The sequence below is a fragment of the Bos grunniens genome, chromosome 20 (genome assembly GCF_055505025.1).
Source record: "Bos grunniens cultivar Pamir isolate PY7600 chromosome 20, Bosgru_T2T1.0, whole genome shotgun sequence".
Classification (NCBI taxonomy): domain Eukaryota; kingdom Metazoa; phylum Chordata; class Mammalia; order Artiodactyla; family Bovidae; genus Bos; species Bos grunniens.
In genome coordinates, this window is record NC_141184.1 from 20,240,003 (window position 1) to 20,312,091 (window position 72,089).

Genomic DNA, 72,089 nt, shown 5'->3' on the forward strand with positions numbered 1-72,089 from the left:
ATCAGGGAAAACAATTGCAGCATTCATCACCATTAACTTGAATCTACAAAGGACAAGCACCACAAATTATTTAATGGATACCAGTGTCCCCTCACTAATCCATTCTTGATGTCTTACTTGGGCTTCCCAAGTGGCATTAGTGGTAAAAAAAAAAACTCACCTGCCAATGTGGAAGACAAGAGACACAGGTTTGATCCCTGGATTGAGAAGATCCCCTGGAAGAGGGCATGAAAACCTACTTCAGTATTCTTGCCTGGAAAATTCCATGGACAGAGAAAACCAAAGGACTACAATTCATGCTGTCTCAAAGCATCAGATACAACTGAGCACATGCAACCACAGTGTGTTACTTAAAGAAAAGACTCCCAGTCTTCCTGGGTGCCATGGATAAGAAGTGACTGACAAGTTTACAAAAATGATCCATTATTATATGATCATCCCCAAAGCCAGAAAACCATAGTTTGCCAAGGAATTTCTGGCCTTTCAACTTAACCAATAGTCATTTTTAGGTCCAGGCTTTAATTAGTCAACCTTTGTGTGTGTGTGTGTTCAGTTGCCCATGCATGTTGTAATCTTTGCTGCTCCATGGACTGTAGCCTGCCAGGCTCCTCTGCCCATGTGATTTTCTATGCAAGAATAATGGAGTGGGGTGCTATTTCCTCCTCCAAGGGATTTTCCCAAGCCTGGGATCAAACCCAGGTCTCTCAGTCTCCTGAATTGGCCCATGGATTCTTTACCACTAGCATCACCTGGAAGCCTAGCAGATTACATAGATCCATGGATCATCACATGAAACCCTCAGTCTAGAATGATGATAACTATAATATTATTTGACCTAATCCAGCTTTAAATTTTATTCCTTGACCTAGGAATTCTCAGACTTCTACCAATAAAGGAAAAGGAGAACCTGAATTATGTTTTATTGTATAAACAAACTATGGAACAATGCACTAAGTCGCTTCAGTCCTGATCAACTCTTCGAAACCCTATGGATTGTAGCCAACAGGCTCTTCTGTCCGAGGCATTCTTCAGGCAAGAATACTGGAGTGGGTTGTCATTTCCTTCTCCAGGTTATCTTCCCAACCCAGGAATCAAACCCGTGTCTCTTGCATCTTCTGCATTGACAGGTGGGTTCTTTACCACTAGCACCACCTGGGAAGCTAGGTATATGCTCACAAAAAAAGACTTACTTCTCCATCTGAACGTTGTGTGTCGAGCTCTTACAAGACAAGAAGTAATATGGGATTATGGGGATTAGTCCTGAGAAGAAGAAGGATTTTAAGGCTCAGCTAATAGATTTTTTGCTTTTTTTTTTTTTTTTAATGCATATGAAGGCTAATTACCTCAGAAACTAAGGCTTCAGCTTTCTCCAAAGCAAGGGAGTTTCAGGAGAATTTGAGTATTCAGATTTCTCAGTCTCTGTCATGTGTGGCTAAATATCCCAATCCTATATCTTAAGGTTTTACTCTTTCCCCTTTTGTACCATTTCCTTTGCCTAAGAGACTTTTTAATAGTGAACATTTGATGAAATTACAATTTCATATCCATACAATCAGGCTTTGGGCTTGATTATTAGTCAAGTCTACCCAGAGGGAGACTACAACTTGGTCAAGTGAAATTTTTAAAACTGAGAAACATGACTGAGTTTTACCACAAATCCTTAAGTTCATTTTAGTTATCTTGAGGAAGAGGTTTCTCTGACCAAACTACATAAGTGGTTTTTATTTATGAAAGTAATGTGTCAAGAGTATAAAACCAATCTATACCTAATAATTTTGTATAATAGAGCCAGATGACAATATCTTCTTCAAAAATATTTCATTAAAATTTGAAAAGTGTTTTGTATAATGTAGAATTCTAAGGCTTTGGTTGTTTATTTTATATCCTCTAAAACCATTATTGTCTAGATTATTTGGAAAACGTATGCCATTCCTAGATAAGAAAGACTTTTCAAATGAAGGAAGGTGGTTACTTTTGGGGATAAATACTTATGAACAACAAACTTCATCTATTTAAAGTGCACAGCTTAATGGGTTTTGACATTTGTGTACACCCATGACATCATTAGCACAACCAAGAAGTGAAACAAAACCAACAGAAAAAAAAAATTCATTTTTAGATCTTTGCAGTTCATCTCATCCAGTTTGCCTGCTCCAGAAAATCTGGATCTACTTGAACGAATAAAGATATGTTTGCATTCTGTAGCATTTTATGTAAATAGAATTGCAGGTTAGCTTCTTTGACAGCATATTAATTTTCAAATGTGTTCATGTTGTTGCATAGATGCAGTAGTTTATCCCTTCTTATCACTGAGTAGCCTTTTATTGTATGGCTATATGACACTTTATCCATTCACCTGTTGATAGACTTTTGGTTTATTTGCAGTTTGAGACTATTACAGGTGAAGCTGCAATGAACATTCATGTACAGCTTTGTGTATGAAAATGAGTGAAATGATTGGTAACATGGTTATTGCTCATTTGAGAGAAGCAAAACCTGTCAGATATTTTCTTTGATATTTACAAAGCACTTTATTTAAAACCCCAACCAGTGTTTTCCAATGTGCTATCTCAGGCCATGTGCATTAGACTTCTCTTGTAACTTGTTGAAAATTTTTGGATTACAAATCAAACCCGATAATCAGAATTATGATTAGAATTTGTAGAATAATCTTCACTTCAAAAACTGTCCAAGTGAATCTACCTTACCGTAACACTTTAGAACTATTAATATGTGAGAACTATTAATGTGAATAGTGCATACTCAGTTGTGTCTCTGTGCCACTCCATGGATAGTAGCCCAACAGGCTCCTCTGTCCATGGAATTCTCCAGGCAAAAATACTGGAGTGGGTTGCCATTTTCTCCTCCATAGAACTATTAATAGAGACATTTTAAGCCTTTCTATTAAGTCATGCTGACCTGCCCAGAGCAGCATAAGTGGCTTGTTCCTACATAGAACTGCTTCCTGGAAATACATGTTGCAGGAGTGCAATTGAACTCAATTAGCAATATTATAACTATTCATAGGATACTTGATTATATTTATTATAAGAATGTTGTTGAATATATTATATAGAATTACAAGAATTTTATTTATTTCATTAAGGGTGTATCCAGGATTAACCGTCTCAAGTATTAATAAAAGATAAAATTCTTATTTAAAAAAAAGCCCCCAAAAATTAAATTTACAGATACAACTGAGACTGCTTCTATATAAGAAAAATTAACCACACATGGACTTCCAGCAGAGGGAAGTTTTATGAATTTCAAAAAGTGGAGAAACTCAATGAAAAGAGAAATGTGGAAGAATTTGTTGTTCTATTTTCCTCTCCCTTGGCAAGCTGATTTGCTGAAAACTATCAAGAAGAGCAGTTTTCCCTGAAGCAAGCAGACTCAGTTATAAGGGAAAGTAATTTTAGTTATTTATAGGTTTTCACAGAAACCTTGTGAATTCTATACTGTCTTGTTTTTCTCTGGGTAATGGTGTTGTTTTTCCTTCTGTTGGCATCTCCACCTCACTTAAGCCCAGAATTGCCCTATTTCCCCTGCTAGAATTTTTTTGTGGACTGGTGTATTAATTTTATAAACAAGTTATGAATTTTGAGACTTGTTCATGTAAGTAACATACCAGTTACAAGTTCTGAAAGTTGTAGCTGAGCATAATTCTCTTTGGGCTTTCACAACCAGAAAGCTACAAGCTAATTTTGCTTTCAAATATAAGAACTGTATCCAATTTATTGCACACATTTCTGTGTTCAGGCCCTTACTGATTAATAGAATTCTATTGTTTCTATCCTGACAACTCTATGTTCCTATACTAGATTCATTTTTGCAGTCCACCACAAATTCTTTTGGAAAAATGGGAAATATTTTTTAATGCTTCATAGTTCAAAATGTATCATTATTAGCAGTATTTTCTCTCCAGTGGACTTTTCCTTAAACCAGGTGTATATATGACCAAGTAAATATCTTGGCCTCATGCACTTAATTCTGTGTGCCTGACATAACTGAGATAAAGATATCAAAGAATTCTCTGCTTTCTAAATAATAAAAACATCGCTGAAATAGAGAGCATAGGAAATATCAAAATGTAGATCATTCCTATAGAGAAAACATTCTAAAATTAAATAGAATATTCGCTACTAGCAATAACTTTGAAATTTTGATAATAATACCTTAGTGCTATCCGCTTATTCCAAGCCAAATCTTAAGAAAAACTTTGATTAAAATTCCCCCAACCTACTTTGAAATCTAACATGTAATCAGTATTCATCCTGAAGGCCTACAATTTGCTTTGGAGATTCCACAGAGCTTGCCAAAGCATTCTTACAACTCTTCTCATGCATTAGTTATGAATACTTCAATTTAAAGAATAACACATCTCTTCTTTCAGTGTTTGGTACTGGAATATTTCTCTGTATGTCTTTTAGCATCTTTCTCTCTCTCTCTCTCTCTCTCTCTCTCTCTCTCAGGACTTAAAGCAGAAAAAGGAAGCATCCTTTTGTTGACAGAATAAGATAACGTTTTATTTAGATCACTCTAGTCAAAGGACAGGACTGTGTATTACAGTGCATACCACACTCAGAAAGAAGGAAATTTTCAGCAAAAATGAAAACATTTTATATGATGATTTCTCTCTGGTTAACCTATATTCTTACTAAGCAAAAGAAGAATACTCAGATCCCATTGTTTTTAAGGGATTGAGTTCCATAACGGCTTCCCAGGTGGTGCTAGCAGAAAGGAACCTGCCCGTCAATGCAGGAGACGTAAGAGACAGGAGTTTGATCCCTGGGTCTGGAATATCCCCTGGAGGAGGTAATGGAAACCCACTCTAGTATTCTTACCTGAAAATACCTTAGACAGAGAAGCCTGGTGGGCTACAATCCATAGAGTTGCAAAGAGTGGAACATGACTGAAGCATGCATGTATGCTTAGCCTAAACTTAACATGCATGCATGCACACAGGAGTTCAATAAATAATTCATTTCTGATCTGCCAGCTATAGATTCATGTCAATACCCTTATATCTCTTACAGAGAGATGGTCCTAAAATTTTATGATAGAATGCCTTAAAGCTGCTTTTAGAAAGACCCTGATAAACTCACTGCTTCACAAAGTTAGCCATTCTTGTGTCTGGTTTCAAAGTCAGTTGCACAGTTCTGTTTTTCACATGCTACAAAAATTCCAACAATGAGTAATAAGGTAGAATTACCATTTTCAGTGTATTTCAAAGAGCTTCCCACACTGTTCACCAAATGAAATCAGGCATGATATATCATTTCAATCTGTAGATGAGACTCAAATTACTCACTTTACTATTCCATGTATGAACTGCTTTTATCTCCATGGGAATAGCTGACAATGGACATTTGCCTTTATCTCCCTTTTAGTGTCATCTTATGCAACACTAATTTGATGTGACTTAAGTCATATCTAGTCTTTTTAAATTAATTTTGAAAAAAATTAAGCATCTTTATTTTCATTACGTGTATGTGTGTGTTCAGTCACTCAGTAATGTTTGACTCTTTGCAACCCCATGGACTGCAGCCTGCCAGGCTGCTCTATGGAATTTTCTAGGCAAGAATACTAGAGAGGGTTTCCATTTCCTACTCCAGGGGATCTCCCTGACCCAGGGATTGAACTAGAGTCTTTTGTTTCTCCTCAGTTGGCAGGCAGTTTCTTTACCACTTCACCACTTGGTCTGTAATTGTATGCCCAGAAAAGTTACTGAAACCTTTCTTTCTTTCTTTAAAAATCCAAGATTTTATTTTATTTTTTTTAACTTTACAATCTTGTATTGGTTTTGCCGTATATCAACATGAATCAACCACAGGTATACATGTGTTCTCCATCCTGCCATTAAAAAGAATACATTTAAATCAGTTCTAATGAGGTGGATGAAACTGGAGCCTATTATACAGAGTGAAGTAAGCCAGAAAGAAAAACACCAATACAGTAAACTAATGCATATATATGGAATTTAGAAAGATGGTAACAATAACCCTGTATACGAGACAGCAAAAGAGACACTGATGTATAGAACAGTCTTTTGAAACCTTTAATTTTTAATTTAATTTTTAAACACATAATTTTAAATGCTTTATTTTTAAACATTTAATGCTCATAAATTTTAATAACTTTGAAGGAATGAGATAATTTTCACAGTAATGTAACACTCAGGCTAGGTAAATGATTGAATGCCTTCCAAAACTGTTCTATTGACGAATGATTTTCATTAATAACTTGCAGACAAGTCAAACTGGGACCTATTCATTCTGTCTTTTATTATTAGACATCACCTAGCACACACATATTTATGTATTCATGTAAATGCTCAAATACACCTATATACATATATGTATACATACATATGCCACTATAATACACACTATACTTAACAATTAAAGCTAAAATTTTAAAATAATTGAATTAATTGGATAAGAATTCAATATTTTTCAATATTATGTCAATATTATTTTCCAATATTATATCACTGTTGAATCCATCCCTGTTAGAATGCTGTGTTTTCCAAAACTTATTAAATTATGTGAAGCTCCATGAAAGTGTTGTAATTTATCAAAATACATCATTATTTTATTCTGGATATTTGAGTTGTAGAGCAATTACTGCTGCTGCTGCTACTGCTAAGTCGTTTCAGTCGTGTCCAACTCTGTGCGACCCCATAGACGGCAGCCCATCAGGCTCCCCCATCCCTGGGATTCTCCAGGCAAGAACACTGGAGTGGGATGCCATTTCCTTCTCCAATGCAGGAAAGTGAAAAGTGAAAGTGAAGTCGCTCAGTCGTGTCCGACTCTTCGGGACCCCATGGACTGCAGCCTACCAGGTTCCTCTGCCCATGGAATTTTCCAGGCAAGAGTACTGGAGTGGGGTGCCATTGCCTTCTGCGAGAGCAATTACTACTGATGTCTTAAAACCATTAGCTATTTTTCCTTTTTATTTTACTATTCCTAAATTGAAGTCAACTTTTAAAATGCTAATCTGTTATTTAAAGAAGAATATGCTTTCCTGCTTGCCAAGTTACTTCAGTCATGTCCATCTTTTTGTGACCCTATGGACCATACTCTTTGCGACCCTATGGACCACAGCCCACCAGGCTCCTCTGTCCATGGGGAGTCTCCAGGCAAAAATACTGGAGTGGGTTGCCTTGCCCTCCTCCAGGGATCTTCCTGACCCAGCAATTGAACCTATGTCTCTTCTGTCTCCCACATTGACAGAAAAAAGTATGAGGTGCTATACTCGTTAGAATATTTTAAAGCAAATTATCACACAAAAGAATATACTTTTTATTCTGAATGCATAGCAAAATACTGGTGATTAGCTGGTACTTCATAAACACATAATATATGGCTATGTATTACATGGATAAATCATTAAATAAATGAGATCATAAAGTAGCAGTACTTTCTAAGAGCTAATAATAATAATAATGCTCTCTGTATCCTCAAGTGAGAAAAGAGAGAGAAAAAGCCCATAGCCTTGTCTATCAAATATTTCAGATTAACGTCTGTTAGGTGTTTGTTGCAATGACAGAATTAAGCTATTTTGATATATACACAAAAGAAATTAGGGAAGAGTAGTTGCTATTCATAAAACCTTACATGTTAAGCCAGCATATATTTCCCTAGAAGTTACTTTTTTGTCCTTAGAGACATGTCAAATGACTCTTTGATAAAATCAACACATTTCTAAAGATTCAGCTGAGTAGGAAAAGGGTAGACCACAAAATAAGACCTACTTCTTGAAGTTGGAAAGTAGACAAGCTAACCATGTCAAAAGGTGAAGTGAAATAAAGCAAAACCATGGGCGAAAACTCAGGAGTTCGATCACTTAATATGCAATGTTTTCCAACAATTACAAAATATGAAAGAATAAAGAGCACCAGGGCAGAAAACATTTCAGATTTGTTGAGAAAAACAATTTTTTTCTCCTTAACTTTTCATTAGCTTCACCAATAAACTAAATTAGACGTTCCTTTCACAGAGTGTTCAGAGATTTATTTCTGCCAATGCATACAAAAAGTCAAGGACATGTTAGATATTCAGTGAAGCTAAGTTTTATCTTGGATAAAATTTATGGAATTAAGGAATATCAGAAAAATTCTAAAACAATTGAGTCAAATGTAAATATTACATGAATATTTAAATAGGAAATCTCAGCATAAAAGTAATTCTTCAATTGAAGGATTATGTTAGAATTAAAAGGATACTTCACTTTTGTCTATATGTATCATTTGAACAATAGTAGTAAAATAACACCTAACACTGCCTTGATTCTCAGTGGATAAAAGTGGAAACAAAATTTTTGAAAATGTTCAGATATTTACTTATTTTGAAAGAATGATTAACTGTCAAATGAGATTCATTGACATTTTCACACCAGACTCCACTAGTGATTCAAATGGAACAGCAAACAGCAAACACAGAGGAAATTTTCTTTCTCTGGAGGAATTAAAGATGTCTGATGAAACTTCTAAGAATGTCTCTTATGCCTCACCAAAACAGGCTATGGTTTCCTATTAATAGAAGAACTTTTTGAGCAATGGGCCACAGGTAAAAAGCTATTTCGATTTCAAAACTCCTTTTATATACATTGTGTTAGTTAAACAGAACATGCTTTATTACTGCACTCCAATCTCTAGTTAGTCATGCCTCATAAATCCATAACTTCTAAGTTTACATTAAACATTATACATGGACTATATGGGGCTTCCTTAGTGGCTCAGGGGTAAAGAATCCATGCCAATGCAGGAGATGCAGGAGATGCAGGCTCTAACCCTGAGACAGGAAAATCCCCTGGAGGAGGACTTGGAAACCCACTCCAGTATTCTTGCCTAGAGAATTCCATGAACAGAGGAGCCTGGAGGGCTACAGTCCATAAGGTCCTAGTCAGACGGGACTGAAGTGATTGAACACAAGCATAGACTAGATGTATTCTGCTAAAAGAATCTTATAGAAAGAAGCTCCCAGTATTTTCTGATAGCAAATTTCACTGGCATTTTTTGTAAGGATATGTAGTGAGGATCATCCATTACTTCCATCTAACTAGTAAACAGGGAATGTTACAGACTTACTGTAAAAACTCACTTCCTATCAATGTTTCAGTTGTAATAAAGCCAATTCAATAAATTGTTACCAAGTCAGTCCAATGTGTCAAACATCTTCGACTTTTTCTTTCCCTGTTCTAGTTTTTCATAAAATTGCTAAGGCTTGTTCAGGGAAATGCACACTTCTAGTTATTTATTTTATCCAGCTTCTACTAGTCTTTCATTTGTATTTAATGATCCTATGTTGACACTCAAGTCTAAGTCTAAATGCCAACAATGACTCTCTAATTTACAAATAAAATAGGTTTTTCTAAGTTGTTGTTCTTTTCAGACTTGTCACTGAAAAAAGAAAATATGTCTTTGTTTACTGGGGTTTATTGCATATCATGTTTGCCCTGGGACTAATTCTGTCTTAATGCTAGACTTCTATTTTTAACATCGTCCCATTCTGTGTTTTGGGGCTCCCCGGGTAGCTCAAATGATAAAGAATCTGCCTGCAATCTTGGGAAGATCCCTGGAGAAGGGCATGGAGATCTACTCTAGTATTTTTGCCTGGAGAATTCCATGGACAGAGAAGCCTGGTGGGCTACAGTCCATGGAGTCACAAAGAGTCAGACATGCCTGAGCCTATCACTACTACTACTGTTCTGTGTCTCCAGTAAGTTTGCTACTATTTTCTTCTATATCCTATAACTTCTCACCCCCAGCACACACTAGAGGAAGACTTACTGTCTGTGGATCATGATCCCATCCCCATGTCAGCTACAAATTGGCACTTGCCATCTACCTCTACAAAGACTGAATCACACACTGATGCAGCTGTTAGTTTTCAACACCCACTGAAAAGAGTTGAGGGTGAAGAGCCCTCCTGATTTCTTATCCTATGGGCTCTCCATCTTCAAGGCAATAAAGTGAAAGTGAAAGTGAAGTCGCTCAGTCGTGTCTGATTCTTTTCGACCCCACGGACACCAGGCTCCGCCGTCCATGGAATTTTCTAGGCAAGAGTACTGGAGTGTGTTGCCATTTCCTTCTCCAGGGAACTTCCCGACCCAGGGATCGAACCCATGTCTCCCACATTGTAAACAGATGCTTTACCGTCTGAGCCACCAGGGATTGAATCTCTGAATGTTCTCTTTTGCTACCAGCTAGGATAAATTCTATTTTTAAGAGAATTTAGCTAGTTGACTTGGGACCACCTAGATAATTTGAGTACTAATAGGTCAACTATCCTGTGTCTTTATTTTGTAGTTATTTAGTTCCTGAGTTATACCTGACTCCTTGCGATCCCATGAACTGAGCACTCCAGGCTTTCCTGTCTTTCACCATCTCCCAGAGTTTGCTCAAACTCATGTCCATTGAGTCAATGATGCTATGTAACCATCTCATCCTCTGCCACCTCCTTCTCCTTTTGCATTCAATCTTTCCCAGCATCAGGGTCTTTTCCAATGAGCTGGCTCTTTGCATCAGGTGTCCAAAATACTATACACCTTCAGCTTCAGAATCAGTTCTTCCAATGAATATTCATGGTTGATTTCCTTTAAGATTGACTGGTTTGATCTCCTTGGAGACCAAGGGACTCTTGAGAGTCTTCCAGTACCACAGTTGAAAAGCATAAATTTTTTGGCTCTCAGCTGTCTTTATGGTCCTACACTCACATTAGTACATGACTACAAGAAAAACCATAACTTTGACTAGATGGACCTTTGTTTGATATCCTGTCTATGTTTGTCATAGCTTTCCTTACAAGGAACAAGCATCTTTTTATTGAAAGACTGAAGTCAGGGCCTACAGTGATTTTTGGAGCCCAAGGAAAGAAAATCTGTCACTGTTTCCACTTTTTCCCCTTCTATTTGCCATGATGTGATGGGGCCAGATGCCATGATCTTAGTTTTTTGAAATTTGAGTCTTAGGCCAGCTTTTTCACTCTTCTCTTTCATCCTCATTAAGATACTCTTTAGTTCGTCTTCATTTTCTGCCATTAGAGTGGTATCATTTGCATATCTGAGATTGGTGGTATTTGTCCTAGCAATCTTGATTCCAACTTGTAATTCATCCAACTCAGCATTTCGTATGATGTGCTCTGCATATAAGTTAAATAAACAGGGTGACAAAATACAGCCTTGTCATACTCCTTTCCCAATTTTGGACAGTCAATTGTTACATGCAAGGTATTAAGAGACTTTCTCGTGAGAGTCCCTTGGACTGCAAGGAGATCAAATCAGTCAATCCTAAAGGAAATCAGTCCTGAATATTCACTGGAAGGACTGATGCTGAAGGTGAAGCTCCAATACTTTGGCCACCTGATGCGAAGAACTGACTCATTTGAAAAGACCCGGATGGCAGGAGGAGAAGAGGATGACAGAAGATGAAATGATTGGATGGCATCACTGACTCGATGGACATGAGTTTGAGCAAGCTCTGGGAGTTGGTGATTGACAGAAAAGCCTGGCATGCTGCAGTCCATGGGGTTGCAAAGAGTTGGACACAACTGAGCAACTGAACTGAACTGACTGAAGGTTCTAACTGTTACTTCTTGACCCACATACAGATCTTTTAGGGGACAGGTAAGGTCCTCTTACCTGGTAAGAGGAGGTAAGGTTGGAGAAGGCAATAGCACCCCACTCCTGTACTCTTGCTTGGAGAATCCCATGGACGGAGGAGCCTGGTAGGCTGCAGTCCATGGGGTCGCTAAGAGTCAGACATGACTGAGCGGCTTCACTTTCACCTTTCACTTTCATGCATTGGAGAAGGAAATGGCAACCCACTCTGGTGTTCTTGCCTGGAGAATCCCAGGGACGGGAGAGCCTGGTGGGCTGCCATCTCTGGGGTTGCACAGAGTCGGACATGACTGAAGCGACTTAGCAGCAGCAGCAAGGTCCTCTGGTAGTCCCATCTGTTTAAGAATTTTCCAGTTTGTTGTGATCCACACAGTCAAAAGCTTTCACATAGTCAATGAAGCAGATTTTTTTTTTCTGGAATTCCTTTGCTTTCTTTATGATCCAATGGATGTTGGCAATTTAATCTCTGGTTACCCTGCCTTTTCTAAATCCAGCTTGAACATCTGGAAGTTCTAGGTTCACGTACTTTTGAATCCTAACTTGAAGGATTTTGAACTTAACCTTACTAGCATGTGAAATGTGTGCAATTGTCCAGTAATTTAAACATTTTTTGGCACTGTCTTTCTTTAGGACTGGAAAGAAAACTGAACTTTTCTAATCCTGTGGCCACTGCTAAGCTTTCCAAATTTGCTGACATATTGAGTGCATCACTTTAATCACATGATCTTTCAGGATTTCAAGTTCTTATTCAATATTGTACTTTACAGCATCAGACTTTAACTTTCACCACCAGACACGCCCACAGTAGAGGATCATTTCCTTTTTGTCCCAGTTCCTTCATTCTTTCTGGAGCAATTAATAATTGTCTCCTACTCTTCCCCAGTAGCATATTGGACACTTTCCAACTTGGGTACTCATCTTCCTGTGTCATATCCTTTTGCATTTTTATACTGTTCATGAGGTTCTTATGGCAAGAAGGGAATGGCTTGCTAGTCCCTCCTCTAATGGATCACATTTTGTCAGAACTCTCCACTATGATGCATCCATCTTGAGTGGTCCTGCATGGCATGGATCATAGCTTCATTGATTTAAGCAAGCCCCTTGTCACAACAAGGCTGTGATCCATGAAAGGGTATCTTTATTTACATCTGTCAAATCATTTTATAGGATCACTTAGTTTCATGTTTGAGTAAATAGACAAGTGTCAGGAATCTTGGGAGGTGGGACTCATCTTTAGAAATTTGCCTGAACATTTTACGTTAAGCATTTTCTATTTGGAGAACTATTAAATAAATATATATCTCAACCCCTAAAAATAAAGATAGTGCAAAGGTAAATGTTATTGTGCCCTTTAGGGAATGAGAAAATTGAGTATTATGGATTTCTTTATTTGCCTTACATTAATTAATTTACCAGAATCTGAGATGAATCCCAGACATAGGGTTCCAAACTAGGTAAAAGCACAGATTTTTGGAAATAAACACAGGTACTTAAGAGGAAGCATAATAATTTTTTTTTTTTTTGCTAAACTGCATATTAAAGAAATGCCAATCAAGATCACTATGAAGCATTACCTCACACCAGTCAGAATAGCTATCATCAAAAAAATCTACAAACAATAAATAAATGCTGGAGTGGGTGTGGAGGAAAGAGTGCAACCTCTTGTACTATTGGTGGGAATGTAAATTGGTACAACCACTATGGAAAAGACTATTAGTGCTAGTCTGTCAGTTGTGTCCAACTCTTTGCAACACCATGGCCTGTAGCCTGCCAGGCTACTCTGTCCATGGAATTCTCCAGGCAAGAATATTGGAGTGGATAGCCATTCCTTTCTCCAGGGTATCTTCCGTCCTCCAGGGTATCAGACACCAGTCTCCTGCACTGTAGGCAGATTCTTTACCATCTGAGACACCAGGGAAGCCCATGAAAAACAGTATGGAGATTCCTTAAAAAACTACCATATGACCCAGCAATCCCATTACTGGGCATATACCCTGAAAAACCATAATTCCAAAAGACATATGCACCCCAATGTTCATTACAGCACAATTTACAATAGCCAAGACATAGAAGCAACTTTGACAACCATGAACAGATGAATAGCTAACACAGTTGTGGTACATATACACAATGTAATTCTACTCAATGGAATTTGAGTCATTTCTAGTAAGGTGGATGAACCTACAGCCTGTTATACTGAGTGAAGTAAGTCCGAGAGAGAGAAAAAAAAACAAAACAAATATATTAATGCATATATGTGGAATCTAGAAAAAATGCTACTGATGAACTTATTTGCAAGACAGGCATAGAGACGCAGATGTAGAGCATGTATTTGTGGACATGGGAGAGAAGGAGAGGATGGGAAGAACTGAAGAGTCGCATCATTGGCATATATACTCTAACATGTGTAAAATGGCCTAAGTGGGAAGCTGCTGCATAACACTGGGTGCTCAGTTCAGTGCCCTGTGAGTACCAAGAAGGGTGGGACGGCCAGATTAGAGAGAGGCTCAGGAGGGAGGGGATATATGTATACTTACAGCTGATTCACATTGTTGTACAGCAGAAACCAATGCAACATTGTAGAGCAATTATCTTCCAATTAAAAATACATTTTAAAAAATGAAAAAAAAAAATTCATTCCAATACATATTTTTATAATAGAAAAGTGAAGAGACCCAAGGGCTTAAATACTTCTTTTTTTTTTTTTTTTTGGCTTGGCTATTCCCATTGTCTGACAGGATTGTAATTTTGTAACTTGATAGCACTTGTTAAAATGCTTAAGCCTTGCTTCTAAATCTTTGACTCGCTTAATTGTGGTTCCTCTCCATGGCTTTTGTGTTATACAGGACTAGTTTCAATTTGCTGGTTTGTGGCATTTTCAGATTTCAAGCACCCAGTCAATTTTGAAGAATTAGAAATATAAGCTTCTTAAAGTATTTCCTGAAAAAGCTTCTCTTAGAAGGAAGCTGGAAGCTGGGAAACCTACTTCAAATTGTTTCCTTTAGTTTCTTCTAATGTGTAACAATGGGTTTTCATTTCCTTATCTTAAATTTTTAATATCTGTCCTTTAAAGTCATTTGAGACACTTTAAATGAAACAAAATCACTTAAAATATTTTAATATTGAATCATTCTTTCTTACTTAGGTCAACTTTGTTTGATAAATTCATACAAATAGGAAGCAAAGAAGAAGGAAAGGAGGGAGAAAGAGTGAATTATAAACCTTAATTATATTTCTAAATTTAGTGTTTAGTAAGATCTTTGGATTAATTTGATCAAAATTTATTTCACCTTGTATGTGATGGATTGTTCTTTGTTCTATATCCCTAAAATTTTCTGACATTTTTGTTTGTAGTCAATCTCAGTTCCTATATCTAGTGTTAGGCAATCAGGGATTGTTTTATCTATTGATCCATATATATAATATATATATTTATCATATGTATATGAATGTGTATATATATATATATAAATGTGTGTATATTAATATATGCTATACATATTTTATATGTGTATACTATACCCATACAAAAATGTATGCTATACTCTTTATTTTTTATACAAATTTTATTTAAATGGAAAAATATAATAGAGTCACTTCAATTTGAGTTTTTCACTTAACATGTGTCTGAGATTTAGCTATGTATTAGGGTTGTTAGATGTATTGTCATTTGTTCCTTTTTATTGCTGAGTAAAAGAAGGCTGAGAGCTGAAGAACTGATGCTTTCAAACTGTGGTGTTGGAGAAGATACTTGAGAGTCCCTTGGGCAGCAAGGAGATTAAACTAGTCAATCCTAAAGGAAATCAAACCTGAATATTCATTGGAAGGACTGATGCTGAAACTGAAGCTCCAATGATTTGACCACCTGATGCGAAGAGTCTTCTAGTTGGAAAAGACCCTGATGCTGGGAAAGATTGAAGGCAGGAGGAGAAGGGGATGTCAGAAGATGAGATGGTTGGATGGCATCACCGAATCAATGAACTTCAGTTTGAGAAAACTCCAGGAGATAGTGAAGGACAGGGAAGCCTGGAGTGCTGTAATCCATGGGGTCACAAAGTGTTAGATGCAATCCATTATACTGATGCAGTCTGTTTTGTTTATCAATTTACAAGTTGATGACTGCTTAGATGTTTTCAGTTTGTTCCTATAAATAATTATTACAAGTCTTTGTATGGTTATGTGTTTTTTAATTTACCGTTAAATAGGTACCTAGGAATAGAATCCTGGATCGTATGCAAGTATATATTCAACTTTTTAAAGAAACTGTCAAAATGTTTTCCAAAAAGGCTGTACCATTTGTATTTCTATCAGCGATGCATGGGTGCTTCAGTTTCCAACACTTGGTATTAACCATGTTTTTGGATTATAGGCTTTCTTCTCAATGGTAGTGCTATCTCCTTTTGGTTTTAATTTGCATTTTCTTAATGACTAAGGATGTTGAACATCTTTTCTTGGGAATAGACACATGGGTGTTACCTTTGCTGAAATATCCACATAAATATTTGCCCTCTCTTACTTGGTTTGTTTTCCTTTTATTATCCAATAACATCCAAAGTAATAATAAGCGTTCTTATCAGAGAGGCAGGGAACTCAGTGAGAGGAGAAGTGATGAAGAAACCAGTAGTCTAAATGATTCCATTTCTGGAGGAGATAGAGAGCCAAGGAATGTCGGCTGCCTCTAAAAGGTGTTTTTCTCATAGCATTGTTTCCCTAACAGTGACCATAGGACATTTGCATTAAAATCACTTGTAATTCTTGCTTTAAAATGAACTGAGATCACACTTGTAAGATTTATCAATGGGTTTGGGTGATGATTTCAGATTGTACTCTTTAAAATCATTCCATGTGGTTCCCATGTATGCTTAAGTTTGGTATCTATTTTTCTACAGAAATCTCAGTCTAAATACACTATAGTTCAGTTCAGTTCAGTTGCTCAGTCATGTCTGACTCTTTGGGACCCCAAGGACTGCAGCATGCCAGGCTGCCATCCCTGTCCATCACCAACTCCTGGAGCTTGGTTAAACTCATGTCCATCGAGTCAGTGATGCCATGCAACCAGCTCATCTTCTGTAGTCCCCTTCTCCTCCTGCCTTCAATCTTTCCCAGCATCAGGGGCTTTTCCAATGATTCAGTTCTTAACATCAGATGGTCAAAGTATTGGAGTTTCAGCTTCAACATCAGTCCTTCCAATGAATATTCAGGACTGATTTCCTTTAGGATGGACTGGTTGGATCTCCATAGCCTTGACTAGATGGACCTTTGTTGGCAGAGTAATGTCTCTGCTTTTTAATACGCTGTCTAGGTTAGTCATAACTTTCCTTTCAAGGAACAAGTATCTTTTAACCTCAAGGTTGCAGTCACCATCTGCAGTGATTTTGGAGCCCCCCAGAATAAGTCTGTCACTGTTTTCCCCATCTATTTCCCATGAAGTGATGGGACCAGATGCCATGATCTTCGTTTTCTGAATGTTGAGTTTTAAGCCAACTTTTTCATTCTCCTCTTTCACTTTCATCAAGAGGCTCTTTAGTTCTTCTTCACTTTCTGCCATAAGGGTGGTGTCAACTGCATATCTGGTGTTACTGACATTTCTCCCGGCACTCTTGATTCCAGCTTGTGTTTTCTCCAGCCCAACATTTCTCATAATCTACTCTGCATGTAAGTTAAACAGCAGGTTGACAATGCACAGACTTGACATACTCCTTTTCCTATTTGGAACCAGTCTATTGTTCCATGGCCAGTTCTAACTGTTGCTTCCTGGCCAGCATACAGATTTTTCAAGAAGCAGGTCAGGTGTTCTGGTATTCCCATCTCTTTCAGAATTTTCCACAGTTTATTGTGATCCACAGAGTCAAAGGCTTTAGCATAGTCAATAAAGCAGAAATAGATGTTTTTCTGGAACTCTCTTGCTTTTTTGATAATCCAGTAGATGTTGGAAAATTGATTTCTTGTTCCTCTGCCTTTTCTAAAACTGGCTTGAACATCTGGAAGTTCACGGTTCACATATTGTTGAAGCCTGGCTTGGAGAATTTTGAGCATTACTTTACTAGCATGTGAGATGAATGCAATTGTGTGGTACTTTGAGGATTCTTTGGCATTGCCTTTCTTTGGATTGGTATGGAAACTGATGTTTTCCAGTCCTATGGCCATTGCTGAGTTTTCCAAATTTGCTGGCGTATTGAGTGCAGCACTTTCACAGCATCATCTTTTGGGATTTGAAATTGGAATTCCATCATCTCCACTAGCTTTATTCGTAGTGATGCTTTCTAAAGCCCACTTGACTTAACATTCCAGGATGTTTGGCTCTAGATGAGTGATCACACCATCATGATTATCTGGGTCATGAAAATATTTTTTTATACAGTTCTTCTGTGTCTTTTTGCCACCTCTTCTTAATATCTTCTGCTTCTGTTAGTTCCTTATTGAGCCCATCTTTGCATGAAATATTCCCTTGGTATCTCTAATTTTTCTTGAAGAGATCTCTAGTCTTTCCAGTTCTATTGTTTTCCTCTATTTCTTTGCATTGATCGCTGAGGAAGGCTCTTATCTCTCCTTGCTATTCTTTGGAACTCTGCATTCAAATCAGTCTATCTTTCCTTTTCTCCTTTGCTTTTCACTTCTCTTCTTTTCACACCTATTTGTAAGGCCTCCTCAGACAGCCATTTTGCTTTTTCACATTTCTTTTTCTCAGGGATGGTCTTGATCATTGCTTCCTGTTCAATGTCGTGAACCTCTGTCCATCGTTCATCAGGCATTCTGTCTATAAGATCTAGTCCCTTAAATCTGTTTGTCACTTCCACTGTATAATCATAAGGGATTTGATTTAGGTCATACCTGAATGGTTTAGTGGTTTTCCCTACTTTCTTCAATTGAAGTCTGAATTTGGCAATAAATAGTTCATGGTGAGAGCAACAGTCAGCTCCTAGTCTTGTTTTTGCTGACTGTATGGAGCTTCTCCATCTTTGGCTGCAAAGAATGTAATCAGTCTGACTTCAGTGTTGACCATCTGGTGATGTCCATGTGTAGTGTCTTCCCTTGTGTTGTTGGAAGAGGGTATTTGCTATGACCAGTGTGTTCTCTTGGCAAAATTCTATTAGCCTTTGCCTTACTTCATTTTGCATCCCAAGACCAAATTTGCCTGTTACTCCAGGTGTTTCTAGACTTCCTATTTTCACATTCCAGTCCCCTATAATGAAAAGGACATCTTTTTTGGGTGTTAGTTCTAAAAAATCTTGTAGGTCTTCATGCTGCTGCTGCTGCTGCTGGTGCCAAGTTGCTTCAGTCGTGTCTGACTCTGTGCGACCCCTTAGATGGCAGCCCACCAGGCTCTGCTGTCCCTGGGATGCTCCAGGCAAGAACACTGGGGTGGGTTGCCATTTCCTCTTTGTGATCCCAAGGACTGCAGCCTACCAGGCTCCTCTGTCCATGGGATTTTCCAGGCAAGAGTACTGGAGTGGGTTGCCATTACCTTCTCCGGTAGGTCTTCATAGAACCATTCAACTTCAGTTTCTTCAGCATTACTGGCTGGGGCATAGACTTGGATTACTGTGATACTGATTGTTTTGCCTTGGGAATGAACAGATCATTCTGTCGTTTTTGACACTGAATCCAAGTACTGCATTTTGGACTCTTTTGTGGACTATAATGGCTGCTCCATTTCTTCTAGTGGATTCTTGCCCACAGTAGTAGATATAATGGACATCTCAGTTAAATTCACCCATTCCAGTCCATTTTAGTTTGCTGATTCCTAAAATGTCAAAGTTCACTTTTGCCGTCTCCCGTTTGACCACTTCCATGATTACACAGGTCCATGATTCATGGACCTAACATTCCAGGTTCCTATGCAATAGTGCTCTTTACAGCATTGGACCTTACTTCTATCATCAGTCACACCCCCAACTGGATGTTGTTTTTGCTTTGACTTTGTCTCTTCATTCTTTCTGGAGTTATTTCTCCACTCATCTCCAGTAGCTTATTGGGCACCTACCAACCTGGGCAGTTCATCTTTCAGTGTCCTATCTTTTTGCCTTTTCATACTGTTCATGGGGTTCTCAAGGCAAGAATACTGAAGTAGTTTGCCATTGCCTTCTCCAGTGGACCACATTTTGTCAGAACTCTCCACTCCATGGGTCTCCACATGACCCATCTGTCTTGAGTAGCCCTACATGGCATGGCTCATAGTTTCATTGAGTTAGACAAGGCTGTGGTCCATGTGATGAGATTGATTAGTTTTCTGTGATTGTGATTTTCAGTCTGTCTGCCCTCGAATGGAGAAGGATGAGAGGCTTATGGAAGCTTCCTGATGGAAGAGACTGACTGAGGGGAACTGGGTCTTGTTCTCATGGGTGGGGCCATACTCAGTAAATTTTTAATCCAATTTTCTGTTGGTGGGTGAAGCTATGTTCCCTGCTACTTACTTGGAGCCAAACTATGGTGGAGGTAATGAAGATAATGGTGACCTCCTTCAAAAGATCCCATGTACGTACTGCTACACTCTGTGCCCCCAACCCTGCAGCAGGCCACCAGCGACCCATGCCACTGCTGGAGACTCCTGGACACTCACAGACAAGTCTGGGTCAGTCTCTTATGGGATCACTGCTCCTTTCTCCTGGGTCCTGGTGCACAAGGTTCTGTTTGTGCCCTCTAAGAGTCTATTTCCCAGTCCTGTGTAAGTTGTGGGAGCTCTACAGAGGGGTTAATGGCAATCTCCTCCAAGAGGGCTTATGCCATACCCAAATTTGCTGCACCCAAAGCCCCTGTCCCTGTGGCAGTCCACTGCTGACCCACACCTCCACAGGAGACAGACTGAGTTCTGTCTCAGGCTCTATGGGGTTCCTGGGTCCTAGTGCACACAAGGTTTGTTTGAGCCCTCTGAGCATCTCTGACGGGAATGGGATTTGATTCTAAACGTGAATTTTCCCCTCCTGCCATCTTTCTGGGGCTTCTCCTTTGCCCTTGGACATGGGATATCTCCTCATGGCCAGTCCAGTGAAGTGCAGCCACCACTCCTGACCTTGGATGTGGAGTATCTTCTCTCAGCCTCTCAGCACTCAGTGCCAGGCAGCCTATAGCCAACATGGACCCAATTTCCAGTCTTATTTGTTGCTAGCCACAGAGGCGCGTCCTTGGCTGTCTTATCTCAAATCTTTGTCATCCTACCTTATACTTTTTTATATTAACTTAACATTACCATATCTGAGGTCAATACCTACACTTCAGCTTCTGTTTTGAGTACAAATGAGTCTATTTTTATTCAGTCCATTTTCGCCAGTGCTGCAATAAGTTTTTAAAAACATGATAGGATGATCATTGGCAGTATTAACAGATAATGTTTTTTCTCCCTGCACTGTTTTCTTATCTTTTTAATTAATTTTTATTGAAGTACAGTTGATATACATTGTTGTGGTAGTTTCCACTATACAGCAAAATGAATCAGTTAAATGTATACATATATTCATTCTTTTTTAGAGTCTATTCCCAAATAAGTCATTACAGAGTATTGAATAGACTTCTTTGTGCTATATAGTAAGTTCTAAATAGTTGTGTATTTTAAATATTGTAGTATGTGTTTGTCAATCTCAATCTCCCAAATTATTCCCTTTCCTCCTTTGGTAATCATTGATTTATTTTCTACATCTGTGACTATATTTCTGTTTCATAAATTCATCTGTCCCTTTTTTTTATATCCCATGTATAAGTAATATCATGTAATATTTGTCTGTCTGACTTCACTCATTATGGTAATTTCTAGGTGCTGCAAATGGCATTCTTTCTTTCTTTTTTATGGCTAAGTAATAATATCCCATCATATATATGTACCACATCTTTATCCATTTCTCCATTGATAGAAATTTCAGTTGCTTTCATGTCCTGGCTATTGTAAATAGTTTTTCCATGAGCATTGGGATATATATATATATATATATATATATATATATATATATATAAATGTTGGTTTTCTCCAGATATATGACCAGGGGTATGGTTGCTAGATCAGATAGTACTTCTATTTTTTAGTTTTTTTTTTTTTTTTTTTTTAAAGAACCTCCATGCTATTCTCCATAGTGGTTGTACCAATTTACATTCCTGATAACTATATAGCAAGGTTCTCTTTTCTCCACACCCTCTGCTGCATTTATTGTTTGTAGAGTTTTTGTGTTAGATATTTAGACTACTATAATAAACTACAGTAGATTTGATGAAATAAGAAATAGCACTTTATTTCTCACAGTTCAGTGGGCTAAGAAGATCAAGTTGACAGCAGATTCTGTGTCTGGTGAGGGCTCACTTTCTAGTCTATAGACAGCCACCTCCTCACTATGTCCTCACATGGCAGAAGCTATAAGGGAACTCTCGTGCATGTTAAGTCATTTCAGTCATGTTTGACTCTTTGAAACTCTTTGTAGCCTGCTAGGCTCCTCTGTCCGTAGGATTCTCCAGACAAGAATACTGGAGTGGGTTGTCATGCTTTCCTTCAGGGTATCTTCCCAACGCAGGGATTGAACCTATGTCTCTTATGTTTATGCCTTGGCAGGCTGGTTCTTTACCACCAGTGCCACTTGGGAAGCCCAAGGGAACTCTCTGGGGGTCTCTTTTATAAGGGCACTCCCTTATCTCGTTATGAGGGTTCCACCCTCATGACCTAATCACCTGTCAATGGCTCCACCTCCTAACCATTCCAATTAGAATTTCAACATATGAACTTTGTGGAAAACAAGCATTTTCCACATAAAGTTTCAAAAATTCAATCCTTGGATCTGCTTATTGGCATCACCTGGGAATTAGTCCAATTCCTAGGCCCCACATAGACTTGTTAAATCAGAAAATCTGGGTTGGGGTCCAGCCATCCGTTCTTTTACAAGCCCTCTATGTGCTGCATACTCCAATTTGAGAACCACTACTGTGTAGGAAATTTGTCATGACCAAACCATAAAATAAACATTTAGTTTTTGAATTTTAATGATTTAAATAAAACCTCCAGAATACCTAAAACCTCAAAGAATATCCACTTTTACTTTGACTCTCTAGTTTTATTTTCTTCCTGCCTCTTACTAGGGTTATGGACTACTAAGAATTTCAAGGGAAAGAAAAACATATGAACGGCTTCCCCCTCAGATTAGCTCTTTCTTAGCAGTTAGTATGTGGAGACTCAGTGTTATATCACATTGTGAAATATTCTTCTCTACCAAAGTAGCAGCTATAATTTTGTTTAACATTTCAAGCCTCACCATATGTTAGAAAATTTTCCTCAGGGCTGAACCTAAGTTTTCTGACTAAGAGTCTTAGTGTCTCCTTCCTGAATGAAATATTTAGAAAAGTGAATGCATGCAGGGTCTTATTCACCACGGTCAAAGACTGAGTCCATAAATAGGGACAATAGAAGACAGAAGATATAATTTAATTGCATTCCCATTAAAGCCTGTTATTCTAAGGGCTTCCCTGGTGGCCAGACACTGAAGAATCTGCCTACCATGCAGGAGATGCAGGTTTAATCCCTCAGTCAGGAAGATCCCCTGGAGAAGGGAATGGCAGCACTTCAGTATTCTTGCCTAGAGAATCCCATGGACAGAGGAGGCTGGTGGGCTACAGTCCATGGGGTTGCAAAGAGTGACTAACACACACACATGAACACTCTAAAATTCATTGATAAATATAATAAAAATAAATGCACTGGGCATGATCTTATACAAAATTCTGCATTACTAGGATTAAGTCTGCCTGTGAGTGGCAATCAAAATATTCACATTTTAAAACACATAGGATTTTTTTTCTGCCACATAGAACAGTCTGGAAGTAAGTGATCTAGGGATGACAAAGTGTGACATTTTGTTTTTATTTCTTTTTCCATTGAATTTTATATATAACCCCCATTTGGCATTTCAGGAACACTTTTAAGCTTTAACCATTAAGTCTACATTCCCCCTAGAAAGAGGAGAAAAGGACAAATAAATTAATTTCTCTTCCTTTTGAGAACAAGTATTCCTCATCACTTCTGTGAAGCTTTCCTGGACCAGAATTTAACCACATGATTGACTGTCAAAAGTGAGAACTCCTGACACCTCAATATGAGCCACACCTCCACAAAATAATTAGTTTCTATAAGGAAAAAGAAAAAAATGGAGACTGGGCATAACTATGAGTTTCTGTAAAACTGTGGTCCTGTCATCTTTACTGTTTAAATTTTCTACTTTATTGCCTTTTTATTTACCTAAACTGAAAAAAAATATGATTTATTTGTGATATGTAGAGACATCATATTATTGTTGTTGTTTACTTGCTAAGTCTTGTCTGACTGTGACCCCATGGACTGCAGCATTCCAGGCTTCACATCTTACTAGGATGGTGCAAAAGTAATGGCAGATTTTGCATTGCTGAAATTTGCCATTTGATATTGGAATACATTCTAAATAAGTGTGGTTATGTTATACATCTCTTTAATGCACATTTCTCAATTTATGTTTTTTGATAGACTTATTACTTGCTATTCATTTTATATTTATTGTAGACTATGGAAATGATGTTAAACAAAAGGCAAATTACAGTGATTTTCTTATTTTAGTTCAAAATCAACCTTAAAGCAACTGAGACAATTTGCAACATCAATAACGCATTTGGCACAGGAACTGCAAAGGAACTTATAGTGCAATGGTTGTGCAAGAAATTTTGCAAAGGAGACAAGAGCGTTGAAGATGAGCATAGTGACCAGCCATTGGAAGTTGACAACAACCAATGAAGAGGATATCAAAGTTGATCTTCTTACAACTATATGAGAAGTTGACAAAGAATTCCACGTTAACCGTTCTATGGTCATTCAGCATTTGAAGCAAATTGGAAAGATGAAAAAGTTCAATAAGTGAGTGCCTCATGAGCTGACCCCCCCCCAAAAAAATCATTATTTTGAAGTATTCTTTTCTGTTATTTTATGCAACAACAAGGAACCATTTCTCGACTGGCTTGTGGTGTGCAATGAATAATGTTGTTGGTCCCATCACTTCATGGCAAGTAAATGTGGAAAAAATGGAAATGGTGACAGACTTTATTTTCTTGGGCTCCAAAATTACTGCAGATGGTAACTGCAGCCATGAACTATAAAGATGCTTGCTCCTTGGAAGAAAAGTTATCACCAGTCTAGACAGTGTATTAAGAAGCAGAGACATCACTTTGCCAAAAAAGGACTGTATAGTTGACTATTCCAGTAGTCATATATGGATGTGAGAGTTGGACCATAAAGAAGGCTGAGTGCTGAAGAACTGATGCTTTCAAATTGTGGTGCTAGAGAAGACTTGGACTGCAAGGAGATCAAACCAGTCAATCCTAAATGAGAGACAGTGAAAATCTTAGTCACTCCGTCATATCCAACTCTGCAACCCTATGGACTGCAGCTCTCCAGGTTCCTCTCTCCATGGAATTTTCCAGGCAAGAGTACTGGATTGGGTTCTCTCTCTCTCTTTAGTTGCTAAGTCATGTCCTACTCTTGCAACCTAATGGACTGTAGCCTGCCAGGCTCCTCTGTCCATGGGATTCTCCAGGCAAGAATACTGGAGTAGGTTGCCATTTCCTTCTCCAGGGGATCTTTCCAACCCAGGAATCGAACTGGGGTCTCCTGCATTGCAGGCAGATTCTTTACCAGCTGAACTATGAGGATTGGGTTACCATTCCTTATCTGGGGATGAAACTTGGGTCTCCTGTGTTGCAGGATGATTCTTTACCATCTGAACCACCAGGGAAGCCCTTATCTTAAAGGAAATCAGTCCTGAATATTCATTAGAAAGACTGATGCTAAAGTTGAAACTCCAATACTTTGGGCACCTGATGCGAAGAGCCAACTCATTGGAAAATATCCTGATCCTGGGAAAGGTTGAAGGCAGGAGGAGAAGAAGGCAACAGAGGATGAGGTGGTTGGATGTCATCATTGACTCAATGGACATGAGCTTGAGCAAACTCCAGGAGATTGTGAAGGACAGGGAAGCCTGACGTGCTGCAGTTCATGGGGTTACACACAGTCAGACATGATTAAGCAACTGAGTAACAACAACACATGACAACAGGTGATGACCAATTCAGTGGCTGGACTGAGAAGCAGCTCCAAACTACTTCCCAAAGCCAAGCTTGCAGCAGAAAACGTGATGGTCATTGTTTCATGGTCTGCTGCCAGTCTGAACCACTACAACTTTCTGAATCTCAATGAGACCATTATATCTGAGAAGTATACTCAGTAAATCGATGAGATGCCCCCAAAACTGCCACACCTGCAGGCAGCATTGGTCAACAGAATGGGTCCAATATTTTTTCATGACCATACCTGACTGTCCATCACAGAAGCAAAGTTTCAAAAGTTGAAGGAATTGGGCTATGATATTTTGCCTCATTCGTTATATTCATCTGACTTCTCACCAGCCGACTACCACTTCTTTAAGCATCTCAACAACTTTTTACAAGGAGAATGCTTTAACAAACAGCAGGATGCAGAAAAAGCTTCCCAAGAGTTTATCTAATCTCAAAGTATGGATTTTTATGCTATAGGAGTAAATAAACATTTCTCTTTGGCAAAACTGTGTTAATTGCAATGGTTCTTATTTTGGTTAATGAAGATATACTTGAGCTTAGTTATAATGATTTAAAATTCACAGTCCAAAGCCATAATTACATTTTTACCAACCTAATAATAACACTGGGCACATAATTTCATCTTTAAAGTATTTTATTACTTAACTTTCAGTTCAGTACAGCATCCTTATATTTCATATTTTTAATTGTTGCATAGATGGAACTTCTCCGGTGGCCCAATGGCTAGGATTCCATGCTTCCAATGCAGGAGGCCCAAGTTTGATCCATGGTCAGGGAACCATTAATAGATCCCACACGCCATAACTAAGACCCTGTGCATCAACATAAACAAAATCAAATGGATAAATATTTTAAAATAAGTAAAAGTATCATGGACTCATAAAACTCCAAAAAAAGTAAATTCACTCCAAAAAAATGAAATTTCCATTTCACCCTGCTTTGCTATCTCAGTCAGATGGATTCATTTTGATATTTGGCAAAACTAATACAATTATGTAAAGTTTAAAAATAAAATAAAATTAAAAAAAAAATAAATAAAATGCCAATTGTGCCCCAAATGAAGTAGTTACTCCCCAGTGCTTCTAGCAGTTATCTTCATAAAAATCCAGAAGGTTTGCATTCTTTGAATTAGAGTCACTTCCTCAGCCTGTGTGCTCAGAAATTCCTAAGGCAATCAACTTCAAAGTCTTTTCTCAGCTGGGTGGATTGTCTGCACAATACTTCATAGAGCCTGTATTCATTCATTCTACATGGACCTAACAGAATTCTTTCTGCAATTACTGGGCAGAGAGCCTGAAGTCAGGCAGTGCCTTTCTATTTTAACCTACTGGAAGTTGAATTTTTATTTAAAAACACATCAAATAGTTGCAACTTAATCTGAAACCCACAGTACTACAACCAAAAGAAGAAAAATAAATCACTTTTTTAAAAAATCAGAACAAAGTTTGTATTTCTAGTAAGACAAAAACAAAGATCATAATATAGTACTATCAAACAACTGTAATAAAGTATAAATCTCTCTTCTTTTTCCTGATTTTTGATGGAAGGATTTCTAGTCTTTGAAGTGAAGTGAAGTGAAATGAAAGTCACTCAGTTGTGTCCCACTCTTTGCCACCCCAGGGACTGTAGACTGCCAGGCTCCTTTGTCCATGAAATTCTCCAGATAAGAATACTGTAGTGGGTAGCCATTCCTTTCTCCAGGGGATCTTCCTTACTCAGAAATTAACCAGGGTCTTTTGCATTGCAGGCGGATTCTTTACCAGCTAAGCTACCAAGGAAGTCCCAGTCTGACAAATTTTTAAATAAAACACTTGCTGTAACTCATTGTTGAAAATTGGTTTTCAATCAGTTTTTTTTAATACAAGTTTTTATGTTCTTAATACAAAGTTACAAACATTTAAAAATTGCCTTTTAAAATGAATACAATTTTGATACAAAATTATGTTAACTTAAACATATTCACCTAATTTAAAACACAGTAGTTTATTTTTTAAGGTGATATAAATTCAGAGGCCACTCTTCTGTATACCCTACATATTAAATGGTCAATAAAGAGTTTGATAAATAAAAAGAAAAGTAATGCATATCATATTAAAATTCATAATTTTTACATAAGAATATCTAAAGTAATAATCACTTATGAATCTTAGTCTAAACACACTTTTCAGGTCTTTCATTTTAAAAAATTATAAAAAGTTTATATTTATGTTTGGCTTCTATAAACAATTGTTCAAGTTGTGTCTGACTCTTTGTGACCCAATGGACTCTAGCACACCAGGCTCCCCTGTGCTTCACTGTCTCCCAGTGTTTGCTCAGATTCATGTTCATTGAGTTGGTCATCCTATCTAACCATCTCATCCTCTGCAACCCCCTTCTCCTTTTGCCTTCACTCTCCCCCAGCTTCAGGGCCTTTTCCACTGAGTTGGCTCTTTGCATCTGGTAGCCAAAGTATGGTAACTTCAGCTTCAGCATTAGTCTTTCAAATGAATATTCAGAGATGATTTCCTTTAGGATTGACTAGTTTGATCTCCTTGCAGTCCAATGAACTCTCAAGAGTCTTCTACAGAACCACAATTCAAAAGCATCAATTCTTTCATCCTAGTTAGATGTGGTCTAACTATCCACATCTGTACACGACTACTGGAAAAATATATATATTTTTGACTGCTGCTGCTGCTAAGTCGCTTCAGTTGTGTCCGACTCTGTGTGACCCCATAGACGGCAGCCCACCAGGCTCCTCCATCCCTGGGATTCTCCAGGTAAGAAAACTGGAGTGGGTTGCCATTTCTTTCTCCAATGCATGCCTGCATGCTAAGTTGCTTCAGTCACGTTTGACTCTGTGCGACCCCATGGACAGCACCCCACCAGGCTCCTCTGTCCACAGAATTCTCTAGGGAAGAATACTGAAGTGGGATGCCATTTCCTTCTCTGATATTTTTGACTACAAGGACCTTTATCAGGAAAGTGATGTCTCTGATTTTTAATATGCTATAATCTCAATTTAAAGAATTTGTTTTATATAAACACTGAATTATTTAGCCATTCACAAACACTTTTAAAACTATAAATATTTTTACAGTGTTGTCAAATTATCTCAGTGTTAGAAAACATAGTGAAAAATGAATATGTGACACAATGAAGTTTTATCCTTCCTATTTTTCCCAACACTTTACCTTCTTTGATACCTTAACAATATTGAATGGTTAGATGGAGACTTGAGACATAACCAACAAAAAGAATAAAAAATTTTGTTTTTTATATAGATTATCTTAATCTAAATGAATAGGAGCTGACTTAAGGGACTCATACTATAGGAAGTTCTTACTTTTCTCATCCAGGATAGAGCTGAGGCATAGAGCAGAAAATTTGAAAAAGAAGGGCAGAGAGGATAAAGAAATGGGCAAAGTCAGGAGGAGAACAACAAAGGGAACCTGGAGAATCATGGGGAAAGGAGTTGGAAAAATGATCAAAGCAAGAGGAGGTAGCCAGAGAACCATCTGAAGTGAGCTTTATGAAATAACAGGACAAAATATTGTAATTATCTTCTTATACATATTTATATTTGATCTCATATATAGTAAAATTTCTGGTATTGCAAGAGTTAAATATCTTCTTACATATTATAACCTTATTAAGGAATTTTGGGAGAAGAGGCTTCATATCTGGGAATATTGAACCTTAGAACTATAGCCAGTTATATTGAAATTAAAGCCCTCTGTAGAACAAAGTTTCCTCTAAATCAAATAACTCTACAGGGAATGGTGCTGAGGATGCTAAAAGCATAAGAAGTAATGGTGCTTAAATTATTACTTGCTCAAAAAGACAAATAATGTTGGTGTGCGGAAATAGTTGGAATCACAGCATCGCAGCCAGTAGGAAACAACACACACATGTCAGGAAAATTTGATCTAACTAGAAAGTTGAGACTTTTTTTTTTTTTTTTCAATTTTATTCACACCAAATCCTTCAGGAAATTTCTACTATAATTTATTGTAGGAAGGAACTCACAGAGGGTCATTTATATAATTGAATTCTTAAAGATCTCTGAATTGTTTTTGGACAGAGGCAATCTGTCACTTGCCCCAGGCTGCTCAGGTACTAATTGTACCCAGAAAAGAGAGATTGGAACTAGCAAAGTAGGCAAAGAAGGGAGCCAGGATAGACACATCCAGGTAGCAGACAAGATTTTTGTGATGGAAATAGAGCATGTATCAGAAAAGAGTGAATACATTTCACACTCAGAGTTCAGTTCAGTTAAGTTCAGTCACTCAGTTATGTCCAACTCTTTGCAACCCCATGAATCACAGCACACCAGGCCTCCCTGTCTATCACCAACCCCCAGAGTTCACTCAGACTCATGTCCATCGAGTCAGTGATGCCATCCAGCCATCTCATCCTCTGTCATCTCCTTTTCCTCCTGCCCCTAATCCCTCCCAGCATCAGAGTCTTTTCCAATGAGTCAACTCTTCGCATGAGGTGGCCAAAGTACTGGAGTTTCAGCTTTACCATCATTCCTTCCAAAGTAATCCCAGGGCTGATCTCCTTCAGAATGGACTGGCTGGATCTCCTTGCAGTCCAAGGGACTCTCAAGAGTCTTCTCCAACACCACAGTTCAAAAGCATCAATTCTTCGGTGCTCAGCTTTCCTCACAGTCCAACTCTCACATCCATACATGACGACTGGGAAAACCATAGCCTTGACTAGATGGACCTTTGTTGGCAAAGTAATGTCTCTGCTTTTGAATACGCTATCTAGGTTGGTCGTAACTTTCCTTCCAAGGAGTAAACGTCTTTTAATTTCATGGCTGCAGTCACCATCTGCAGCGATTTTGGAGCCCAAACAAATAAAGTCTGACACTGTTTCCACTGTTTCCCCATCTATTTCCCATGAAATGATGGGTCCAGATGCCATGATCTTCATTTTCTGAAGGTTGAGCTTTAAGCCAACTTTTCACTCTCCTCTTTCACTTTCATCAAGAGGCTTTTGAGATCCTCTTCACTTTCTGCCATAAGGGTGGTGTCATCTGCATATCTGAGGTTATTGATATTTCTCCCAACAATCTTGATTCCAGCTTGTGCTTCTTCCAGCCCAGCATTTCTCATGATGTACTCTGCATATAAGTTAAATAAGCAGGGTGATAGTATACAGCCTTGACGTACTCCTTTTCTATTTGGAACCAGTCTGTTGTTCCATGTCCAGTTCTAACTGTTGCTTCCTGACCTCCATATAGGTTTCTCAAAAGGCAGGTCAGGTGGTCTGGTATTCCCATCTCTTTCAGAATTTTCCACAGTTTATTGTGATCCACACAGTGAAAGGCTTTGGCATAGTCAATAAAGCAGAAGTAGACTGAGAGTAGAGCTGGAATTTTATACAAACACCTGATTAGGAAACTGAGCAAAGCAAATATCTTCTGGAAAAAGTTGTGGTATTTGCTTTAAGAGAAAATTGCAAAAGGAAAAGATAATGGAAGAAAGAGCATGAGGCACAAATTAAGCTATTAATATTTGCAAACACTGGTGGTTCAATGGTAGAAGTCTTGCCTCCCACATGGGAGGCCCTGGTTTTGTTTCCCTGCCAATGCAAGAGCACTGCTATTGGGATTCCCCAGTGGCTCAGACTGTAAAGAGTCTGCCTTCAGTTTGGGAGACCTGGGTTTTATCCCAGGTCTTGGGAAGATCTCCTGGAGAAGGAAATGGCAACCCACTCCAGTATTCTTGCGTGGAGAATCCCATGGACAGAGGAGCCTAGCAGGTTACAGTACATGGGGTCACAGAGTTGAACACGACTCAGCAACTTCACTTCAATCTCATTAATTAGAATGAAATTGGGAGAGAGAAGGAAATTCATAATTATTGGTAATAAACTATGTAATGAATAAGCTGGGCAACTGCAGATGCAAGTCGTAAAGGCAACGGCAAACTGGCATTTGAAAACCTGTTAAAATTTGGCCTCAGAGGTCTGTGAGTACTGAGATTACCAATACCTCTGACATATTACCATAAATTCTGGAAGTTCCAAGGAAGGCTGTGGACCTTTGAAAAATTTGTGAACTTTGTGACAATGGAGTATTTAGACACCACTTAATTGATAATATAGGAAATCTGTTTGTAACAAACGTTACCTTATGCCAGACCTTAGCCCATTATTGTCTAGACTGCATACAGAATGGAATGTAATCAAGTTATCCGCACCTGTTCTGTACTGATAAATAAATGCAGGATCCAGAGGTCCCAAGAAGTAGCTTCCCACTTTATTCTGCTACATGAGAATCAAGAAGGTGGAAGCAGATAAAATAGTCACCTTCAAATTTAGGAATTCCTAATGAGACCAGCCCTGGGTTTTCTTTGGAAGTAATGATGCTAAAGCTGAAACTCCAGTACTTTGGCCACCTCATGCGAAGAGTTGACTTATTGGAAAAGACTCTGACGCTGGGAGGAATTGGGGGCAGGAGGAGAAGGGGACGACAGAGGATGAGATGGCTGGATGGCATCACTGACTCAATGGACGTGAGTCTGGGTGAACTCCAGGAGTTAGTGATGGACAGGGAGGCCTGGCGTGCTGTGATTCACAGAGTTGTAAAGAATCGGACATGACTGAGCGACTGATCTGAACTGAACTGAACTGAATGAGATCACAGATGAATGGCAAATGTAGTTGGGAAGAAGCAGTTAGTGAGAAGTTGGTTTCTCTTTCTCCATGAACGGGATGTGTGGCTTAGTGGCTTTGTCTTGTCCAACTCTTTGCAACCCCAAGGACTGCAGCCTGCCCGGCTCCTTTGTCCATGAGGATTCTCCAGGCAAGTATACTGGAATTGGTTGACATGCCCTCCTCCAGAGAATCTTCCCAACCCAGGGATCAAACTTGAGTCTCCTGCATTGCAGGCAGATTCTTTCCCATGTGACCCACCAGGGAAGCCCATGAATGGGATTGGGTGTTTTAAATGGAGATAGCATCTAAGAGAACTACAGGAGTCTCAATAATTTAGAGAAATGTTTATGATTCCCCCTTAGGGAGATGACTAATAAAGGCATTGAGCTTTTAAGTTTTTAAATGAATGGCAGTAGTCCATACAAATATGCAATCAAAGTTGTATATTTAAAAGACTGTTGAAGGACACATGAACAAAATTAAATCAGTGCCATGAATCTTGAGTTAAGATACACAAAAAGAAAGAAAAAAAATGTGTTAGATTTAAGAGACTCATTTTAGTTATGAAGACATCTTTATCTTGCCTGGAGCAAGGGTAGGGTTTCAACTTCGAATTATCCCAGTATTCTAATCACCATGTCTCCTGGCACCTTACTCTTCCTAACCCCAGACCCCACATTCATCCACTACTGAAACTGTGCCTTCCTGAATTCTTGGTTATACACCTGTAAAACCCTCTCCATCTCTGTGTCTTTATTTCATGCTATTAACAGTTTCTTCAGCTTCTAGTAAAATTCAGATCTTCTCTTAGGAACTTGCTACCTCCAGTGTCCTCTCACATTCTTTGTATATCTATGATAGGAGATGAGAAAGGTGTTCTTTGCTTCATTGTTGTTGCTTTCATGCAGTTTTCACTGCCTTCCCCATCCTCTTGATTTTATTTTTCCATTGTGCCTCAGACACTCACTCATACTAATTCTAGACCCATTTATTACCAATCTCAGCAATGCCAGAGAAGTCTCAGTGTCCAGGAATTCCCTCTTTTATATCATCTCCTTCTATAGAAAACTACAAAATGTGAACTAGTAGAAAGCAGGGAGCACAGCAAATCTGAGCACAGCAAATCTTCTCCTGAGTGTGAACTCCAGGAAGTTCTCATAAACCTACCTCAAGTAAAGAGCATTTAGGAATCATGCAATGTCCTCACCAATCTTATTTTAAATTTAATGACAGGCTTCTCATGGAAGTTTCTAATGGACCCAAGACATTAAAGATTAATATGCTCAAACATGTGGTCACTTATTGGTCTTGTATCAGAGTATAAAATTGAAAGTGTCTTGTGAATAGGATGTGAAAATCACTTCAACTACTTTTCATGTCTTATTGGAATCTAAGCTAGATAGTCAATGATGAATCCACAGTGGGAACTGGATTGGAAGCAACCATTCTCACATCATAGGTGCTCTCTGCTCATTGTAGACATGCAGGATATTGTGAACTCAGCCAGTGAGACAAGCTTTTTTGTCAGTTTTACTGAGATATAGGTTTCAGAAAATTCTCACATGTTTTATTGTGCAGTTCAATGAATTATATATAATAATATATTGCACAATGACATTAAAGTTTTAGAGAAAATATTGACATATTTAATTGCACACACAAAATTTTCTTTCTCTTCTTTGAAATAAAGACAGCAGCCATCCTGGTGCACCTTAAAACTTGGCACAGTGTTTGTTTGTTGTTGTTAACATTGTTATTTAAGGAAGCTTAATAAGAAATCTGTTGGAGAAGGAAATGGCAGCCCACTCCAGTGTTCTTGCCTGGAGAATCCCATGGACGGAGAAGCCTACGGTAGGCTGCAGTCCATGGGGTCGCACAGAGTCGGACACGACTGAAGCAACTTAGCAGCAGCAGCAGCAATAAGAAATCTAAGTGGTTCTCCCCACAGGCCAGTATGTAATAGTTCATGATTTTACTCTTTGGTCAGCAGGGGGGCCTCGTAGGCTTCTATTGAATATTGTTTGTTGAGTGCAGAACAATCTGTTGTAAACAGCAGAAAAATAAATGTTAAGCTTAAAGTTAAAATATAAAACTGGAAAAACTGAAAAAAGATTCTTGGTTGGATGAAAATTATCTCACTAGAAAATGATGATGGGGGAGAGCTAAGGAAAGGCTGTAATCATTTCACTTGCAAGAAATTCTGGTAAATAATTTTAAAAAGAAATTCAGGCTACACATAATGTTTTGGAATATTATATTTTAATTTGTTTGAGCACATGTGTTTGCCTGTGCATTGTTGCTTTCTCAAGAGAGGACTGAGATCACTCTGTCTTTCTTTCTAGCCCTTTCTCCTCTGCTGTTTCTTCCTTTTATCCAACAAGCCTTAGTCAGTAGGGTAGGAGCTAATTTGCAGTGATAACGGTGATGGCAACAACAGAGAAAGAAATTCTCTCTTTGAGAAAAAAGTACAAATCAGAAATACAAGTATCCCTTTGAGGAGAAACTCAACTTTAATTAAAGGAAGACTATTAATTAGAAAGATTGAGGGCAGGAGGAGAAGAGGGTGACAGAGGATGAGATGGTTGGATAGGATCACCAACTCAGTGCACATGAGTTTGAGCAAACTGGGAGATAGTGACAGGCAGGGAAGTCTGGCATGCTGCAGTCCATGGGGTCACAAAGAGTTGGACATGATTGAGTGACTGAGCAACAACATTTGGTTAGTACTTTGCTTAGTATTAGTTAGTATTAATATTAGTGTGTATAAATTATATATTATTCAGGATATATCATTGAATTTGGTGTTGTTTGGTCACTCAGTCATGTCTGACTACTTGCAAACCCATTGACAGTATACCATGCTTCCCTGTACTTCACGGTCTCCTGGAATTTACTCAAACTCATGTCCACTGAGTCGATGATGCCATCCAACCATCTCATCCTTTGTCATCCCCTTCTCCTACTTCCTCAATTTTTCCCTGCATCAGGATCTCATAATATACTATATTATCACATACATCCATGTAAAAAAGTACTTTGTTTATTCAGGTCTTGTGTTAAAAGTTTGTCCCATATGCTGATAAATAAACTAAAATGTAAACACTTTTGTGCTCAACCAAGGATATGACTGGCCATTTAATCAGACTGATGCAAAACTTATCCATACTCTGGTATTATCACAAACATCCAATTTTGGTTAATAGGATTTTCTTCCCTTTAATGTGAAGAGATAAGAATGCCCTTGCTATAAAGTTGTTTTATTACCAAATCTTCCCAACTCAAATGTAATACCTCTATTCATTAAAAATGTTTTAGTAATTATGAAAATGATAAGCAAAGTTAATTTCTAAATTGGAGCTATTCAAGTTTAACATAATTTGCAAGAAAACTGAGGAGTATTATCATCTAAAAGTGATAATGTTCACATTAGAGTCTATTCCAAAATATTTATTATAATAAAAGTAAAAACTCTAAACATTTACATAAAACAAAAGTGCTTTAGAAGGTTTGGAAAACTAAACACAGTACAGACCTTTGCCTGTGTTTAAATGGCACCCATGTGGCTTAGATAAAGAATCTACCTGCATTGCAGGAGACCTTTGTTAGATCTTAGGGTAGGGAAGGTGCCCTGGAGAAGGGAATGGCAATCCACTCCAGTGGATTGCCTGGTGAATTCTATGGACAGAGGAGTCTGGTGGGCTACAGACCATGATGATGCAAAGAGTCGGACATGACTGAGCGACTAACACTTTCAGTTTGTATTATGTACCATATTTGAGGATGCTTGTAAAAAGGATCATGGACAACCAGCATTTTCTCTGTCTCAGAGTTCAATTTAAGATTTTCTTATATGTTCTTTGCCACAGACAGTGATAGTGGGCTAGATATTTTACTAAATTGATTGAAGGTTATGATATACTTTTCAAAGTATGCCATCTATAGGATCATGTTTTGGCCATTAAAATTTTTTAATATATATTTTCACTATATTTGTTAAAGAAGGGATTCCTCATTTTAGTAATTACATGGTGATTAGGAAAGTTGAAGCTATCCAAATGAGACTAACTTAATCACTCAAATTATTATAATCCCACTTCTGCAATGAAAACAAAATACCCTTGAGCTTTACTTTCTTTGTAGTAGAAATCAGGGTTGATTTGTAAGGTATAATCTTCATTTTCAAAGTGCTCCTTACATTTTGTTTAGAAGTTACTATTACAAATGATGTGTTATTATGTAGATTAATTATACATTAAGTAGGTATTTATTTTATTGTGGTGCTCTTCTTATCTTCCCAGGTGGCGCTAGTGGTAAAGAACCTGTCTGCAATACAGGAGACTTAAGAGACATAGATTCAATCCCTTGGTTGAGAAGATTCCCTGGAGGAGGGCATGGCAACACATTCCAGTATTTTTGACTGGAGAATCCCATGGACAGAGAAGCTTGGTGCAGATCCATAGGACTGCAAAGAATCAGACATGATTGAAGCTACTTAGCACACATGCATGATTTTCTTAGGAATTATAGAGTCACAAATTATATTATTTTTAGAATAGTAAATGTGGAAATAAACCTATGATTCTTGTTTTGGAATAATATGTTTGCTAGTCTCTCTGGCTCAAAGATTACTAAAATCCAGTCTAGTTTCTTTCTCAGGCCTACTTTGGCTGGCATCTCTGGATCAGAAAGTAAGCTCTAGACCTGTCCTTTGCATCACCATGACACTCATAAACAGGCTGATCATATATCTAATGGAGGCTTAAATAGATCATTAATGAAAGGTTAAATTTTCCAAATATTATGACATATGAGGACTGGGAATTAAGATGATATCTAATTAACAAATCCTGTTCAACCATAAAAGAAAAAGAAGGTCAGCCTCACAATTTATGCCTTTGGAGGATCTTCATTTGCATAGTTCTTCACATACAATCTTTCTTAAACTTTTCAATATCTCAGAGTTTGCTTTTTTCCCTGAAGGTGTACTTTAAATCTTGCTTCTTTCTTCCGGTTGACCTATTTCCTTTCTCAGGAATCTCCAACCTATTCTCTCCCTGGAGAATAAATCAGCCCTCAGTTCGTCCCTGTCTCAGAAATTCTGGATTCTGATAATCAGTGCACTAAGGGAAGTTTTCTTCGACCCAGACTTCCAAATGAAAGAAGTTCATCTTCCCAGAATTCAGCCACTTTCTCTGCTTTTCATTCCTTAGAACTTGATCTTTGATGTAACTTAAAAGCATCCAAAGGAAAACTCTGCTCATTGATTATGAATTCAGTAATCAATGAGGGTTAGATTTTAAGCATTTTACTCCTTCTCAAGTTCATAAGATTGGAAATCAAGCAAATTGGCAACAATTAGTACATCAATTTTCCTGAAGAATTAATTGTACAAAATTCCACTAATTTATCTTTCCAACTTTATTTATCCCGATATTTACATTTTATACCATGCTATATTTTATAATATTGCAACATTGTTGTATTACATACTTTTTCAATAACTAAATAAGTGCCTTTCTTTTTTATGATATAAGGATTAATACCTTATTTTATATTATTTGTTCCTGGAATAAAAAATGTTGGTTGTATTCAGAACATACAAAATTATTATCTAAGTTATGATTAAATACAGAATAAGAGGCATCTGTGAAACTGGGGCTTTTAACACTTTCCCTATTTCCTTCCCATAATATATTCCAAATTATTATTAAATTAATTTTGAATGATGAACATGTCACTTTGGTACATTGTCTCTGAAAATTCTACCTCAATTAATCAATGTAAAAGTTTCAGAGTTTTAGAGTGCTTCTATGAACTGAAAGAAATGATTATTTTCAAAAATCATTCTATACTTTTCACTGTTCTATGTTATATTCAGGACAAATATCTAGAAATGTAATGTGTCTCTTCAGCCTACCAAGTACATTCAGAGAAATCATTTAACTATCATGGCAAAAAGTAACATTCTGTATGAAAAACTGAGTAACACCAAAGTGTAATTGGTAAAATTAGATTCCATATTTGTACCTCTGTGTAGGAATTGTGGGGCTTCCTTTGTAGCTCAGTTGGTAAAGAATCTGCCTGCAATTCAGGGGATCTGGATTTGATTCCTGGGTTGGGAAGATACACTAGAGAAGGAAATAGCAACCCACTCCATTAGTCTTCCCTGGAGAATTCCATGGACAGAGGAACCTGGCAGGCTACAGCCCATGGGGTCAAAAATAGTGCACATGCTATTGAAAATTGTATTCACATATATTTTATGTGACAGATGTTTGTAAAGAATGTTGGAAATGTCCAGAGATTAAATAAATTTGTGAATCTAATTGAGGTTAACAAATAGTTATCTTAATAAAAAAAAGTTATATAAATGTATCAATAGCTGAGTCCTATAAAGGAGGAGGAGGATGAGGACATCCAAGGATGAATCATTCCTTTGAGAAGTGAAGTTTTAACGAAGTGAGAGAAATGGAAATAAGGGAATAAATGGCAAATGGGCTTCCCTGGTGACTAAAACAGTAAAGAATCTGCCTTCAATGCATGAGACCTGGGTTTGGTCCCTGGGTCAGGAGGATCCTCTGGAGAAGGGAATGGCTATATAGTCACTATAGTTGCTTCCCCCCTGCCCCCACTGGAGAATCCCATGGACAAAGGAGCTTGCTGGGCTACAGTCCATGGGGTCACAAAGAATTGGACATTACTGAGCGACTAAGCATGCATGCACATACAGTAAACAGACATCAAGAAGCCCATCCAGGAAGCTGATTTTCTTATTATCAAGTCAATTCTAACTGCTGCCACTAACTTCACTTCCTTCTACTGATCTCTAATTACTCACTAAGAAATTATAACTCTTAGGTGCTCTAGCCTCTCTTTAAATTGTGGATTCTAGAATTAGTATTACAATGCTACGTGTCAAAACTAGTATGAAAACTTTGTATAAAGTAGCTACATTGATTCTTGAATAAAGTGAACAACTCTTCTTCTGTATTCATATCAGCCCTCCCCTGGTTGAGCATCACATTTTGTTACATCCAAGATTCAAACAGAAATCTTCCCAAAGATGGATATAATTTTCTGATAAATATTTACAAGTTTCAAGTTGATAGACATTAGTCACTTCGTGTATCTTGCAGTTTCCTTTAAAAGGAGTCTATCAGTGTCTACATCTTATTGAGAAAAATCTGTGAAGCTAATGCAGATAGAATTATCCAAGAATGTAAAAAATAAATATTTCATGCTGAGTTAAAAACAGAAAAGAAATCATAACTTCCTTTCTCAGCAGATTCTAAACTTTGTATGTGCTTTTTGTTCTCTGAATTATAAAACAATAATCTGTGGATAAAAACAAAATTACTGCTGCTGCTGCTGCGTCGCTTTAGTCATGTCCGACTCTGTGCGACCCCACAGACAGCAGCCCACCAGGCTCCCCTGTCCCTGGGATTCTCCAGGCAAGAACACTGGAGTGGGTTGCCATTTCCTTCTCCAATGCGTGAAAGGGAAAAGTGAAAGTGAAGTCGCTCAGTTGTGTCCGACTCTAGCGACCCCATGGTCTGCAGCCTACCAGGCTCCTCCGTCCATGGGATTTTCTAGGCAAAAGTACTGGAGTGGGGTGCCATTGCCTTCTCCAAAAACAAAATTAAGACCTCCACAAAAATATCACATTTTCTATTCATATACAGTTTTACCCTTAAGAAAGGATTAAGTTTTACTAACACTTAGTATTACTAACACCAAGTGAGATGGTAGGTGCTGCGAGAGGGCATCAGAGGGCAGAAACACTAAAAACTTTTCCAGTCCTGTGGCCTCTACTGAGTTTTCCAAATTTGCTGGCATATTGAGTGCAACACTTTCATAGTATCATCTTTCAGGATTTGAAATAGCTCAACTGAAATTCCATCACCTCCACTAGCTTTGTTTATAGTGATAATTCCTAAAGCCCACTTGACTTCACATTCCAGAATATCTGGCTATAGGTGAGTGATCACACTATCATTGTTATCTGGGTCATCAAGATCTTTTTTGTATAGTTCTCTGTATTCTTGCCACCTCTTCTTAATATCTTCTGCTTTTGTTATGCCCATATCATTTCTAATCTTTATTGTGCCCATCTTTCCATGAAATTTTCCCTTGTTATCTACAATTTTCTTGAAGAGATCTCTAGCTTCCCATTCTACTGTTTTCCTCTATTTCTTTTCATTAATCACAGAAGGCTTATCTCTCTTGTTACTCCTGGAACTCTGCATTCACATGGTTATATATTTCTTTTTCTCCTTTGCCTTTATCTTCACATCACTTATTGTCAAATACATATAATTTTCTAAAGTGTAAACAGCTTTATACCAGTGTGATTTATTTCTATCATATAACTTGACTCTGCAGCCACAATATATAGTATTATACACACTTCTGTAATATTGAAGATTAATTAAACTCCAGTACTTGGAATATACTTTTACAACCAAGTGCCTGACGCTTGTGTTCATGAAGAACACTTCATATTTATATCAATGCATTTCTAAGGGATCACATATCCAATGTCCCAGGGTCTGGGGAATAAAGTAAATTAGCAAAATACTCAGGTTAGGAAAAAGACCACTAGTCATAACTTACTAAAAATAAATATGAGTTTGTGAGAACTTTGATTCTGAATGCAAGTCCTAAATTGTTGTGGCTGTTTAGTCATTCAGTTATGTTCAACTCTTCTGCAACTGCAAACCATCAGGCTCCTTTGTCAATGGGGTTTCCCAAGCAAGAATATTGGAGTGGGTTGCCATTTCCTTTATAGGAGACTTTCCTGAACCAGGGGTCAAATTCACATCTCCTACATTGGCTGGTGGATTCTTTACCACTGAGTCACCGGGGAAGCCACGTCCTTAATAAATGCTATATTTGCTATGTAAAGTCCATAAATTTCCCCATATGATCATGCTAGCCAGTGCAGCCAGATCATCTGCACTTTTGTATATTATTATTTGTTTTGTTATGAAGTACAGAATTCAAAATTCTGTATGAATTCCCCAACTTGCTCAGTTCAGTTCAGTTCTGGTTTCCAAGGCAAACCATTCATTATCACGGTGATCCAAGCCTATGCCCCCAACAGTAACGCTGAAGAAGCTGAAGTTGAACGGTTCTATGAAGACCTATGAGACCTTTTAGAACTAACACCCCAACTTGCTAAATGTTGGCAAAGACTTATTAAAGCCCTATATCATAGACCAAACAAAATTTGTGAGCTCTGGTATAGAATAATAGTTTACTGTAAAAGTACACGTCATTAATAACATGCTGGGTTTAATTCTAATCTTAATATTAATAAAACTCAAATCCTACTGCAGGCAATCTGGTCAGTTTCTTATTTTACATATACATATGGAAATCCAAAAATTTTACCTGGTTTACCTCAAGGTGATTCCAATAAGTCACAATAGCTGTCATCAGTGACAAGAACACTTTCTCTTGCTCTTGATTTGATTAAAATGTTGAACAATTTCAAAGGACAAAAAAATAAATTTTGTAGTATATTAGTAATAATAATACAGTGAAATTCAGATTCCATGTAACTTTATTCTTAATTACGTCAAATTTCAATTTAACCATTTAAAACAAAAAAAGAAACAAATGATACCAGATTTCATAAAACAACTTTTTGATTATATCAGTAGTTTACTGTAGAGTTAACAGATTTCCTGTTAACACTCACATGTATATTTACCCATTAAAGCAGCTAAAACTAATATTTAGAATCATGAACTGAGAAAGCTCTAAAAAGGCACTTGAAGTTTGATAGTAACCTCTGTCTCTCCCGGTTTGACAAAGGACTCATCATTTACCTTGGCTAATCCAAAATTTCTTCACCCATAGAAAAGTCCTAAAAACCCAATTTATACTGCTTTGAGAATAATTGGAAATTCATAGGCTCTTAAGAAAATAAATAATCCAAAGTTATTACTTTCTTCTGAAGAGTCTAGAGACTCAGAAAATGGCAACTGTACTTCCCATCTCTCTACTTGGCTTTTATTGCTGGTTCTGTGAGCACTAACAAAGTTGTGAGAAAGTTAATTCTTAGTAAGGTTGATAGAGTCCCAGACTCTCGAGGAGAAAGGTGTGCAGAGCTCTTGAGGAGGAGAAAAGGACAAACTTTTTTCTTTTTCTACAATCTTTTGTCTTAGTCACATAGCACTCCTTTGTCTTAGTTACATATTTTCTTTAAGCCCAAAACTAATGATTACACAACAAAACAATTCATTTTGCTCAATTGTATGTTTTTCCTTAAAGTCTGTACTAATAATTATATAATAACAATGTATCTTGCTTGAGGCCATATTTCTCTTTCTTAACAAGAACCTTCTGACTAATCTTGTTATTTTAGTTATCTTAGGGAGCGGGTCTGGTAAGATCTTTCTATTGTTAGTTCTATCTTGTTAATTTAAGATGTATGTTGCTGGAGTGGATCTGATAAAAGTATATAAAGTCTCTATAAGACTAGAGAGAGGGGCTTTCTCTGTCCCCCTTCTGATGTCTATGTCAGAAGCTTTCTCTGTCTTTTTTCACTGCAATAAAACTTCTACCACACAAAAACTCTAAATGATCAAACTCTGGCCCCTGATCCTGAAGCCAAATCTTCAGAGATCACAAATCTGACATCTTTGACCATAAGCTATCAGTTGGTTCATGATTCATTGTGCTCCTGGGGTTACTTTCAGATTTATACTACATAAAACACAGGAAAAAACTTTTTTTCAAATATTCTAACAAAAGTTTTAGAATTGTTTGGCTTTCATCTTGTTCTTACTTTTCATCTTGTTCTTGCTTTTCAACCAATAGTCGTGAAAATGTGATCTCCCCAATTCGGAAAAAGCTGGAAGGCATGGTCATCACTGAGAGGAGACACTGTCAGCAGCCCCTGGGGTCTTCCCAGGTAGGGCAGTGGTACAGAATCCAACTGCCAGCGCAGGAGATGCAAGAGACACATGTGTGATCCCTGGTTTGGGAAGACACCCTGGAGTAGGAAATGGCAACCCACTCCAGTAATTTTGCCTAGAAAACCCCAAGGACAGAGGAGCCATGTGGAGTAGAGTCCATGGGGTTGCAAAAGTTGGGCATGACTAAGTAAACACAGCAACACTTTCAACCAGTGAGTAGAGTGTGGACACAGTAGTCAGAAGCAAGCCTAGAAAATTCTTGAGAAGAAGAAATGAACATGGGGTAAGAAAAGCCACCATACAAAATCTTCAATATTAAACATTTTTTTTGGAAAATATTATGCAAGTAAAGTTATAGAATAGGCTTCCCTGGTAGCTCAGACAGTAAAGAATCTGTGTATAGGTTGGTGTATAGAAAATAGCTATTACTTTTTCAAAATCAATAATTATTTATGTGAGATTACCTTATATGATATATCAAGAACTAAAGCAGATGTACATGTGTGCATCTATATATAAGTGAACCAAAAATAATACCAGGAAACATATTCCAAGTTTGCTTAATAGCAACTAAAATTAAAATATATTATCAATTCTATAAACTAAAATTTAGGCTTAAATCACAAGGCTCCCGTCTATGGGGTCGCACAGAGTCGGACACGACTGATGCGACTTAGCAGCAGTAGCAGCAGTTTTGGTGGACGGAAACGTATGTGTGAGAAGAAGCAATTCTTTATAACCAAATTGATATCAGAAAAAGACAGAGGAAAACTACAAATAATTAATGTTTCTATGTCATATAAAAAATGGCCTATCAAATAAATATGTACATGATATATTTTTTTGTGTTGTAACTACTCACTTTGAATTTAAATTTTGATTTAGAAAATTAAAATATTTAAATTTGTTTTATGTAGGTACTTAAACAAAATTTAGAATTTTAATAAACGTTTCAGTCTCTAATTATTACCTAATGAATCCCTATCATTTCTCCAGATGTACTGATATTTGATTAGATATTTTACTCCTGACTTGCTTTTAAATAAGCTGATTGTGAATAAAGAGAAAAATGTAACCAGTAATTTAGAAATAATTATCAAAGTAACAAAAATAATGGATATCTGTTTATGTATAACTGATTCATTTTGCTGTATAGCAAAAAGTAATACAACATTCTAAATCAACTATACTCCAAAAAAAATTCACTTTAAAAAGATGCTGTATTGACACAATATTTGTTTATAAGATATTAAAATGTATACAATGCTCTAAACTAAATAATTCATAAATATTTTAAAGAGAATAAATGAAAGCTAAGTAATTAGATTATTTTGTGCAAAAATCACTTTTAATCTGCATCAATTGCATTCATTAGCAGTTATATTATATATGTATCAATTCATTTCAGTTCAGTTCAGTCACTCAGTCATGGCTAACTCTTTGCAACCCCATGGACTGCAGCCTGCCAGTCTCCCCTATCCATCACCAGTTCCCAGAGCCTGCTCAAACTCATGTCCATTGAGTTGGTGATGTCATCCAACCATCTCATCCTCTGTTGTCCCTTTCTCCTCCTGCCTTGAATTTTTCCCAGAATTAGGGGCTTTTCCAATGAGTCAGTTCTTTGCATCAGGTGGCCAAAGTATTGGTATTTCAGCTTCAGCATCAGTCATTTCAATGAATGTTCAGGACTGATTTCCTTTAGGATGGACTGGTTGGATCTCCTTGCTGTCCAAGGGGCTCACAAGAGTCTTCTCAAACACCACAGTTAAAAGCATCAATTCTTCGGCACTCAGCTTTCTTTATTGACCAACTCTCACATCCATGCATGACTATTGGGAAAAACATAGCTTTGACTAGATGAACCTTTGTTGGCAAAGTAATGTCTTAGCTTTTTAACATGTTATCTAGGTTGGTCACAATTTTTCTTCCAAGGAGCAAATTTTGTTTAATTTCATGGCTGCAGACACCATCTGCAGTGATTTTGGAACCCAAGAAAATAAAGTCTGTCACTCTTTCCATTGTTTCCCTTTCTATTTGCCATGAAGTGATGGGACTGAATGTCATGATCTTAGGTTTATGAATGTTGAGTTTTAAGCTAAATTTTTCACCTCCTCTTTCACTTTCATCAAGAGGCTCTTTAGTTCCTCTTCACTTTCTGCCATAAGGGTGGTGTCATCTGCATATCTGAGGTTATAGATATTTCTCCTGGCAATCTTGATTCGAGCTTATACTTATCCAGCACAGCGTTTTACATGGTGTACTCTGCATATAAGTTAAATGTACAGCCTTGACATACTCCTTTCCCAATTTGGAACCAGTCTGTTGTTCCAGACCGTGGAGAAACCGCAAAGCAACCAGAGCCCAAAATCCTTGGAAAGGCTATCGCAACTTCTGAGGACAGCAATGGAGGAATGTAATCGAGGCTTCAGGGAACAGCACAAGGGGAACTGAGGTGTGAGGGGACAGCGCCAAAGAAATAGAAGCTTCAGAGGACAGCAATCAGGATGTGGCAACAAAAGTAGCAGATTCCAAAACAAAGGCCAGAAGCAGAGTTTTAATAAAGCATTTGGACAGTAACTTGAAGTAGAAGATTTATCTGGCAAAAGCAGAACTATGTTCACCAACAGGGAACTGAACATTATTTTTCATACAAAGTTAAAAGCACATTGTATTTCCTTCAGGACCATTTGCCCAGTCCCTATCTCTTCAAGAGAGCAAAGCTTCATCTAAATTATTTCATCTGATTGATGATTGTCATTTATAACTTTTTGCTGCTTCTGTCTCTGATATTCCTTTGGAAAATGTGTATGGATTCATTACATATTCTTATGTACTGTCTACAGAATATAAGATAAAATCAAGCATGCATCTGCTGATACTTTTTAAGTTGACCTCTCTTTATACTTAGAAATGTCTGTTAATAGTGGGCTTTCCTGGTGGTTCAGATGATAAGGACTCTCCTGCAGTACAGGATCCCTGGAAATGACAACATACTCCAGTAATCTTTCCTGGAGAATTCCATGGACAGAGGAGCCTGGCAGGCTACAGTCCATGGGGTTGCAGAGTCAGGCATGACTGAGCAGCTATCACTGTTCTTCTGTGTCCGATTCTAACTGTTGCTTCTTGACCTGCATACAGATTTCTCAGGGGGCAAAAAATATGTATAGCCATTGAACTACATATATTTATTTATATAGTATATGTCATTCAAATAATGCATACATTTAGGATCAAAACTCCTACTCATGTCAAATCATGTTATTACCATTTTCTGAAAATCATCATCTATCAATACTTACATGGTAGGTGATTTTATAATTGTCACAATTTATCTAAATGGAAATGCAATTTAAAAATTGAAAACTTACCTGTGGAATTTATTGTTTCTTTGATAAATTATTTTGATTAACTGTGATTTTTTTCTTAACTCTTCAGCTGTTCTTATGTTATCCTAATTTATTATATGGAAATTAACATAAATTTCATAAAATTTTGTGGTAATATTAATAATAAAATATCTCTATACATTTTTCTTGTTTCATAATTTCTTAAACTAATAAGAATTTATTGCACTTCATAAGCTATTACTCTAAGCTCCTTAATATTCTTCTTTCTCTATTTTGTACCTATTTATTGAAAAACTTGCTATATATCACATATTACTCTGCTTTCAAAAATCTTCCCTTTAGGGAACTAAACTAAGACCTAGATAAGCACATCCTAATTGCCATATTTCCTCCTTTTCATCTGCTTTGCCCTTGAATTTTTAGGCAATGATAAATCATATATGTGAATCAGATGGAGTCCATCATATTGAGTTAGTCATAATCTATCACAGAGCTCAGGTAACAGAAAATGTGCAGAAATAATTCTAATCATTAATGTCAGTTTATAAGGTTTTACTTTGTAAACGTGGGGACATAATATAATTTCTACCTCTCTCAGAGTTATCTGAAAGTTATAGTCTAATTAGTTTGTCTGGTCAGGTTATGTAGAGACATATTTTGCATATTTGCTACCATATATATATATATGCATGTATGTATACAACTTCTGGGTTTCCCTGGTGACTGAGAAGGTAAAGATTCTGCCTGCATTGCAGGAGTCCGGGGTTTGATTGCTGGGTCGGGAAGATCCCCTGGAGATAGGAATGGCAACCCCCTCCAGTATTCTTGCCTGGAGAATCCCATGGACAGAGGAGCCTGAACACCTACAGTGCATGGGGCCGCAAAGAGTCAGACACGACTGAGCAACAAACAATATCTATATTATGTGTCTTTACATCTGTTTGTATGTGTGTGTCTAACAGGTGAATTAGCAAAATAAACGTATACCATTTTATTCTAAATCTATAAGAAGAGATGATTTGCTCTGCCATCAATCAATTAAGACAAAAGTAAATACATATTAGAGATGAGACTGGAATAAAGTTTGCTCTTTGCTCTTCACATTTACAGATATTGTTGAAGTCACTATTTAAATTTACCTTTAAATTAATATTTTTAATGCTGTTTCAAATTTAACTTTAGTGGTATGCTAATAAGGACTAAAATTTGTATCTCCAGATAGTTCTAGTGGTAAAGAACCTGCCTGCTAATGCAGGAGCCACAGGAGACAAGAGTTCGATCCCTGGGCCAAGGAGATCCCCTGGAGGATACCATGGCAGTGTACTCCAGTATTCTTGCCTGGAGAATCCCCATGGACAGAGGAGCCTGGTGGGTTACAGCCTATAGCATCAAAAAGAGTTCAACATGGCTGAAGCAACTTAGCATGCAAAATTCATATAATGAAGCCCTAACCCCCAGTTTGGCTGTACTTGGAAATGGGACTATGATAAAGTGGGGCTTCCCAGGTTGCTCAGTGGTAAAGACTCTGCCTGCCAATGCAGGGAATGCAATAGATACAGGTTCAATCTCTGGTTGGGAAGATTCCCTGGAGTAGGAAATGACAACCCACTTCAGTATTCTTGCTGGAAAATTCCATGGACAGGGGAGCCTGGCAGACTATAGTCCATGAGTCAGACATGACTGAGCACACACGTGCACACACACACACACTGAGGATGAAGTAATTAAGTTTAAATGAGACCCTGAGGGTGGGACCTGATGTGATGGATTAGACTCCTTATTAGATGACACACCGGAGAAACTGCCTTCCTCTATCTCATTTTCTTTCTCTCTCTCCAAACATAGGCACTGAGGAAAGAGTGAGGACCTAGTCAGAGGTACAAGACAGGAAGCAAGCCCTCAACAAAGACTAAATTGGCTAGACTTAATTCTCCAGAGCTGTGTGTGTGTGTGTGTGTGTGTGTGTTAAGTTTTTTCAGTCTTGTCTGACTCTGTGCAACTCTGTGGACTATGGCCTGCCAGGCTCCTCTGTCCCTGGGATTCTCCAGGCAAGAAAACTAGAGTGGGTTGCCATGCCAGTAAGTACACAGATTTCTTCTGTTTAAGCCACCCTTTTTGTACTACTTTGTTATGGCATGCTGAACAGACTAATACATAGTTTTAATGTCATATGTCGTAGAAATATTTTGTTAATACGATATTAAATCAAATGATAAATTGAAATTTTAACATATGTGCTTTGTCAAGATGTAATGAGACCTTGGATAAAAAGTTACTCTAGAAAGCAGAGGAAGATGCAGATACATTAAGAACATAAATAGCTATACAATCTGTTATTGGATTTTTTAATTTAAATTTATTTATTTTAATTGGAGGCTAATTTCTTTACAATATTGTATTGATTCTGGCATACATCTTTGAAATGGAAGGCAACAGATTATAAAATTGTAGACGTTTAGCATTGCTGTCAGAATGCTCCTTGGTATGAAATTGTGTATGACCTACCTCCCAAATGAAAAGACAAAGAAGGATTATAAGACAACATGATTAATTGTGTAAGTGTTCAGGGTTCCTGTGTTAACTTCTCTGGATCCTGTTTAAGGCTAAACCTTCAGCCATGCACAGGACCCATTCTTTGTTACTTGTTCAAAAACTCTACTGCAGAGACTTGCTATTTCAGCCATGGTTAAATAGCTGGTACCAGACTAGCTCTCCTATTCTTACCTACTATAAGCAAGACAAAATATGTGAAATAACTGCTTTCAGATATGGGGGAAAACAGCACTAACCTGTGAAGTATATGTTGGAAACATTCAGTTGCCCATCCACTTCCAATTCTTTGCTACCCCATGAACTGCAGCATGCAGGCTTCCCTGTCCTTCACTATAACCTGGAGTTTGGTCAAACTCACGTCCACTGAGTGGGTGAAGCTCTCTAACCATCTCATCCTCTGCTACCCTCTTCACCATTTTTCAATCTTTCCCAGCATCAGGAGCTTTTATAATGAGTTGGCTCCTACGTACCAGGTGGCCAAAGTATTGGAGCTTCAGCTTCAGTACCAGTCCTTGCAATAAATATTGAGTTGATTCCATTTAGAATTGACTGGTTTGATCTCCTTGCTATGCAAGGAATTCTCAAGAGTATTCTCTCAAGTGGATAGCCTTTCCCTTCTCCAGGGGATCTTCCCAAACCATCCACCCTCATTGAAGGCAGATTCTTTACCAGCTGAGCCACCAGGGAAGCCCAAGAATACTAGAGTGAGTAGCCTATCCCTTCTCCAGCAGATCTTCCTGACCCAGGAATCAAACCAGTTTCTCCTTCATTGCAGCTGGATTCTTCACAAGCTGAGCTACCAGGTAAGCCCAATATTGCAGTTTGACTGTACAGTTCATGGAATTCTCCAGGTGCAAGTACTGGAGTGGGTAGCAGTTCCCCTCTCCTGGGGATCTTCCCAACCCAGGGATTGAACCCAGGTTTCTCACATTGCAGATGGATTCTTTACGAACTGAGCCACCAGGGAAACCTCTCCTCCAGCACCAAGGTTCAAAAGCATCAATTCTTCGGTGCTCAGCTCTCTTTATGATTGAACTCTCACACCCATACATGACTTCTAAAAAAACCATAGATTTGACTAGATGGGCCTTTGTTGTCAACGTGATGTCTCTGCTTTTTAAAATGCTGTCTAGGTTTGTCATTGCTTTTCTTCCGAGGAGCAAGCATCTTTTAATTTCAGGGCTGCAGTCATTGTCCACAGTGATTTCAGAGCCCAAGAAAAGAAAATCTGCCCTTGCTTCCACTTTTTCCCGCCTTGCATATGCCACGAGGTGATGGTACTGGATGCTATGATCTTTGTTTTTTGAATGTTGAGTTTTAAGCCAGCTTTTTCAGTCTCCTCTCTCATCCTCATTAAGACGTTCTTTAGTTTCTCCCCACTTTCTGCCATTAGAGTGGTATTATCTGTATATCTGAAGTTGATATTTCTCCTGGCAATCCTGATTCTTTCTTGTGAGTCATCCAGTTCAGCATTTTTCACGATGTACACTGCATATAAGTTAAATAAATAGGATGCCAATATACACCATTGTCGTATTCCTTTTTCAGTTTTGAGTCAGTCCATTCTTCCATGTGACCTTCCCTTGTGGTTCAGATGATAAAGAATTTGCCTTCAATGTGGGAGACCTAAGCTCGATCCCTGGGTTGGGAAGATCCCCTAGAGGAGGGCATGCAACCCAATCCAGTATTCTTGCCTGGAGAATCCCCATGGACAGAGGAGGCTGGTGGGCTACAGTCCACAGGGTCACAAGAGTCAGACACAACTGAGTGACTAAGCACATCACAGATTGTTCCCTGTAAGGTTCTAACTGTTGCTTCTTAACCTGCATAAGGTTTCTCAGGAGACAGATAAGGTGTTCTGGTATTTTTATCTCTTTAAGAATTTTCCACACACTCAAAGGCATTAGTGTAATCAATGAAGTAAAAGTAGAGGTTTTTTTAGAATTCCCTTCCTTTCTCTTTGATCCAATGGACTTTGGCCATTTGGTCTCTGGTTACTCTGCCTTTTTTTCTAAACCTAGCTATACATCTGTAATTTGTTGGTTCATGTACCATTGAAGTCTAGCTTGAAGGATTTTGAGCATAACCTTGCTAGCATGTGAAATAAGCACAGCTGGACAATAGTTGGAACATTCCTTGGCACTGCCCTTTTTAGAGGCTCATAAATAGTACAACTGTATAATTTATGCATAATGATTTTGCTGCACAATGCGTACAATACTTTTTATAGATTCTAAGGAAATATACTATGCACAGGAGCTAACATACAATTGATCAATTAATCCTGAGTGTTAATCATTCAGTCGTGTCCGACTCCTTGTGACCCCATGGATTGTAGCCCACCAGGATCCTCTGTCCATGGAATTCTCCAGGCAAGCATGCTGGAGTGGGCTGCCATTTCCTTCTCCACAACTAATCCTAAGATATAGCATAAACTGGCAATCTTCTTCTCTGAAGACTCCAAATTTAGGAGGTAGCAGTTTTATATATTTATTTGACATATATATAAACATATATATATATTTAATTGTATATTAACATATTTGATTTAATTTCCCAGGAACTAGGGAATGTGAATGTTTTAATGACCTTTATTTCCTCAGTGTGTAGCATGGTTTCTAGACAAAGTAGTTAGCCTATAAATATTTGCCCTGTGATTAAATACACTTTGAATAATAAGGAAAATGATGATGTCACCTCATTTAATATGTTGAGATCTATAAAAATAAAATAATTAAATTGTAACATTATTGTGTTGCTGTAGATCATTTTTAAAACAAACCTGGCATCAGATTAGATAAGCAAGCTCCTCATTTCATACAACTACTGTGAAAAGTCACTTTGCTGATGCAAATGATAATAATTTACTGTGAATCTCAGAGTAAAATTATTTTTAAATGTTCTAATGACATGTATTAAGTAATCAAGGGATGAGACCCTGATTGTGTGGAAAAAGGAAGAGGATTACATTAAAGCATGCTTTAATGACACATTTTCCCTTTTGTGTTAAGTTAAATAAATAGAACTGAATATATATTAATTATAGAGGTGTTGAGTGATAGTGTGAGTACTTCTAAAACTACAGTCATTTTTTAATTATTTATAATCTATTTGCCCTTGTTCATATAAATCTATATAAAACAGAATATTAGCATAAATTTCTCCCATATAGTTTTTCCATTTCTTCCTTTTTTTTTAACTGAGTAGTGCAAATGATACACAATTAATACTTCTTGAAATGATAATTGAGTGACAATGAAGGCACCCAATAGAGTAAAATCGTGTGTTTTTATTGCTTAAAGTTACTAGAAAGTCTTGACAACCTGATAATAAGCAAAAGAAAGAAAAAGATAAATAAATCAGTTTGTATGAAGGGAAAGTATTATAAATAGTATAGTAATCTGAAGATTTCATTCTTTGCAGGTTCATCCTTCAAATTCCAAAACATATTTAGGTCACAAATACTTCAGTTCAGTCACTCAGTCGTATACGATTCTTTGCAAACCCATGAACCGCAGCACGCCAGGCCTCCCTGTCCATCACCAACTCCCGGAATCCACCCAAACTCATGTTCATTATGACAATGGTGCCATCCAACCATCTCATCCTCTGTCATCTCCTTCTCCTCCTTCCCTCAATCTTTCCCAGCATCAGGGTCTTTTCAAATGAGTCAGCCCTCTGCATCAGGTGGCCAAAGTATTGGAGTTTCAGCTTCAGCATCAGTCCCTTCAATGAACATTCAGGACTAATCTCCTTTAGGATGGACTGGTTGGATCTCCGTTCAGTCCAAGGGACTCTCAAGAGTCTTTTCCAACACTAAAGATCAAAGCATTAATCCTTCGGTGCTCAGCTTTCTTTATAGTCCAACTCTCACATCCATACATGACTACTAGAAAAACCATAGCCTTGACTAGATGGACCTTTGTTGGCAAAGTAATCTCTCTGATTTTTAATATGCTATCTAGGGCAGTGGCCAAGAGGAGTTGCCCCACGTCCGAGGTGAGGGGCAGCGGCCGAGAGTGCCAGGCTGTGATGGTGCAGGATCGGCAGAGAGGAGCTACCCAAGTCAGAGGTCAGGGGTGGCGGCTGGGAGGAGCTACCCCGCATCCGAGGTCAGGGGAGGCAGCCAGGAGGAGCTACCCCATGCCCCCACACCTAAGGCCAGGGGCGGCGGCTGTGAGGAGCTACCCCACGTCCAAGGAGCCGTGGCTGCACTGGCACAGGAGGGCCTAGAGGAGCTATCCCATGTCGAAGGTCAGGAAGGGTGGCAGTGAGAAGATACCCCTCATCCAAGGTAAGGAGCAACAGCTGCACTTTGCTGGAGCAGCCTTGAAGAGATACCCCACGCCCAAGATAAGAGAAACCCAAGTAAGACGGTAGGTGTTGAAAGAGGGCATCAGAGGGCAGACACACTAAAACCATACTCACAGAAAACTAGTCAATCTAATCACACTAGGACCATAGCCTTGTCTAACTCAATGAAACTAAGCTATGCCTGTGGGGCAACCCAAGACAGGCGGGTCATGGTGGAGAGATCTGACAGAATGTGGTCCACTGGAGAAGGGAATGGCAAACCACTTCAGTATTCTTGCCTTGAGAACCCCATGAACAGTATGAAAAGGCAAAATGATAGGATACTGAAAGAGGAACTCCCCAGGTCAGTAAGTGCCCAATATGCTACTGGAGATCAGTGGAGAAATAACTCCAGAAAGAATGAAGGGATGGAGCCAAAGCAAAAACAATACGCAGCTGTGGATGTTACTGGTGATAGAAGCAAGATCCGATGCTATTAAGAGCAATATTGCATAGGAACCTGGAATGTCAAGTCCATGCATCAAGGCAAATTGGAACTGGTCAAACAGGAGATGGCAAGAGCGAATGTCAACATTCTAGGAATCAGCGAACTAAAATGGACTGGAATGGGTGAATTTAACTCAGATGACCATTATAACTACTACTGTGGGCAGGAATCCCTCAGAAGAAATGGAGTGGCCATCATGGTCAACAAAAGAGTCCGAAATGCAGTACTTGGATGCAATCTCAAAAATGACAGAATGACCTCTGTTTGTTTCCAAGGCAAACCATTCAAAATCACGATGATCCAAGCCTATGCCCCAACCAGTAATGCTGAAGAAGCTGAAGTTGAATGGTTCTATGAAGACCTAAAAGACTTTTTAGAACTAACACCAAAAAAGATGTCATTTTCATTATAGGGGACTGGAATGCAAAAGTAGGAAGTCAAGAAACACCTGGACTAACAGGCAAATTTGGCCTTGGAATACAGAATGAAGCAGGGCAAAGACTAATACAATTTTGCCAAGAAAATGCACTGGTCATAGCAAACACCCTCTTCCAACAACACAAGAGAAGACTCTACACATGGACATCACCAGATGGTCAATATTGAAATCAGATTGATTACACTCTTTGCAGCCAAAGATGGAGAAGCTCTATACAGTCAACAAAAACAAGATCAGGAGCTGACTGTGGCTCAGATCATGAACTCCTTATTGCCAAATTCAGACTTAAATTGAAGAAAGTAGGGAAAACCACTAGACCACTTAGATATGACCTAAATCAAATCCCTTATGATTATACAGTGGAAGTGAGAAATAGATTTAAGGTCCTAGATCTGATAGATAGAGTGTCTGATGAACTATGGAATGAGGTTCATGACACTGTACAGGAGACAGGGATCAAGACCATTCTCATGGAAAAGAAATGCAAAAAAGCAAAATGGCTCTCTGGGGAGGCCTTACATATAGCTGTGAAAAGAAGAGAAGTGAAAAGCAAAGGAGAAAAGGAAAGATATAAGCATCTGAATGCAGAGTTCCAAAGAATAGTAAGAAGAGATAAGAAAGCCTTCCTCAGCGATCAATGCAAGAAATAGAGGAGAACAACAGAATGGAAAAGACTAGAGATCTCTTCAAGAAAATTAGAGATACCAAGGGAACATTTCATGCAAAGATGGGCTCAATAAATGACAGAAATGTTATGGACCTGACAGAAGCAGAAGATATTAAGAAGAGGTGACAAGAATATACAGAAGAACTGTACAAAAAAAAGATCTTCATGACCCAGATAATCACGATGGGGTGATCACTGACCTAGAGCCAGACATCCTGGAATGTGAAGTCAAATGGGCCTTAGAAAGCACCACTACAAACAAAGCTAGTGGAGGTGATGGAATTCCAGTTGAGTTATTTCAAATCCTTAAAGGTGATGCTGTGAAAGTGCTGCACTCAATTGGCCAGCAAATATGGAAGACTCAGCAGTGGCCACAGGACTGGAAAAGATCAGTTTTCATTCTGATCCCAAAGAAAGGCAATGCCAAAGAATGCTCAAACTACTGCACAATTGCTTTCATCTCACATGCTAGTAAAGTAATGCTCAAAATTCTCCAAGCCAGGCTTCAGCAATATGTGAACCATGAATGTCCAGATGTTCAAGCTGGTTTTAGAAAAGGCAGAGGAACCAGAAATCAAACTGTCAACATCCACTGAATCATGGGAAAAGCAAGAGAGTTCCAGACAAACATCTATTTCTGCTTTATTGACTATGCCAAAGCCTTTAACTGTGTGGAAGACAATAAACTGTGTAAAGTGCCAAAAGAGATGGGAATACTAGACCACCTGACCTGCCTCTTGAGAAATCTGTATGCAGGTCAGGAAGCAACAGTTAGAACTGGACATGGAACAACAGACTGTTTCCAAGTAGGAGGAGTACGTCAAGGCTGTATTTTGTCACCCTGCTTATTTAACTTATATGCAGAGTACATCATGAGAAACGCTGGATTGGAAGAAACACAAGCTGGAATCAAGATTGCCAGGAGAAATATCAATAACCTCAGATATGCAGATGACACCACCCTTATGGCAGAAAGTGAAGAGGAACTAAAAAGCCTCTTAATGAGAGTGGAAGTGGAGAGTGAAAAAGTTGGCTTAAAGCTCAACATTCAGAAAACGAAGATCATGACATCCAGTCCCATCACTTCATGGGAAATAGATGGGGAAACAGTGGAAACAGTGGCAGACTTTATTTTTGGGGGCTCCAAAATCACTGCAGATGGTGACTGCAGCCATGAAATCAAAAGACGCTTACTCCTTGGAAGGAAAGTTATGACCAACCTAGATAGCATATTCAAAAGCAGAGACATTACTTTGCCAACAAAGGGCCATCTAGTCAAGGCTATTATTTTTCCTGTGTTCATGTATGGATGCGAGAGGTGGACTGTGAAGAAGGCTGAGCACTGAAAAATTGATACTTTTGAACTGTGGTGTTGGAGAAGACTCTTGAGAGTTCCTTGGACTGCAAGGAGATCCAACCAGTCCATTCTGAAGGAGATCAGCCCTGGGATTTCTTTGGAAGGAATGATGCTAAAGCTGAAACTCCAGTACTTTGGCCACCTCATGCGAAGAGTTGACTCATTGGAAAAGACTCTGATGCTGGGAGGGATTGGAGGCAGGAGGAGAAGGGGACGACAGAGGATGAGATGGCTGGATGGCATCACTGACTCGATGGACTTGAGTCTGGATGAACTCCGGGAGTTGGTGATGGACAGGGAGGCCTGGCGTGCTGCGATTCATGGGGTCGCAAAGAGTTGGACACGACTGAGCGACTGAACTGAACTGAACTGAGGTTGGTCATCATACCTTTCCTTCCAAGGAGTAAGCGTCTTTTACTTTCATGGCTGCAATCACCATCTGCAGTGATTTTGGAGCCCAGAAAAATAAAGTCAGCCACTGTTTCTACTGTTTCACCCATCTATTTGCCATGAAGTGATAGGACCAGATGCCATGATTTTCGTTTTCTGAAGGTTGAGCTTTAAGCCAACTTTTTCACTCTCCATTTTCACTTTAATCAACAGGCTCTTTAGTTCTTCTTCACTTTCTGCCATAAGGGTGGTGTCATCTGCATATCTGAGGTTATTGATACTTCTCCTGGCAATCTTGATTCCAGCTTGTGTTTCTTCCAGTCCAGCGTTTCTCATGATGTACTCTGCATATAAGTTAAATAAGCAGGGTGACAAAATACAGCCTTGATGTACTCCTCCTATTTGGAAACAGTCTGTTGTTCCATGTCCAGTTCTAACTGTTGCTTCCTGACCTGCATACAGATTTCTCAAGAGGCAGGTCAGGTGGTCTGGTATTCCCATCTCTTTCAGAATTTTCCACAGTTTATTGTGATCCACACAGTTAAAGGCTTTGGCATAGTCAATAAAGCAGAAATAGATGTTTGTCTGGAAATCTCTTGCTTTTTCCATGATCCAGCAGATGTTGGCAATTTGATCTCTGCTTCCTCTGCCTTTTCTAAAACCAGCTTGAACATCTGGACATTCATGGTTCACATATTGCTGAAGCCTTGCTTGGGGAATTTTGAGCATGAGATGAGTGCAATAGTGCGGTAGTTTGAGCATTCTTTCCTATTACCTTCCTTTGGGATTGGAATGAAAACTGACCTTTTCCAGTCCTGTGACCACTGCTGAGTTTTCCAAATTTGCTGGCATATTGAGTGCAGCACTTTCACAGCGTCATCTTTTAGAATTTGAAATAACTCAACTGGAATTCCATTATCTCCACTAGCTTTGTTTGTAGTGATGCTTCCTAAGGCCCATGTGACTTCATATTCCAGGATGTCTGGCTCTAGGTGAGTGTGAGTGATTACACCTTTGTGATTATCTGTGTCATGAAGGTCTTTTTTGTACAGTTCTTCTGTATATTCTTGCCACGTCTTCTTAATATTTTCTGCTTCTGTTAGGTCCATACCATTTCTATCCTTTATTGAGCCCATCTTTGCATGAAATGTCCCTTTGGTATCTCTAATTTTCTTGAAGAGATCTCTAGTCTTTCCCATTCTATTGTTTTCCTCTATTTCTTTGCATTGATCACTGAGGAAGGCTTCCTTATCTCTCTTTTCTATTCTTTGGAACAAATACTGTGCTTCAGTAAAGGTGGTATAGAATTGACACTACTGAAAATTGTGTAAATGCTTCTCAAAAGATAAAAGACAAGAGAATAAAAATGGGTGAGAGTTTGTGAAACAAAGATAATAAATAGTTACTCTATAAATAAATTAGCAACAAGGATATATTGTATAGCACAGGGAAATACAGCCATTAGTTTGTAACCACTTCAAATGTAGTGTAATCTATATTGATCACAAAAAATATTGGTTTTTAAATAAAAATATTACAAAAATATTTATTCATTATTTTGTATACCTGAAACAAATGTAATATTGTAAACCAACAGCACTTCAATAAAATAAAATACTCTATAATATTGGAAGCTTGATTTTCTGCTGAGACATTTAGGAGAAAGAGTAATGTGTGGCAGTAATTGGAAATGAATCTAGCAGATAATTTTAAAACAACTTCCATATGAAATGGAAAAAGAAATAGGCTAGAGATAAGCAAAAGATTATCAAGCTTAGGTATGTCAAGGGGAGACAGAAAAATGATATGGAAAGAGCTTAACCAGTGAAGTTCATCTAACAAATGTCCATATCAAAGTTCTGAAAATTATTAGCTTTGAGACCATGGGAAATTATATACCTTCTTAGTGCCTCAGTCTTCACATGAAAAACATTAACATTTCCAATGTTATTTCTAGGAACCTGGTGCAAATGAATTTACTTTTGAGTGAACTCAAGGTGAAACATGTGTGTGTTGCACTAAGGAAACTGTTTACTTTTTCTGTACACTGATTTTCTTTAAGATTAGACTTATTTTGACAGAATGGGGTCCACTTCACAAGCCAAGCATCTTTGACATTGAAACAAAAAGATATAAAATCACATATATTTATTTATAAATAGTTCTCTGTAAGATCTAAAAGTCGGATGAATTTGTAGCTATCATTGTTTCTGTTGCTGCTGTTTTTACTTGGTTTTACCTCTTTCCTGAAAACTGTCAATTAAAGGCAATGTGACTGTAGGAATGTCATTTAATCAGGTTGAGAATACTTTCACAGGGATGGTGTAGATGAAATGAAAGATAGAAAAGCATATACCTTTAACTGAAACATATATTATCATTAAATGCTTATTCAGACCTTCCAGTATTAAAATTGATATGCCTGTGTGTCTGAAAATAGAGGACGAATGCTTAGATGTGCCTTCTTAATTCAACTTTATACTATTGTTTCTATATAAGGTTTCCCTAAGCTTGGTAAGGGCTTACTCCTGATGGCTCAGCAGTAAAGCATCTGCCTGCCAACCAGGAGAAATGGCTTTGATCTCTGGGTCAGGAATGTTCCCTGGAGGAGGAAATGGAAGTCCATTCCAGTTTTCTTGCCTGGGAAATCTATGGACAATGGAGCCTGGTGGGCTATAGTTCATGGTGTTGCACAAGACTCAGACACGACTTAGTGACTAAACAATGACAAGCGTAGAAAGCTACTCATATTATGATACTATTTGAATGTATGCAAGCAATCAGTCTTAAGAGCGAAAATGCTCTGAGCCCAAAAAAGTAACAGCCATGTAAGAACAAGAGACTTAAGTACCTCTGTAATATGCTTTCTGAGTGAGATTTTATCTAGCTAGTTTACACATGCCATAATAAACCTAGATTTTAAGGGTAACTATTTCACATTTCCCTCCATTTCTGTGTCTACAGTGGGAACATTCGTATGCTCAGCACCTAAAGTATTTTTATCATCTGATTTTGCATATGACCTTTTCACAATTTCAAGAATTTAAGGGATGCTATAATAAATGCTCATTATAAACTATAATGAGGAAAGGCTGGAATTTTGCTCTGCTCATTTTTTTGTGTCCATAAGTTAAACTACTTGCTTAAAAAAAAAAAAAAATCACTTTTCTCACATTACCTTCCAACATAGGAACTTGGTGTGCCACAGTGTTCTAGTATTTCTCTAATATTCTCAGAGAAATGTTAGCATGTCTCACTATGATTATATATTTTTTCTTTTCCCTTATATTTCTTTTGATTTTGTTTGAGCTATTTTTGTTTCTTTGTTGTAAAGGTGTCCAGTGATTTATAATGTCCATCTTCTTTGTGAATTGTACCTTTTATCATTAAAAATATTCATCTTTGTTTCATTAAAAAAAGAAAAAAATGTATATTTAGCAGTTATAAAATATCAAATTCTACCCTCGCTTAATAATGTTACTAAATTTAAGAAATGATAGATCCACCACATGCAATATTTTAAATGATATATATATATGTGTGTATGCAAATATGTACAGACACATGTAAGGAATCACATTTAGAATTCATAATGAATGAACACTAGAGTGGAATGTTTAATGTATTTCAATCTTTTTATGTAAAGACTTCTATTATATTTTATTATAATTTATTTAGATTAGTGAAAATTTGGTTTCTTATATTAAGTACATATTTTATATGAAGAAAATTATTGCACTGATATATGAGTGCATATATTAGCACAGAATGAGGATTTTCTCACGCAATTCATTTCAAAATTTTTGAAAATAGATTGGTAAACACTGAAGAGAGTAAAGGTAAGGTTTTGTTTTTTTTTTTTAAACACTGTAACACTGAAAAAATACTTTCAAAGGTCATACACTTGAGACACAGTCTTACTGATACATTGAGATTTAATGTGAAGATTATAGAATGCTCCCACTTTTCAATATCTTCCCACCACACAGAAGGACTTCTATATAATGTTCTAAAAATATCAATTAAAAGTCAGAAATTATCAGAAAAGATTAAAAACACACAGAATAATATTTTTGTATATAAGTGAAAATGACTTTAAATCATAAAGATGCCATGAGGCATAAAGTATAGGAGTATATAAAGATATTCATGCTAATAATAATCAAAAGAAAGCTAGAGTAACTATATTGAATTTCAGACAAAGCAGACTTCAGAACACAGCAAAAGGAAATTATTAGAGATTTTTAAAAAAGGAATTTATCAGACATAAAGAAGCAATCAACTCTCCAAGAAGATTTATTATCTTAAATATATATGTAAGGCAAAAATGGATAGAAATTAAAGGAGAAATAGAAAAAGCCATTCTCTTTATCGGATGCTTCAACATCTCTTTGTCAGTAGCTGATAGATAAAGGAGGAGAAAAATCAGTAAGACAGACATCTCTGAATGGCTCTATCAGTAACATTTCCTAATGAACATTTATAGAGTATTCCATCCAGAGGTAGTAGAAGAAACATTCTTCTCAAGGTGAAATGGGACAATTATCAAGACAGATCTTTTTCTGTGCTATAAACACACCTTAATAACATTTTAAAATCACACAAAATGTTCTCAGCTCATAACGGAATTAGAGTAGGAATCAGTAACAGAAACAAAACTGAAAAAAAAATTAAATGTTTAGAAATTAAACAACACTTTTTAAATGACACATGGATTTCAGGAGTTTCCAAATAAATTAAAATTATGTTTTGAATTAAACAAAAATGAAAGTGCAACTCTTTAGAATTTGAGAAATGCAGTGAAAATAGTGTGTAGAGGGAAATATATGGCCTTAAGTGTATATATCAGAAAAGAAAAGAGATCTAAAGTAAATAATCTAAGGCTCTATCATGGAGAACTGTGAAAATAACAATTTAAGTTTAAAATTCTTCAAATAAAATACAAAATTAAAACATATATGTATTTATAAATACATACATATAAAATTAGAAAATATACCATATGTACGTATATGCATGCATGTATATACATACAGACCTACATATATACTTCCTCCCTCTGGAACATCCCTCCCCACTCCCATCCCTGTATTTAATTTTCTAATTCTTATTTCCACATATATATATGTAAATTATGATTTATTTGCATTGTTGTACTGCAGAAACAAGCACAACATTGTAAAGCAATTATCCTCCAATTTAAAAAAAAGAAAATTCAATAAAAACAAAGCCTGGTTCTTTGAAAAGATCAATAAAATTGATAAAACTCCTACCAGTCTAACCAGGAAAAAAAAAAAAGTTGAGAAGACACAAATGAATAATGTATGAAATGAAAGAAAGGAGGTCATCATTATAGATCTACAGATCTCAACATGATAATAAATGAACACTGTGAACAAATCTATGCCCACAAATTTGATAACTTAAAGTGGATTAATTCCTTAATGAAACAAACTCCAGAACGCATACAAAAAGAAATAAATAAACTAGATAATACTGAATCCATTAAATAAATTCATAATTAATAAACATCTAGCAAGAAATGTAATAGGCCTAAATTATGTCTCTGGGTAATTGTACCAAGCAGTTAAATAATAATAATTGTACACAATATTTTCCAGAAAATACACTGAGAAGTAATAATAGTAATAATTCATTTTGTGAGATCAACAGTACCCCAATATCAAAACCAGAAATGACTGTAAAAAAAGGGAAAATAAAGACTACTATATTTTAAATGTAATTGGATTTGGTATGCTATTAATTATAGAGAATTTTTATCTCTTTCATTTCTTTTAATGACCTTTCTGGTTTTGATATTCACGTGATATATGTATATGAAAACAAATATGATTCATTCAAAGTTGAGGCTATTTAACCATCATATCAGTTCCCCAGTGGCTCAGTGGTAAAGGATCTACCAGCAATGCAAAAACTTCGGGTTTGATCCCTGAATCAGGAAGATCCCCTAGAAAAGGGAATGACAACCCACTCCAGTATTCTTGCCTAGAGAATCCTATGGACAGAGGAGCCTGATGGGCTACAGTCCATGAGGTTGCAAAAGAGTTGGACATGACTTAGCAATTAAATAACAATGTTCAGTTCAGTTCAGTTCCTCCATCCTGTCTGACTCTTTGCCACCCCATGGACTGCAGCACGCCAGGCTTCCCTGTCTATCACCAACTCCCGGAGTTTACCCAAACTCATGTCCATTGAGTCAGTGATGCCATCCAACCATCTCATCCTCTGTCGTCCCCTTCTCCTCCTGCCTTCAATCTTTCCCACGATCAGGGTCTTTTCAAATGAGTCAGCTCTTCACATCCGGTGGCCAAAGTATTGGAGTTTCAGCTTCAAAATCTGTCCTCCCAGTGAACACTCAGGATTGATCTACTTCAGGATGGACTGGTTGGATCTCCTTGCAATCCAAGGGACTCTCAAGAGTCTTCTCCAACACCACAGTTCAAAAGCATCAATTTTTTGGTGCTCAGCTTTCTTGATAGTCCAACACTCACATCCATACATGACTACTGAAAAAAACTATAGCCTTGACTAGATGGACCTTTGTTGGCAACATAATGTCTCTGCTTTTTAATATGCTGTCTAGGTTGGTCATAACTTTCCTTCTAAGGAGTAGGCGTCTTTTAATTTCATGGCTGCAGTCACCATCTGCAGTGATTTTGGAGCCCAAAAAAATAAAGTCAGCAAACATATCATTAGGATAACAAAGAAAAATCATTTGATTGTAACATTTAACAGAAAATATTGACAAAATTTAACAGCCATTCATAATTTTAAAGATCTCAGTAAACTAGAAATAAAAAGAAACATTCATACTTGATTTAACAAATTTAAATATATATAATTTATATTTAATATATATTTAATATATTTAAATATATTTAATATATATAATTTATATATAATATATATATATATATATATATAGAGAGAGAGAGAGAGAGAGAGAGGATGCAGAAGGACAGTTCCAAACCCAAATAACAACACAAATACTTAACTCTGACAGATTAAGAAATACACTCGTATCCAGTGAATTTGAAGCCAATGAGTTGGCCAGGTATATGTATTCAGAAAGTAGCAAGTGTATATAAGTAAAACTTCCTCATCTTACTTAAAGAGCAAACATATAAATAGAGATTTAACGATTCACTGAATAATATTTGTACAAGGATGAAAAACAAGATTATAACAGGAGATCTTCCAATGTTGACAAAAAGAAATGAGAACAGATGGGAAGACCCTACAGGGTTATTTATGTAGACTGTGTGAGAAGCATTAAAAGAAGAAACAAAAAGTGAATGAGTTGAAAGGTGGAGGTAAAAATTGAAAGTGAGATATGATATGCTTAACTCTAGAGATATTTTGAAAATAGAAAGGAAGGATCATTGGGGTTTTCAGTTACAAATTTGCAAGGGAACCTCAAGCAAGTGTAGTAGGAACACAGAACAGACCTCAGATTGTTAAAAGGTCAGTTATATGTGAGTGAGGTGAAAGTTGGGTATACCACATCTCATGGGATAAGGGCTGAAACGCACATATCATAGTTTTACTAGGGTCCTTTGCCAAGTAAACAAGTTCCTTCACGTGTCTCAGCCTAGTTTATTCCTGTGCAAAAATAAATAAATATATATATATATAAAACAATAATGCAATTCATAAAAGATTGTGAGCATTAAATTTTTGTAGTATATTTTTGCAAAGTATATATGCAGTGATGACCACCTCTTTATTAATATTATTGCTGTCTCATTTTTTAAAACATTGACAGAGCAGAAGAGGAGAAAAGGAGAATTACTGATTTTCTCAGGTAATTTTCAGTGATGACATACTGGAGTTTTCAATCATGGCAAATATCATGGTCAGTGAATGATGGACTGGGAGAGGTATAAGTTGAATTTAAAAGTTGGAGATTTAAGTGATGGTTAGAACTAAAATGGGTTTCCCTGATGGCTCAGGGGTAAAGAGTCTCCCTGCCAATGCAGGAGATGCGAGTTTGATCCCTGGGTCAGGAAGATCCTCTGGAGAAGAAAATGGCAACCCACTGCAGTATTCTTGCCTGGAAAATCACATGGACAGAGGAGTCTGGTGGGTTACAGCCCATAGGGTTGCAAGAGTCAGTCACAACTTAGTGACTAAACAACAACAACAAAAACAAGAACTAAAGTATATTTATACACATAGGAAAGGAAAATAGAAAAAATTGGATTGAAAATTCAAGAAAGTTAAGGTCAGGATAATATATATATGTGTATATGCATATATATGTATATATAAATATATATATTTATGCATATATATGTACACATGTAAATACATTGTTAATATGAATATTTAAAAGAAAGCGAAAACTGATGTCATATCAGATACACTGATTCTTAATAACATAGAGTTCAGTACTTTCATGTATAATTGATTTCTTAATTGTATTGTGGGCGACTGCTGTGTCTTAACATCCTGGTTACTGAGTAATATTGATTACTCAATAATAATAATTATTGAGTAATATTGATTTCAAATTCAAAGACATTTAAGTTTTTTTTCATTTTCTTAAGAAAATACAATATTATTTTGTAGTATGACCAGGAATTCCCAGGATTTTGTGTTAATAACACTTGCCATTGTGATGTAACATGTAATGGTGTAGAATGTGGAATATAGTGAGGAGAAGCCCAGAATGGAAATTGAAAATAAATGTACTTAAACTCTTCACGATTGAAAGCCTTTGCCATCTATTCATTTATTATTTATTGCTTCTGCGCAAGTTGTTTGAACACACTATTTTCCATTTATTCATCTTAAAGTTGGGCAATAAAAGCAAACAAACAAAAAAAACACATTAAATTCCTCATGAAGTTTAACTCCTTTTTGAGAAATTTAATCACTGACTGATAGCTGTGAAAATCCACTATGCTACTAAATATAAGGGACTTGAATAAAAGGATTAAGAGGCAATCAAAAACATACTGCAAATTGCAATTATCATTTAATTATATATATATGTGCATGTGTGTGTATACTGTTTTATAGCAATGGTTATAAGGGAAAAAATTCTCAGATTCTTGGAAAAATAATTCCAAGTCGTAATTGTGTACTTAGCTAAACTGTACATTAGATGAGAGTCTTCCTTGGTGGCTCACACAATAAAGAATCTGCCTGCAGCACAGGAGACACTAGTTCGATCCTGGGTCAGGAAGATCCCCTGGAGAAGGGAATGGCTGGCTGGTGGTGGTGGTTTAGTTGCTAAGTTGTGTCCAACTCTTTGGGTTCCCACAGACTGCGTGGAAACCCAAAGAGTTGGACATAACTGAGTGACTAACACTTTCACTTTCTTTTTTTCATACAAAAGAGTCAACAGAAATTCTCAAACATGGAGAGAGATTTACAAAATTATCTACTCTCACTCTTTTTCTCTTAGGAGCTAAACTGATGTAATGTGCTGACATTTTATTAGTTCTTTTCAGATCCCTCAATACTTGGAAATTGCCTCAAATATAGTGCTAGCATATTTGCTTTTGTTTTTTAAAATTCTTATTTTGTTTTACTTCATTTTTTTTTCATGGCCACTCTGCACAGCTTGTGGGGATCTTAGTTCCCCAGCCAGGGACTGAACCCCAGACACAATGATAACACAACATCCTAACCACTGAACTACCATGGAATATCCAGGAATTCTCATTTTAATACAACAGTTACCAAAACTTGTCCAGTGAATTTCATTATTATTTTTATAATTTTATTTATTTATTTTTGGCTGTGCTGGGTCTTTGTTTTTGCACAGGTTCTTGTCTAGTTGAAGTTGGAATGCTCGGACTTCTCATTGTGTTGGCTTCCCTTGTTGCAGAGTACAGGCTCTAGGGTGTGCGGGCTTCAGCAGTCATGGCTCCCAGGCTCTAGAGCACAGGTTCAGTAGTTGTAGAGCATAAAGGTTTAGTTGCTCCATGGCACGTGGGATCTTCCCAGACCAGAGATTGAACTCTTGTCTCCTGAAGTGGCAGCATATTCATCACTGAGCCACCAGGGAAGTCCTGTCCAAGGACTTTTAAAATGTCCTCCTCTTAAAGACAAGGAATAACATACCCTTTCTAATCTTTTCTTCAAAACACTAGTTCTTCCTCTTTGGCTCAAGATTAGGGTTATATTTTAACATTTCTTTCTATGCACACCTCTGCCATTCCATCTTGATGAAGAATTTTAACAGCTGTTACTTAAGAAGTTTATATGGCAAAACCAATACAATACTGTAAAGTTAAAAAATAAAAAATACAAAAAAAAAAGAAGTAGTTGTCTAGCTCTTCTACCATGGAACATGGTGAGTCCATGTACAACCAATCATACCCATAATTCAAAGAAGCTTGTCACTTATGTTTTAAAGATTTCTATGATTCTCATAGTTTTATGTAATAAATACGTAAACTATTTAATGGATTTCATGTAAATGCAACTAGAACTTAAGAGTTAAGAAATTTCAGAGGAATGTAAATAACACCAAGAGCAACAAATTCATTTTGCCAAAGAGGATAGATCACAGGAAGTTTAAGGTTCTGACCCCAAATGACTTTTACAGTTAGTGATAGAATTGGTACAAAATAAAATTTAAATTTTTTTCTAGTGAATCATACCACTGTTTCACTCATGTGTTGATCTAATACTTCTTTGACCACAAAGATTACATTTTTCAAAATATGTAAGTAACATACATATATTACATAGAATATGTACACATACACTTCTGTAAAGGTAAACATGCAATGTAATTATAAAGTTATGCATAATTATTGCCAACCCCTTGCCATGTAAATTTTAAGCACTTTTATATTGTTTAACTCCTGAATGAAGGCCGTTTACTGCGATATTATAAATAAAAATGAATCTCCAGATATTTACAAGTATTGAAATATTAGGCCCAGTGCTTTCAGTAGTGTGAATGATGTACCATAATATTCCTAATTTACGAGCACCAAAAGACCTCTGCTCACCTTGTCACATTTGCAGTTTCCCATTGTACATGAACTTATTTCCTTTCGTGATTTTTATTTTTTTCCTTTTTTCACTTTAATTTGTATGTCTCTTTGTTGTAAATCAAATATGTTTTTTTATTTTTTTTCCTGTTAACATCTGTATGGTTCTTATGGGCTAAATGCATCCCCATAAAATTCATATTTTGAAGTCCTAACCAACACTGATTTGATGGATGTGAGTCTGAGTGAACTCTGGGAGATAGTGATGGACAGGGAGGCCTGGCATGCTGCGATTCATGGGGTCGCAAAGAGTCGGACATGACTGAGTGACTGAACTGAACTGAACTGAATCATCAGTACCTTAGAATATGACTATATTTGGAGAAAGGACCTTTAATGAGTTAACGAAGATTAAAAAAAAGAAGTCATGTGAGTGGGCTCAGTGTGACTGCTGTTCTTAGAGAAGAGAAATGAGCCCGGGTGGGGGTTGGGCGGGGGGGACAAAAAAATGCAGTGAAATGAAGAAAAGACAACTATGGAAAAGCCAAGGAAAGAGACCCTGGGAAGAAAACTCTACAGACCCTTGAGCTTAGACTTCTAACTTCCAGAACTGCAGGGAAAAAGTTGTTCAAGTCACCTAGTCTGCATTGCTTTGTCATGGCAGCCCTAACAAATGAATTCAGTGATTTAGCAAACATAAAAGATAGAGATACTGAGAAAAGGTATTATTTTCTTATTCATTTGGTACAAGTAAGACCCACCAATTTCATGTGCTTGCTTAGTATCTCAGTCACGTGCCTTGAAATGACCTACTTCCCCTGTCTTCTTTGTGTCATCATTGCTTCTGACATATAAATACATGCAGAGGCAGTCAGATTCTCTAGCAAGGTGCAACAAGCATTCATTGTTGACAAGAATCAGCTGGAAGTGATTTGCATAGTAACCTTCTTCAAAGGACCTTGCATCATGGCATAGCCAGTCATGTTGCTGGGGCGGACCCAGAAGTTGACATATTTTTTTCCTTCAGAATAGTTACGGAATCACCAGCTTGGGGCAGACCCAGAAGTTGACATATTTTTTTCCTTCAAAATAGTTATGGAATCATCAGCTTTTTAAAAAAATTACATGAACACTTCCCAAAGCAAAGTATATTGCAAATTATCACACTCCATCAAGACTGAATACAGTTCCCTGCGATGAGACAAAGGTATAGCCATCAAAGTGGGGAAGAACCATTGATCTTGATAAGGAAGGCAAGCAGAGTCTGCAGTTATGAGACACCAAAAGAACAACGGGAAATGCAGATTCAGATGGCCAAATTGGCACAACATAACTATCAGATATTTATTTCTGAAGCAAGCATTTAATAATGAATAGGACTGAATACAATCTGCCTACATGACTTCTATTTCTACCCATTTTCCCCATATGTGAATGTTTCCTTTCACACTTTGCAATACAAATACGTATAAATATTTCAGAAACGCAGCTGGATATAGATGATGTCTTCAGAAAGGGTTCATAAGTAACTTTTATTTTTCCTATATATTGTTTTAATATTTCAGTAGTCACTTGTATAGTTATAATATTAAGAAAATATATTCTTACTTTATAGGTAGTTACCTGTTTTGTTAAGGGCCTTTCTAGATATTGTAAAGTTCACTTAAAAGTGATGTATCAGTATATGAGTGCAGCTTACTTGTCTGCTTATAAAATCTAGTATTTCTGAGAAACTTTATCAAACTAAAAAGTAAGTTGTTTTCTACAAAGGAGAGTCATGATATTGTTTATATTAGAATTGCAGATAATAGGGTAAAGAAGTAACTCTGAGCTCCAATAGAATGATGTTCCAAATTGAAATTCATGTTAATAAAATAAATAAATCAACTGCCAGATCTTGCATTAATGTACATTTAGGTGTTATATTTGGTTTGAATTTTTCAAAGTTCCTGATGTTTCATTTGTTTGGTAATTATTAATATATTTAGAAATTCTATAAATCCATTCTGCATTATTTGATAAATGTTTTATCTTCCTGGCTCATCAAAGAATCACTAGCTTGTAAGAAACTCTGAGAAACTGTATATAAATTTCTCTTCCCTTGTTTAAATCAATGAAATTTTCCCCAAAAATGTTTCATAATAACACAACTTAAATTTTTGGTATGACTGAAGACTGCAATGATCTGAAGATTTGTTAAAACCAACCTTTCACGCATTGGCACAATATTAAAACAAAACCAATATTTATTTTCATCTGAATTTCAGCCTGAGGCTTCTTTTATAAAGAGTTTTTTTTTTTTAATTTTCTTTTTAAAAATTTTATTTCTTTGGAAAACAATTAACATTTTCATGAACACTTTTAATAGGAACTAATATTAAGATCAAACATTGCTTTTAAAGTTTGGGACTTACATATTGACTTTGTTATTATCGCATTTATTTCAATTTTCTGAAAGGGTAGGAAAAAACAAATATATATTGGCATACATTTAAAAAAAGAAAAAAGAGCAGTTTAATTATAAGAAGATGGAGTTCAGAAAGTTTTCTTCTTCTTTCCTTAAAAGGAATGAGAAGTCGGCATGTTGCTATTGCTCCTTGACATAAAGACAGTGTCTTTGTTTTATGTCCTCTATGTCTGAATCCTGCAATGCCATCACAGCAGAGAGTAGTCTACACTGCTTTAAATGATAAGTTTCAATAGGCACTTTAGTGGAATTAAGAAAAATCTAACACTCTTCCACCGTGATGCCACATAGCTATCTTCGTTCTAGGTTGTCACGTCAGTAAATTGTATTGAATAGGCCTGAGCTTGTCTCAGTGTGTTTCCAAAAGAACAAAACAAACCAAGCAAGTACACACTAGAGGATTTATCTTGTGTTGGCAGAAAAAACCCAAACTGACAATATGATAAATATAGCAACTTGCTAGAAACCAGATAATCAAAGGAATCTTGTCCTAGAAAGCCCTGTGTGTGTATGTGTGTGTGTGTGTGTGTGTGCGTGTGTGTACGCGTGCATGTGCACGCACGTGATTTCTATTTATGTTCCTTTCCCTTAAATTTCTTCTGTTGGCTGTGTTTTAACCTTTGCCTCTCCTCTAAGTGACTTTATCAGGGTTATAACTCTCTTCTTCTCCAAACATGTCTGCCAAGACTTTAAAGCGGGGTCCCCAGTCTGTCAGGTAGTTGTAGTCCTGGTCTGCTTCTGTGGTCAGAGACTCTATGGAGCTAAGAGAGTCGGCTACTGATCCGCTGCCTTCGTAGGCATATGTTGCCAGTGAATCATATGGAGGGGCTGTGGGGTCCACATCATTTTCTTGTAGCCTTTGATTAATGAAATCCCTTATGTCTGTGTTATCTTCCACTGGTGGTCTCTGACGAGGTAAACAGAGAGAGTCTGGTTTTATATCCCTGCGAATTTTGTTATCTTCAATCACTTTTGGGTTTCTCAGAGCACCAATGTCGAAAGCCTGGGTGTCCTCCTCCCCACCTCCTTCATCATCATAATGGATAACGTTGTCTCTGATGTCTTCCTTAGAGGTCATCAAGGTGTCTTTCTTCTTCTGCCTTCTCAGAGCTACATACAGCACAACTATGGCTAGAACAAGACAAAAAAGGCAAAGTGAGACTATGTCTGCTCATCTCTCCATAAGAAATTAAATTGATCAGGGCTGGCTGAGTTTTTTAATGACATCCTGTTATTTTCAAAGTACACATATTGCAATCTGTATGGATCCTACCTATGCTGATTTTCATTGTTTAAATTCAGTTTCATTTTTAAATTGTAACTAAAGTGAAAACATGACAAAACTCACAAATTCTAATAACGGTAGCCTTATATTTGACATATGTTTAAATATCTCAGTGTCAGGTAATTTTTTACAAAATTAAAAAAAGCAGAGAAAGGCAAATAATTCAACATAATTTATATGCTGAATTTTTTTTAAAAATGGCATAAATAGACCTATTTACAAAATAGAAATAGAGTCACAGATGTAGGAAACAAACTTTTGGTTACCAAGGGAGAAAGGCAGAAGAGAGAAATTGGGAGATGAAATTGACATATACACACTACTATATATAAAATAGATAATGAATAAGAACCTATGATGTGGCACAGGGGACTGTAGGCAATATCTTGTAATGACCTATATGGAAAAAGAACCTAAAAACAAGTGGATATATGTGTATGAATGCCACTTCACTTTTCTATATACTGAAACTAACATACCACTGTAAATCAACTATACTCTAATAAATAATTAATTTAAAAAAGAAAAAAATAAAGAAAAGAAGAATG

General features: G+C 37.2%; 1 protein-coding gene across 2 annotated transcripts in view; it reads right to left on the bottom strand.

Annotated features, from left to right (window-relative positions):
* Nucleotides 1-70,211: 70,211 nt before the first annotated feature.
* CDH12 (cadherin 12) overlaps nt 70,212-72,089 on the bottom strand; it is a 1,181,755-nt gene continuing 1,179,877 nt past the window's right edge. For both annotated transcript variants that reach the window (XM_086362520.1, XM_086362519.1), the window contains one exon: nt 70,212-71,387. In XM_086362520.1, coding sequence (XP_086218646.1) covers nt 70,888-71,387 — 500 coding nt within the window. In that variant the 3' untranslated portion in view covers nt 70,212-70,887. The remainder of the gene's footprint in view (nt 71,388-72,089) is intronic.